General features: G+C 37.3%; 1 protein-coding gene across 1 annotated transcript; it reads right to left on the minus strand.

The window, feature by feature from the left end:
* Positions 1 to 32,828: 32,828 nt before the first annotated feature.
* Positions 32,829 to 35,114, minus strand: LOC111877048 (auxin-responsive protein IAA14). Its single transcript, XM_023873592.3, has 5 exons — positions 34,773 to 35,114; positions 34,291 to 34,532; positions 33,419 to 33,554; positions 33,281 to 33,342; positions 32,829 to 33,155 (listed from the first exon to the last, which is right to left on the minus strand). The coding sequence occupies exons 1-5, from the start codon at positions 34,997 to 34,999 to the stop codon at positions 33,118 to 33,120; spliced, it is 705 nt and encodes a 234-aa protein (XP_023729360.1). The 5' UTR covers positions 35,000 to 35,114; the 3' UTR covers positions 32,829 to 33,117.
* Positions 35,115 to 72,089: the final 36,975 nt, after the last annotated feature.

The following is a 72,089-nucleotide window of genomic DNA, read 5'->3' on the forward strand; positions in this document are numbered from 1 at the left end:
CTTCCCGGTCATGCACAGTATAGTGAAGTAGTGGCATCCCTGGGCCTGCACGGCGCGGACTGAGATTAACAGTTGGGATGTAATAGCGCCTGCCCCGTATAGATCTATACATGTAGAGTCGTCTCTTGCTGGAACACTCCGGGCGTAGTGAATAGCGAATAGAGTATCTCGTAGCGGGTTAGTGTATTATTGTTTGTTTAGTGTTTTCTCTATTGTTATAGTGTAGTAATCTTTTAGTATTGATCATAGTGTATTCTCTTACTAGTGTATCGTCTAGTAATAGTGAGTATTATAGTGTAGATAGTAATAACTTTAGCGAGTAGTAGCTGTAGCGACCATAACCATACCTATTATGGTTATCTTAGTGGGGATGGTTCTTAGCACGTTAGTGACTTTATCGTTAAGTGAAAGCAGTAATATTTATATCCCATACTGATATACAGATTATATAACTAAGAAATCAACGACAGTCGGACGGATAACCACTACCCTAAGCCCACAATCAAACAAGAACAGGAAATAAGGCGAGATATCGGTCCTAAGTCCTCCAAGTCTTACTTATATAAATATATCAGAGTGGTTACATTTTATAAGTAAATTGATTAAATAAAAGTATTTTTCCAAAAGAACATTTAAATTCTGATTCACTGTTTAAAAATAGTTTGAAAAGGGTAAAACCCGTTTTTAAGGCATAGGGACAAATCGCATGTGATTTGAACTAAGGGTAGTGAATCACATGTGATTAATCCTTGTAACTCGGAAATTGTTCTGTAAAACTTTACATAAACATTTATAAGCAACTTGTATCTCCCCCCTAAAACATTTAAAACAATTGAAAGGTTCATTAAAGGGGTATGAACTCACCTGAAATCGCGAAAATCGGGTGAATCGGGTAAAAGTGTCGATTGAGCGTTTGGTACCAAACATCCTTGGCCGTAAACTCTTCATTTTGTTCCCAAATGTGAAGTTTAATGGTACAACACACTTCCAAAGGCCTTAGATAAATTCCTTTCATGCATTAGGGTAGTTTAGGGACTTGTTTGACACAAAAGTTTGGGTGTTTACGGCCCAAGCTTAGCCTTGGCCGTAAACTCCTCTTTTTGTGCTCAAATGATGTTGTTTGATGCATTTAAGTGTTCCTTGGAGTCAAGTCTAATTTACCAAACATCCTAGAAGTGTTTTTGGGGCTTTAAACATGGATTTGTGGGGTGTTTGAGGTGTTTACGGCCTAAGCACAAGCTTGGGCCGTAAACTCCTTTTTACATGACAAATCCTTTTATTTTAGTGTCCAAACCCTTCTAGATATATGCCTTACTTAGTATACTAGCTTAAGAGAAGGAAAAACTTGGTCTTGGGCATGAATTTGGGGGTTTACGGCCTAAGGAGCTTCTTAGGCCGTAAACTCCTTTATGGTCCTTGATTTCTATGATTTTGGCCCCTAAATTCAATGAAGCAGGACTAGATTAAGATAGAGGAGGAGTACTTACGTTTGGAAGTCGGAAATTAGCGGAATCGGGGCCGATTTCGAGTCTAGAGAGAGAAAGTAGAGAGAGAGAGAGGGTGTGTAGTAAATGAGTGTTCAGATGTTGTGCACACCCATTGCATATGTCTCGGGTATCGCACCCGATACACGGCTACCCGATGTTTAAAGTTAACTGGGTTAAAACTTTTTACCCGGGTGAAGTGGTTGAAAAGGTAAAACAACTCTATTAGGTTAAACGGGGTTAACACATACGAGTTATATTTCTTATGATAATATTAAGCCATGCATAAATTTAGATATTCTGATATTGATGATTCCAAATATTACATAAAATAACGTATAGTGACACGTTCCGTTAGTGAAAATGGGATTTGTAACGGAATTAGATATGGGGTTGTCACACTTTGTAGGAACATGTTTTGGTGGGTCCTTGATTCATTCCGTTGTTCGAACTCCCGGCCGCTTGTCCGTTGACTCCTCCATTGTTCCCTTGGTGAATTTGTGCCATTGCTGCGGTGACCGCAGGAGATACGGCTTCCTGGAATGCAATTGAGTCAACTTCGGGTGGGGTTGGTCCAGGGTTCCCGCGAGTAGGTCGTCGAAGCATCTTTCTGTCATGAAACGGAAAGATGTTGAGTGTATGTCGTTTCTGTGAGGTTGTGATCCTACCGACTAGGTGCATGGCACAAACTTAAGTACTTCTACAATTTAGCATACAATCATGGATTCGCAACACATAGCAGATTATAACGTCATAATAAAACATATAATTTTTTTTATTAATATTATCCGCATTTGACACATGAAAATTTTGCTCGTAAGAGCATACATGAGTGATATTAGTTCGACAACATAACGGCTCTATGAGTAGTGTAGTCACTTAAACATAGAGTCGGGGTACATAGCATAGATCCTAATGACATAGTACTAAAGACTGATACTGCTATCCCTAGTACTCCATGGAGTATCCTAAGATAGGGGGTGAGATCATATGCCGAAGTGTTGAGCCAACAACTGAGCCATCTCCGCCATGTCTCCAATGACCTCATCCCTCTCATGCTCAGCTCGCACTGCACGTGCTTCCATGGCGAACAGCTGTTGCCGCAGGGCGGCAATCTTAGCTTCGGGGGAGCGATTCTCCCTTGCGGGGTTCACTGGTGGGGCGGGGTGGTCCTGCTGCGCCTCGCTAACAAACGACGTGGCGTGATCTTTGCCCGAGTCTTGTCCTTCCTCTATGTCATCATCGGCCTCCTCGAACTCGTAGTCGGTGTCCGTGTATTCGTCAGGTTCGACTTGATGAAACTGGATACCCTGCTGGTTCATAGTCTGTGTATTCGTAGTCGGTGTCCGTGTATTCGTCAGGGCGTGATCTTTGCCCGAGTCTTGTCCTTCCCTTCTGGTTCATCTTCAAGCATCCCGTGAGCCACTAGGACTTGATGAAACTGGATACCCTGCTGCTCTCCCTCCATGAAGACTAGGGGAAGGTATAAACTATTGTTACTCCTATGACTCTACAACTATGGTATAGACTAAACAGATGTTCTCTTTTTGGTGATAAAGGGATATGTTTTTAGGTACCCTAGCTATCACGATCTCCTCAGGATGTGTGATAGTTATACCTTGGAGAGAATGTAGTTGATCAGGCTACACCCACTCCGTGATACGACTAGAACAGTTCTGGCTTAACCGAGATACTAGCATTATCTTGTTTGGTTCGGTATTATGTTCTTGTTCCTAATGCAAGCAAGGTTCTTTTGTTTTATAGTTGCATAACAATGTGTGGTTAGATATGCTAGTTCACTATAAACAGAGCTCTGATACCAACCTGTCACACCCCCGAACCAGACGGTGGAAACGTCCGAGGACTATTGTGACTCAATTGAATACCATCACAATGATTATACATGAATCATAACATCATTCATCACCATGCATTGAAATATTACAACTGATATTGTTTACATACAGTACATTGTTTTAAACATTACATTTCCATAACATAAACCGTTCGATACTAATTTAAACAAAACACCATGACATCACTGGATACATATTCTTCGATTTACCTGTTGCCTGAGAATACAAGTATTTTGGAAAAACGTCAACATATGAAATGTTGGTGAGTTCATAAGTAATGTTTGAAAAAAAATGATTTTTGTGAAGTTTGAAAACCCAGAAAATCCGATATTTTCTGAAACGAGTATTTTATATAAGAAAAAGTGTGAAGATCCGTAGTATGCTTGTCGATTTTTGTAAACGTGTATAATTGTTAAACTTTGTATACATCACATAGGTAAAAGTGTTGAACTTCCCAGGAAAACCCGATGTTTTCCCAATACATAAAATTACATGCCTTATTTATTGTTATACCGATACGACGATTGTTTATGATTACCTAGGTGACATTAGATTAATTATGGGTTGTGAGTCGTTATAATCACGCATTAATGAAAATGACTACTTTATAACTACCAAATACAAACGATCCCTTAGGCGTCGTCCGTAGTACTCACTTAATCCAACCACCCTGACTTCTCATAGCCCCATAACTGAGGAGAAAGGAGGGTACTAAGCCCCCGTTATTTCCATAAGTCGTTCAAGGCTATCAGGAATGCGAAAGGAACTTGGCCCGACTCGCATTTGACTTCTGAACTTTGCTAGCAGTACCAATGGACCCTTGGGGCCCAACAACACAATAAAGCTACTGAAAGTCCTTTTACATGGAATTAGGTCATAGAAGGCCCAATAACATGTAAGCGCGTTCCCTTCGGGCCTAAAGATCATCTTATTGGGCTAGCTAGGCCCAACAAGCACGATTTGAAACTTTCAAGCCCAAAGATTGAATATTGACTTCTCATAAATTTCGCATGCTTATTGAAGTACTATTGTTTATTGAGTTTTGATTCGTTGTTGATTCGAGACCGAATCAATTCGTTTGGTAACGATATTGGTGTTGAAAGTGTATTTGTTATTACGTTTCGCCGGTAGTCGTGGTGCTCGTATTTTGTCTTAACGGATTTATTTGTTTAAAAGTAAGAGTTTACCTTCTTATGACCCTTCTTGGATAAAATTTACACTTTCAGTCCTTTATATAAAAGAATTTCCATTTTAGTCCTCAAACCATTTTTCTTGACACTTTAGTATCAAAACTTATTGAAAAGACATTTTCAGCCCAGATTTACTTGATAAACAGCTTAAGTCCTTCAAAAATGAAGTTTTCTCGGTTGGAACCCCCATTTTCGCAAACTTTACAGTTTTGGCCCAAAATGGAAAATTTTTGCATTTTTGATCCCTTTTGACTTTGAAAAACATTTTTGACCTTTGAAATGGTTTTAATACACTTGTAATCCTCTGTTTTATAGAAAGTTTCTTTTCCAGCCCCTCAATTTCAAATATCTCGCAATTTGGGGCTTATTGGGCCGAAAAGCCCATTTTAGCCCATTATGTTCAAAATTTACATTTTAAGCCCCTCAAAAATGTTGATATTCAAAAAAATTATTTTAGAAACTGTTTGGACCCTTTTCAACCTCTAGAAATTATCATTTTTCGTTTTGGGCCCTTAGTTTTGTATTTTTGACAATTTGAGCCCAAAAATGGGTTTTATGGCCAAATATGTTATTCCTAACCAAATGAACTATTTTTCTTGACTTGATTAGTATGAAATAGTGTAAGTTATGTTTATTTCATTCCTCATGTTATAGATCTCGGTTTTTAGGTACTTTTTGGCTAACATATTCATCACAAAACACATAAAATCATACATACAAGCATAAAAATCACACAAGGCATATATTTACTCATAAATCTACACATTTGCTTGTATTCTCCCCCATAAAAACTCATAAAAATCGAAAAAGAGGGGGTATGAAGCTCACCTTGAGTTGTAGTTTCGGTTTTGAAGAAGATTGGAAAGAGTTTGATGTTGTTTTCGGCCCTAACAAGCCTTCCTTTGTTGATTTCGAACTTAGAGGGTTTCTAAGAGAGTGATCATGATTTTACATGGATTAGAAGGAGATTTTGATAAAACAAAGAACCTAGATCATAGATCCAAGCATGATCTTACCTTAGATGAAGAATTTGTGGAAATATCTTCTTGAAAGCTCCTTAGATCTCGAAAGTTTTGGAGAGGAATGGAGAGAATTTATTTGAGAGATTTTTGTGTGAAGTGTGTGTGTGGGTGTTGTTTCGGCCGAGAGAAAGAAAGAGAGGGGAGAAGAGAGTGAGTGATTGGATGGTGCATGGAAGTATGAGTCATCTTGCATGGAAATCCCTTGAATAATTGTGAGGTGGCATCCAAAAGTCAACTCCTCTTCTTGGGTTGGGCTTGGGCCGAAAATGGAGAGGGAAGAAAGAATATTTGGGCCTTGAATGCTTAAGCCCATTTTGTAGTTAATTTAGGTGATTTTTGGCCCAAATAAAAAAATATAATTTTTATGACCTATTAGGGCTAACTTAGGCTAGTTATGGCCCAATAAGGTCCATTTAGGTATTTTATTTCATTGTAGACCCAAGATGGCCCAAAATGTTAAAATAAATGAAAGTGGGTCCAATTAGAGCCCATTTAAGAGTTTTAAGCCCAAGATAGTCAAATTGGAAGCTTATTGGTCCATTGGTCCCAATAAGGAAGTCGTAGTCCAAAATGGACTTAAACAAGAACTTCTAGGGTTTTCAATAGCTTATTGACTACTTGAATTGTTTGCATGGGGTGTTTGATTGAAATTTTGTTGTCATAGAGTATGCATCATACATGCTCTTATGTCTTTGATTCATAATTTGGCTTAAGTGTTGTAGTTACAAGGCACAAAAATTTATAGTTGTGACAATGTTTTAGAGACATGCATGGTAATAGGTTAGGAATTGTCTCATGGAGCTTTCCTGATACGCTAAACATGTGGCTCGTGAGCCGCAAGAGTGGGAGCACAAAATTCTATAAAGATGTTCATGATTTCCATTCCTGGAGCAGGGTTGATATTTCAGAATTATCAAAAGCTCCTTATGCAAATCCTTCACAAAATCCCAAGGCAACACAATTCAAGCTCTTTTTGGAAGATCAAGTGGTAAAGGGTTTTCCTTCAATGAAGACTGCAGGGTCAATCATCAAAGTATACCCAAGTGTACTTGATCCCAAAACTAATCTTCCTCTTCGAACTGTGATGTGGCCTGCTACCAGTCAAGTACAGATTCCTGTGCTTCAGAATTATCCAGATGGATCATTGTCGTCCATGCTTTACTGGGTTTTTGATTCAGAATTATCGCCTAGTTCTGAATCAAAAGAACATTGAGCTTGACATTCATCAGTTAAACCTTCATCAGATCAAGGTTGTAGAAGACATTTTTGAGCCAGCTGCTAAAGAGTATACGTCTATGGTTGCCGATATCATTAACAAAAAGGTGTGGAACAGGGCGATGGGCAAATCAGATGTTCTTCTTGTCGACAAGGACTAAGTTAAGCTAGTCCCAAACCATTGGGAGATTGAAGGGTCCAGTATGTGGTTTGGTCTAGGATTTCCATTGTATAAGGTCTATTGTGTCATGTTGTGTATTTTCTAGGTGTTTGGTGAGTTTACCGCCAGGGATTATGTTTATGGTAAACCCTGTTTACGACCAATGTCTTTTATAAATAGGGCTTGTCTAGGTCATTTGTAGTGGTTGTTCGTTTAGAGTTCACGGCCAAGAGCATTCAAGTTGTACCAAACGTTTTTTTTTATATATAAACGTATGCAAGCTTGATTTTATTCTTCTTCTACTCCAATTCTTGTTATATTGATTGATTGATTGATTGATCATTGGTTAAGATCCGTTTTCACGACCTTACAAAACAAAAAAAATTACTCTGTTTTAAAAAAGAAAAATTGTCTCTGGTAAGATAAATAATGTCATCTCTAGATCTATTGAGCTCAAATTCCAACTTCTCTATCCTTAACCTCCTATCTTCACTTATATACGTTACCCTGCTGATTTGATCAGTTAGATTAGCATTACTAAGATGGGTTCTTTTTAAACTATCACTGAAGTTAGAAACAATATATTTTAAATCGCCTAGTTCTGAATCATAACTAGACACATGAATATTAATGGATTTACATATACAATGTACCTTATCGATGCACTTTTCGCATTCTACCACCTGCTTCGAAACAGTCTTTGCTACAAAATAGCTTACGGAATTTTGACTCCCGTCAGTTGCATATCTTCTCTGTTCCGCAACGCCGTTCTGAACCATCAGACACTGCTCTCATAGACCCGCTCTTCTGAATTTACCCGAAAGCATCCACTATTTGTGGGTTTCCTGACTTCATCATCTTCGGATTCAGTCGACCACACCTCAACACGCTAATCTTCATCACTTCCCTCTTGCACGATCAACGCCGACTTGGCAGTTGATGCGCTCGTCTTCCAAAACTCCTCTATCTTCAGAAGATAGGAAGCTTCATCCTAGTCAGATTCTTTCTTCTCATTCATCCTCATCAACATGTATTCCTTGGCAAAGTGATTTTTCCATGACAGTAGTTGAAATCATAGCCTAAATCACCAAGAACCTTTTTCTCCTTTTTCTCTTCATCAGTTTGAGAGTTCTTAAAATCCTCTTCTGTACCCTTTTCGGAACTAGAATTTCCACCCTACCTATATTTATTCCAATACGAGAGAATTTTTTCTTATAAAACTTCTTGGGATTTGAAACCAACAAAGCCTTGTCATCTTTGGAAATCTAACTATCAGAAAGATCAGATTTCGTATCATCTTCAAACGCCTTCTTTCCCTTGGCAACTAATGCTACGGATCCCAAATAAGAGACAATCTTCACCTCCTTCGTAACTTTATATTCGTGGGATTTAAGAATTCCCACAAGATTAGCCAATGAGTAGCTGTTGAAATATTCATTTGGCTTCACATTAGACGCAATCGCTTTCCACTCAGATCTTAATCCATTCATGAACGTGAGTGTTTGCTCAATAACTTCATGCTTGAGATTGTGTTTAAGAATCCGACTCAAAGATGATATAATCGATTGAATTTTTAATCTTGTTTTTCATCAGTCTTTTGTGTAAAAGCTCCAAACTCTTATAGAAGTAATGTCTGCACAGAGTGTTCTAAATTAGCATTACTCATATAGAGTTCCTTTATCCTATCTCATATTTCTTTAGCAATGGTACACGCACTCACGAGGTGAAAAGTATCTGGAGGAAGAGCAAACTGTTGGATTAGTGTCTAAGTCCATAACTATTTTGGTATGTACTTGACCCGATGGTGCATGGTCCTTTTGGGTTGCCTTCACCAAAGCAACTTGATAGGATGAATTATGGAGAGAAAGGATTAAATATGATTTATTAATATATTACGAGAATAATATATTAAAGGAGAAATCATATTGTTTAATTAATATTAGTCAATAATTAATTGGTAATTAGTTTTGTGACTAAAAGAGATTAATTAAACTTAAGGGACTGGAATTGTAATTATAGGATAATTGCAATTTGGGCTATGGATTGTATTATATTAAGGAGTGGAAAAATTCTATGGGGAAACCCATAAGGAAATCGTCCAAGGCCTTAATTAAAGGGGTCCATGGGTTGCTTAGGGCTTAAGCATCCAAATTAGGGTTTCCTTGTTAGATAACCCTAATAGCCTCACTATATATACTTCCCTTCTGACCCAAAAACGTGGTGAAGCAATCTTCTAGGGTTTCACACGTTTTAGGGTAGCCTCCACCCTCTCTCCTTCTCATCCTCTTGCTTATGGTGTTTGTGAACCATTACAGGAGTGACAATTATGACTCTAAGATTTCTAAAGTCAATACAAGGAGATTTGGGATTGTTATTGCTACATAACAATCAAGGTAACATCTTAAACCTATTCTCATGTTAATATGATTACTTGAATGCTAGAATTGGGGTTTATAGTCTTGGATAACTTGCATATACAATAGAGAAACCTAGATCCAAGCATTAGGGTTTGTATGAGCACATAGGATGTCTTATGACCAAAACCCATCACAAACATTATTATTTTCATTGCCTTGATATTGATCATCAACTTATCTTTTTCATCCCGAGGAACATTAGTGTGTTCAACAAGAAGAGAATTGTACTCATCCTTAGTCTTGATAACCTTCCTGGTTGCTGCGTGTGAATACGTCTCCTGTGTCATCGCATGCCATATTGTTGAACCATGGTCTTCAATACCTAGAACATCGTCTTCAAATTACAACGCCTATACTTCATAATCCTGAGGGAAGAGGATTGGAGTCCTTGTAGTGGATCCAATACTACTAGAAAGATTGAACGATAAAGAATGACGATCTGCGTGCTGCATGATGTCAAAAATTCACAAAATCACGGATATAGAATCAGATGTGTAAAACAAATCTTCCAGTTTTAGGGTAAAAACCAAAGATTTAGATCTAACGTTTACAATCGATAGAAACGATAGAGACGACGAGAACAGATCCAAGAAAAACATAAAACCCTAATCGAACTCCACAGAAGAGTAGTGACTGAATTACACTATCTCCTGCTCTGATACAAATTGTAGAAACAATAATACTAAGATCGACAGATTCTATAAGAGATGTGAATTGAATAATAAGAACAATGAAGATCAAAGTAGTATCGAATTCTTTAATTATAAAAGCCCTAGAAGAGTTCAACGTGAACTTCTTTGTGAGAGCTAGGTAGGGCGATACAATCGTTAACCCTAAAAGATAGATGTATGCACAATAAATAGCCTAACCCTAGAAAGCAATAACCATGGATGGACAGGCCCATACATATATAAATGAGACTATATTAGCACATACAATTGACATAACACATTAATAAGCCCAACAGGCTAAAATTCAACCGATCTTAAGTTCAATTTCTATGTCCGCACTGTTGTGCTGAAACTTCAAAAAATCATTACTTCTTTATATGAAGTCAGACTTGGATTTTCTCTATATGCACACTCTCGGTTTTAGGATTACTACAACTTTCTTTTAGACTATTTAAGCTAATAAGAAACCTTACTCCGATTCACTATTTACGATGCACTTTGCCGGATTAGGTTTAACACGAAACTTTAAACAATAACAACTTCCACATATGAAGTCAGATTTTAGCGTTCCTTATATCTCTAAAATCCTTATTACGACTGCTACAAATTTCTTCTAGGCTATTTATCCTAATTAATATTTTATTTTAATATTATTTTAGCCTTATTGATTAAGTTTCTACTTAATATTATATTCATCTAATGTAAATATGTTGGGTTTTGAGCATAACTACAATCCTATCTGATCATGCAACCCAAATTGCTTTGGATCTAAGTTTTTCTCTATTGAACATGCAAATACAAAATCCAAAGGAATAACCCTAATACTAGCATATAACTTTTGAAATTGACACATAAATTAGGGTTTAGATGTTACTTCTCTTGTTATGTAGCAATAAGAAGTTCACCTTGAATATCCTTGACCTTTGAAAGCTTAGTGCCCCAAGTGTTGCACCTCTAATGGAGTCACAAAAACTCAATGCAAAGGATGAGAGGACAGATGCTAGAAATCACCCACCTTAGGGTTTCTTAAAGCTTAGGACCGATTTGATCATGTATGAGCGTCTTTATATAGCTGTGGCTGCTAGGGTTTTCGGGTGGAAACCCTAATACCTTACTTAGGCACCAAGCGATGTGTCAGTTAATCACTCACGCTCCATCAATCAACAATAATTTACGAGCTACCCATTGCCATCCTTCATTAGTCCCATATTAGTGTGTCAGTTAACCAGACACGCTCTACTAAAGACCAATAAGGTATAGTGTGCAATTTCATGGGTTAACATCAAATTCACATTTTTTCTTAAGTAACTAAGATTGATAATTTATAAATGGTTAGTTACTTTGTATGTTCATTATACTTTTAATGAGGGTTCATTTGTCCTATCCTACCCGTTCGGCTAAGGGCCATCCACTAGTCGAGAGTGCGGTGGGTAAGAATGGATACCCAATGGCGGTCATTTTACAGGCCGCTTCCTTAAATACCCCTTATATACCAGCGTCGTGAATGTGGACTACTAACGATAGGACTGACTTATTCTTATATATATATATATATATATATATATATATATATATATATATATATATATATATATATATATATATATATATATATATATATATATATATATATACATGTATAAATTAACCTCTTAATGTTATAATAGTATAAGGGTGTATTTTAAACTTTTAAAATACTAAGTTGATTAATCTTTTAAATAAATTAAACTTTTAATTTAATTAAAATTAAACTTATCTATGGAATTATTAATTGTTCTTTAATTAAAACACTTAATTAATAAATCAATAAAATCCATGATGGTATATTTTAAACTATTAAAAATACCAAGGTTCTAAATTTGAGATTTCATAATTAAAGCTATTTAATCAAATTTTAAATTCCAAAAGCTTGAGGGGGTATTTTTTAAACTGTTTAAAATTCTATGGTTTAACTATTTAATTACCAAAAATTAAAACTTTTAATTTCAAATTTAAACTATAAAACCATAAGGGCGTAATTTTAAACTATTCAAAATTCTAGGCTAAATATTAAATACAAATAATCATATCATTATCTACATTTAACCAAATCTGTTATTTTATAAGGATATCATATTACATTCAAGAAATTCAAAATTAGGCAGTACAAACGAACTTGGGTAATTATCCTAGTCAAAATCGGATATGAAAATCAAAATTTTAGCTGACTTGCGAGTCAACTCAGCGAGTTGGGCTCTGAACTCGTGAAGTTCATATATGGACTCGTCGAGTCTGGCTGGCAGACAGCAAAAAACATCCTAGGCTCTGATACCACTGATGGGTTTTGAGCATAACTACAATTATATGTGATCATGCAACCCTATTTGCTTTGGATCTAAGTTTTTCTCTATTGAACATGAAAATACAAACTCCAAAGAAATTACCCTAAGACTAGCATACAATTTTCGAAATTGACACATAAATTAGGGTTTAGATGTTACCTCTCTTATTATGTAGTAATAACAATTTCACGTTGAATATCCTTGTCCTTTGAAATATTAGTTCCCTTAGTGTTGCACCTCTAATGGAGTCACAAACACTCAGTGTAAAGGATAAGTGGAGAGATGATAGAAATCAGATGCTTTAGGGTTTCCTAAAGCTTAGGACCGATTTCATCATGTATGAGGGTCTTTATATAGCTGTGGCTGCTAGGGTTTAAGGTGGAAACCTTAATACCTTACTTAGGCACCAAGCAGCCCATGGAATCCCTCCTAAAAGCCCTTGGACAAAATCTATAGGGTCTCCCAATAGGATTTCGTCCACTCCACTCTATGGAGTCCATAATCCCAATTATGCAACTATCAATGATTTGCACAATAGTCACTCATTTATTAATCATTTCCTTTTAATCCCAAAATTAATCCTAGATCAATTTTAGATTAATTACTAATTAATAATATGATTTCCGAATAATATATTAATCTTGTAATATATTAATAAAATCATTCTGAGTACCAATTTATTATTCATATAATAAATCCTACTCTCTATCCTTGTCATCCTGCCAAGTTGCATGAGTTAAGGCAACCCAAAAGGACCATGCTCATAATCAAATCAAGTACATATCAAATATAGTTATGGTCTTAGACATCTAATCCAACAAAATACATAAATAACATAGATTCAAACAATTTCCTTTTATTTATTCATTAAACAATTACAATTGATGCCCAAGATCAGTTACATTTTCTAATAATGCCTAGCGAGAATTTGGGTGTTACAATTATCTCCCCTTAGGATGATTCAGCCCTAGAATCATGCATCAACAAATATATATGGATAGCGACTCCTCATTTCACTTTCTGTCTACCAGGTGAGGTTCTTCCTTAACGTATGTTTCCATCGCACAAGCACCAATTCAACCATCTTAAGTCATAACGTCTTTGCTTTTTGGTCAACAATCGCTTCGAGTTCTTCAATCAATCTCTTATTCTCATCGATTCTCATCTCTGAAAGTAGAATCACATCCGGGACTTCTCCCGTGAACTTCCTCAAATGACACACATGAAAGGTATTATGAATACCTTCCAGTTCTTCTAGTAACTCCATCTTTTAAGCTGTGTTTCCAATTCTCTGAAAAGCTTTGAATAGTCGAATGAATCTTGGACTCAACTTCCCTCGCTTTCCAAATATGATAAGTCCCTTCCATGGATAGACTTTAACCAAAAATTGGTCTCTGATTTCGAAAGGAATCAGTTGTCGCTTCTTATCTTCATATCTCTTATGAAGGTTTTGATCTGCTAGCATCCTTTCTATGGTTACTTACAACTTCTCAATAGTCTGATGGAAAATCTCAGGACCCATAATCTGCTTCTCACCAGCCGCAAGCCAGCAAGAGGGAATACAACATTTTTTTATGTACAACTCATGATAGGGTGCCATCTTAATGGTTGAATGGTAACTATTGTTGTTGGAAAATTCCACGAATGGTAGATGCTCATCCTAGTTACCCATAAGCTCCAAGGTACAAGATCTTATCATATCTCCCTGTGTTTGAATCATTCTCTCACTTTGAACATCAGTTTGTGGATGCTAAGAAATACTCAAACACAATTTTTATACCCATCTCTTCATGTAGACTCCTTCAAAATCGAGAAGTAAAACTATAACGCCCCGTTTCTCAGGTATTGTTAATATGAGTTTTTGGATTAAGCCTTACTCGACGAGTTGGTTTACCTACTCGTCGAGTAGCAGCGAGCAGGATCGCGGGTTAAGTGACCTACTCGACGAGTCCATATTGGGACTCGGCGAGTAGGAGCTGGCAAGTGAAACCCTAATTCCCGGGGTTTGCACCCCTATTTAAAGGGACCTTAGCCTCCCTTAGACCTCCTTACAGTTCCAAAGAAACCTTGAGAGCCTTATTCGTGTGTGTGTGCCTTGCGTATGTGTTTGAAGCTTGAAATAGAGTCCTTGGAGGGAGAAGACTTGGAGGAGAAGGAGATTGAAGCAATTGGAGTGTGGGAATCAACACTCATCTCAGATATCAACTTCAAAAGGTACCCAAACCGTCATTCTCCTTATAAATCTCCTTTATTGGGTGAGTTTTAGGGTTTTCATGGAATATCAAGTTGGTATGATGAGCTATGGGCTAGATCTGAAGTTGTAACTTCAGATCTGGACTCTCTTTGGATTCTAGAAGCATAAAGTTGCAGCTTTAGTCGTGATTGAGGTCCCCTTTGTGCATAAAGACCCATCAATAGCTTAGATTTGCCATTTTGAGCCTTTAAAGCCATGCATGCACGTAAAGTTTGCAACTTTACGTGATAAGAATGCCCTAGAAGCTTGGATCTGTGATTTGGAGCCGCTACATGGCTCAAAATAGATATGTATGGTAAGAGGACTGAATGGACTCGGCGAGTCGTAGGGTCGACTCAGCGAGTCACATGAAGATGGCCATTGAACTCGACGAGTTGGTTGAAAAACTCGGCGAGTCAAATGAAGATTGTCATGAGACTCGACGAGTTGAAGAGCAACTCGATGAGTCAGATGAGTTTTAACCAATAATATGTTCGAGAGTATATCCGTCGAAGTCGCAGGGAGGGAACTCAACGGGTGGCCTTAGGGTTTGATCGGGATTCGAAGGAACTCGACGAGTCACCTCGATGACTCGGCGAGTTGGATTGTGCTTCAAGGGACTCGGCGAGTATTTGAGTGTACTCGGCGAGTTGAGGTCAACATGGACTGTTGACCTTGACTGAGGACTTTGACCTTGATCAGGGGTTGACTATTGGGTTATGGAGTACCTTATAAGGTTAAAGACTTGTGTGTATATTAAACTATGGTTATAGGTGGTGGGGCCTGTGTCGAGTGATCTGAGAGTTGGAGTTTACCTTCTGAGTTGACATCTGCGAGGTGAGTTAGCCTCACTATATCGATAGGGTCTACGGCACCAAGGCCGACCCTTTAGTTGTTATTGTTATGGTATGGTGCATATGGTTATGATTTGTTAGTCCGGAATCGAGATAGATAGTATGTTATGCTTTTATGATCCGTAGGGATTGGTGTGTTAGTGACCTGCTAGGTCGGTACTCTAGTTACAGGAGAATTCTATGATTGTGATCAGTGAGATAGATGTATTTGATGTTTGTATATGCCAGTATATGATAGCTATGTGCGCATGGTTATTTGCTTGTTGGTTGGGTTGAGGCGGTCCTGCTTTGTGCTGAAGGCCAACATACCATATGAGCGGTTCGGGGAGACTATAGGCCCACGTGGCGGACCAGTCATGCCGAAGGCTCGGGATAGATCCAGACAGACTGTAGGCCCGGTAGGGCGGTCCAGTCAGGCCGATGGCCCAGTATGCATGTTGATTGATTGATTATTACTGTTATGGTATTGTCAGTGTGGTGTTGGTATTTTGGGGGGTAGCTCACTAAGCCCTCGAGCTTACAGTTTTCAGTTAACTGTTTCAGGATTTCAGGAGATCGTGGAAAGGCAAAGGCGTGACCGTATCGCTCCTCATCCTTATGTTATGATTTTTGGGACACTCTGATGGAAAATGATTTGAAAACATTTTGTAAACAATGCTATGTGGTTTTTATATATGATTGAAAAAGTTTAAAACTGGTGTGAATTTTATGGATGTTACAAAAACGGTTGTCACGGTCTGACACAATTGTTAAGGGAACAACGTGAGCTTTCACTGTCTCCTTCATATAAACTTTTGCGATTTTTTTCATATATCACTTTTCATTGGCTGCTACAAAATACACACTTTTGTAAAATGATCCATAATCAACCAAATCATGTCATGCCCATTCTTTGTTTTGGGCAATTTGGTCATAAAATCCATGGTGATGTCTTCCCACCTACCCATGGGTCTTGGTAAAGGTTCCAAATTCCCATAGGTTTTATGATGTTACGTCTTAACCCTTTCATGGGTCACACACTCGACCACATACTTAGCAACATCGAGCTTCATCGTCGGCCACCAGTAATACGGTTTCAAGTCCATATACTTCTTGGTTTTGTCAGGATGAATAGAGTACATGGTTTTGTGAGACTCTTCCATGAGAACATCCTTTATTCCCCCCATCGTGGTAACCTAAATTATGTTTTTGAATACCTTCAAGAATTAGTTATTTGTACCGACCACTAACGTTGTGCCCAACCGTTCTTTTCAGTTTTTTTCTTTCGAAGCTTCCTCATAAGATTTCTTGATACTTTATGTAATTGTCAAGACAATTTCAATCCTTAACACTATAGTCCTTTTTCTTTCCAGGTTTATTTTTCTACTTAAAGCGTCTACTATGACATTCGCTTTACCATGGTAGTAAAGTATCTCACAATCATAGTCCTTGAGTAACTCTAGCCAGCCTCTTTGTCTCATGTTCACTTCCTTCTAATCAAAGAGATACTGAAGACTCTTATGATCGATGAAAAGCTTACATTGCATACCATAAGGATAATCTCTCCATATCTTTAGCTCAAAAACTACTACTGTCGAATCCAAATTATGATTAGGATAATCTCTTAAACCATTAAGACCTTGGTTAAGGATTTGGGATTATGTGGTTACGCCATAGATTTAGGTTAGAACATTGGGTGTTTGGATGCTAGACATCATTGAGTGGACACCATACATTCTCTCAGAAGCCTATTGGAATAATTTTGGGCCTTGGGCCATTTAGGGTTTTGGGCTTGGATTAGTTGGGTCTTGTAGGGAAAGGGGAAAAATGGTATTTTGCCCTTAATATGGTAAATGATGAGTGTACCATTGGTATGGGATAAAACCGCAGTTATTGGTTGGAGTCGTTTCTAAATTTTGTTTAGTGTGAGGAGCAGTGTTCATAACAGATCGAGTGTTGATTCAGATATCCTCTGTTAGAGGTGAGTTTCCTCATTAGATTCATGGGTAGAATACGCCAATGTCATCCCATTGTTTTTTGTGTAGAATGTTAGATGCCTTGTGATAATTATATGAAGACCAACATCTGGCCCCTGACATTGGTATGAAAGACCAATATATGACCCTTGGCAGTTATATAAAAGACGAGGATCTAACCCCTGACACTTGTATGCAATACCGGGATTTGGCCCTCGACACTGAACGAAAAGACCATGGTTTGGCTCATGACAGAAAATGATTATATGTCTATGATTTGGAACACAACATTTATTCTCTATTATGGGTAGTATGTGGATTTCAGGGAGCTCACTAAGTTATATGGTTATAGTTTATGTTTATGGTTTCAGTTAACTCCATTTCAAAAGGGCAGGGCTCAACGAGATGGCACGACATCCTTCACTCATGATTTCTGCATTTGATATATTTGTACTTTGATGTTTTGGGATATTATGACTTGGTGTTGATTTTGAACAATTAGTGCACGATTTGATAAGCTTTTAAAAGAAATTTTTTATTACTGTTTTTGGACCGTTACATGATGAAACGAAAATTGTTCATTTTATCCATAAGCTAAGCGTGCTGTTTTATATCCTTATTTCTCTAAGAACACTTGACTCTATGACCATAGAGTTAACTGTTTTCACTTTGGAATTTATGGTTTCCTTAAATGAAGAAACCTAACCTATGTTGTTTTAAAGATCTATTTATTGTTTTTGTAGTCTAACTTTCTCTTGTTAGTTCAAGCTTTTAAAAATTTTCTTATGACACCATGAATTATATCATTTGATTTTTATCCTCGAGCATAGATTGAAATTCTCACAAGACTACATTTTCCTCCTCCGAAGTCAAATTTTTGTACTAACTTGGGTCTTCCTCATCCAAAGACATCATTATTGTATATTTTCAATCCTTGCCTAAATTCACTAGACTCTTTCGTAGTCTCCTTGGATACAAGTCACTAATTGGGAATGAATATTATACTTTAATTCTTTGAAGTTTGATTAGTTAAAATAGTGTATTAGCTAGCTTCTTTGTTTTGTAATCTTCTAAAACCTAAAATCACACTAAGAAACGTCAGTAGTACTCTAAGAAGCACTCTTCCACGATCTTGTTAGTAATGAAATAAATGGGTTAGGGTTTAATGTCTATGTAATAGAGTGGAAGGTCCTTGTCCTTACCTTAATTTAGTGATGTAAAGTTTCATTAATTTTGTTTGATAATGGATGGGGGACTAGTAAGATAGTTTGTTACGCCTTTTTTTGGAAAAACTTCTCATTATTCAGTAAAGAATCTTTAACTTCCCACTTGCATTCCATGTTGTCGCTCTAATTTATTATACTAAACCTTAAGGTGGTGCAGTGAAGTTGTTTGCTATGTGATGTCATACTACTATGGCAATAATCATATCATCATATCATATTATATCATATCATATCATACTATATTATAAAGGAAACATTTTTTCCTTTCACCACATTTATTTGAAACTCCTATTTATTTTTCCTTTCACCACATTCATTTGAAACTCCCATGACTTTTTAATTTCTTTCTAATAATAATAATAATAATAATAATAATAATAATAATAATAATAATAATAATAATAAGTTGTTTAATAAGGTTAAATAAATATCAAACCTAAAGTATAATCACATATAAACTAAATTTCAATACTAAAATAATATATTACTTCTACTTATTAAGTGATTTTTTTTAACTTTTAACATATTATACTTAATTTATTAGTTTTAACATATTGTTGGATGTAAACAATTATCATTTCAAAGACACAATTTTGGAACAATTTGTATAAAATACTTAAATTATTAATTTGAATATAACATTACAGGGTCAACTTAAATATAAATTTTAGTTGAACTTAAATAGCCCAAAAAATATTTTGTAAATAGTTAAAAGTGATTAATTGTAGTGTTTTTCTAATAGTGATTATAAGTTGGTTAATAAGGTTAAATAAATATCAAACCTAAAGTGTAATCATAAATATACTAAATTTCAATTTTAAAATAGTATTTTTTTACCTCTACTTACAAAGTTATGTCTTTAACTTTTAAGATATTATACTTAATTTATTAGATTTAATATGTTGTTGTATATAAACCATTGTCAGTTTAAAGCTACAATTTTCGAACAGTTTGGACAAAATACTTAAATTGTTATTTTAAATATGACATTACAATGTCTACTTAAATATAAATTTTGGTTCCACTTACAAAACCAAAGAATATTTTGTAAATAGTTAAAAGTGATAAATTTTAGTGATAAATGCAAAAACTAAATTGTAATCCCAATTTAACTAGAATACGTCCTGAAGATATTTTTATAATCGTTAAAAATTTTCAAATAAGTAGCTTAAAGTAACTTATAATAACAATAGTTAAAAATAACTCTATATAAATGATTATATTGTTACCTTTAAAATCAAAAAATAATGTTTGATGTTTTAAATAATTATTATGATAAATATTAAAATATTAAGCAAATAAATTTTAAAAAATCAATTAACAATAACAACAACTATAAATAACTTTAAACCATATATTATATTTAATTTTACTCATGTGTAATTCGTGGATAGAAGTCATTCAAACGATTGAGATTATACATTTATAATATATGTATATATTATCATATAATGCAAAATAATCAATACATTATATCAATTCATTATACGAATTATTATATCAAATTTAACAACAATGTTATTGCTATACAAAAAAACATATATTTGTAAAGACTCGACAATATAGGTATCTGTGCACAATGCGCGGACATTCGTTTAGTACTATATTATAAAATAAACATTTTTCCTTTCACCACATTCATTTCAAACTCCCATGCATTTTACCTTTCACCACATTCGTTTGAAACTCCCATAACTTTTCAATTTTTTCTAATAATAATTATAAGTTGGTTAATAAGGTTAAATAAATATCAAAACTAAAGTATAATCATATATAAACTAAATTTCAATATTAAAAAGAATATCTTTACTTCTACTTATAAAGTTATGTTTTTTAACTTTTAACATATTATATTTAATTTATTAGCTTTAATATATTGTTGGATGTAAACCATTAATATTTTAAAGATACAATTTCGGAACAACTTGTATAAAATATTTAAATTATTAATTTGAATATAACATTGCAGGGTCAACTTAAATATAAATTTTAGTTTAACTTAAACTACCCAAAAAATATTTTGTAAATAGTTAAAAGTTATTAATTGTAGTGTTTTTTAAAATAATTATTATAAATTGGTTAATTAGGTTAAATAAATATCAAACCGAAACTGTAATCATAAATGTACTAAATTTCAATTTTAAAATAATATATTTACTTTTTACTTATAAAGTTGTGTCTTTAAATTTTAACATGTTATACTTAATTTATTAGATTTAATATGTTGTTGTATGTAAACCATTATCAGTTTAAAGCTACAACTTTTGAACAGTTTGGAAAAAATACTTAAATTGTTAATTTAAATATAACATTACAATGTCAACTTAAATATAAATTTTAATTAGTTACACTTAGAAAACTAAGGAATATTTTGGGAATAGTTAAAAGTGATAAATTTTAGTGCTAAATACAAAAAATAAATTGTAATCTCAATTTAACTAAAATATCTCCTAAAAATATGTTTATAATCATTAAAAGTTTCATATAAGTAGCTTAAAATAATTTACAATAACAGTAGTTAAAAATAACTCTATATAAATAATTATATTGTTACCTTTAAAATCAAAAAACAATGTTTGATGTTTTAAATATTTATAATGATAGAAATTAAAACATTAACACTACTAGAAAATTAAGTAATTACCTACAACATAATTGGTAGGAAATCCGTAGGAACAAGGCGGTACCTACAAATTTCCTACAAAAAACGGGTTATAGAGAAAACCCTCATGGGTAATTTTTTCCTACAAATTAGCTACAAGCCTTCCTATGCATTTCTTACGAAATATTTTGTTACAAATTTAACTACGGAATACCTACGGAACACGTTAACTAAGGGGTACCTACAGATTACCTACGAAACACCTACAAAATACATATAAATTATTTTCCTACAGAATACCCGCAAACTGATTTTCCTACAGAATACCTACCAACTACTTTTTCTACAGAATACCTACCAACATCTTTTCCTACGGAATACCTGCCAACTACTTTTGATACAGATTACCTATAGACTTGATTGTATTTTATGTCCTACAAAATACCTAGAGATTATTCATTTCCTACAAATTTTCTATGATTTTTTACCAGTTTTTAATGCTATATTAAATTTATAATTCTTACATAATATTTATTCCCTACAATTTAGTCAAAAATCTATTGCTCTATTAAATTTATAATTTAAAAATTATCCAAATTTGCTGCTAAAAAAAACCAAACAAATAATTAAAATAATAGTCAAATACCATTACATTCATTAACATTAAAATAGTCAATACCATACCATTGATACATTCAAATACTAAAAATACCATTACAATACCCTGACAAAAGTTAGGAACTAGTCAATAACATAACATTCATTAAATGTTTTAAGCTGTGTTTCCAATTCTCTGAAAAGCTTTGAATAGTCGAATGAATCTTGGACTCAACTTCCCTCGCTTTCCAAATATGATAAGTCCCTTCCATGGATAGACTTTAACCAAAAATTGGTCTCTGATTTCGAAAGGAATCAGTTGTCGCTTCTTATCTTCATATCTCTTATGAAGGTTTTGATCTGCTAGCATCCTTTCTATGGTTACTTACAACTTCTCAATAGTCTGATGGAAAATCTCAGGACCCATAATCTGCTTCTCACCAGCCGCAAGCCAGCAAGAGGGAATACAACATTTTTTTATGTACAACTCATGATAGGGTGCCATCTTAATGGTTGAATGGTAACTATTGTTGTTGGAAAATTCCACGAATGGTAGATGCTCATCCTAGTTACCCATAAGCTCCAAGGTACAAGATCTTATCATATCTCCCTGTGTTTGAATCATTCTCTCACTTTGAACATCAGTTTGTGGATGCTAAGAAATACTCAAACACAATTTTTATACCCATCTCTTCATGTAGACTCCTTCAAAATCGAGAAGTAAAACTATAACGCCCCGTTTCTCAGGTATTGTTAATATGAGTTTTTGGATTAAGCCTTACTCGACGAGTTGGTTTACCTACTCGTCGAGTAGCAGCGAGCAGGATCGCGGGTTAAGTGACCTACTCGACGAGTCCATATTGGGACTCGGCGAGTAGGAGCTGGCAAGTGAAACCCTAATTCCCGGGGTTTGCACCCCTATTTAAAGGGACCTTAGCCTCCCTTAGACCTCCTTACAGTTCCAAAGAAACCTTGAGAGCCTTATTCGTGTGTGTGTGCCTTGCGTATGTGTTTGAAGCTTGAAATAGAGTCCTTGGAGGGAGAAGACTTGGAGGAGAAGGAGATTGAAGCAATTGGAGTGTGGGAATCAACACTCATCTCAGATATCAACTTCAAAAGGTACCCAAACCGTCATTCTCCTTATAAATCTCCTTTATTGGGTGAGTTTTAGGGTTTTCATGGAATATCAAGTTGGTATGATGAGCTATGGGCTAGATCTGAAGTTGTAACTTCAGATCTGGACTCTCTTTGGATTCTAGAAGCATAAAGTTGCAGCTTTAGTCGTGATTGAGGTCCCCTTTGTGCATAAAGACCCATCAATAGCTTAGATTTGCCATTTTGAGCCTTTAAAGCCATGCATGCACGTAAAGTTTGCAACTTTACGTGATAAGAATGCCCTAGAAGCTTGGATCTGTGATTTGGAGCCGCTACATGGCTCAAAATAGATATGTATGGTAAGAGGACTGAATGGACTCGGCGAGTCGTAGGGTCGACTCAGCGAGTCACATGAAGATGGCCATTGAACTCGACGAGTTGGTTGAAAAACTCGGCGAGTCAAATGAAGATTGTCATGAGACTCGACGAGTTGAAGAGCAACTCGATGAGTCAGATGAGTTTTAACCAATAATATGTTCGAGAGTATATCCGTCGAAGTCGCAGGGAGGGAACTCAACGGGTGGCCTTAGGGTTTGATCGGGATTCGAAGGAACTCGACGAGTCACCTCGATGACTCGGCGAGTTGGATTGTGCTTCAAGGGACTCGGCGAGTATTTGAGTGTACTCGGCGAGTTGAGGTCAACATGGACTGTTGACCTTGACTGAGGACTTTGACCTTGATCAGGGGTTGACTATTGGGTTATGGAGTACCTTATAAGGTTAAAGACTTGTGTGTATATTGAACTATGGTTATAGGTGGTGGGGCCTGTGTCGAGTGATCTGAGAGTTGGAGTTTACCTTCTGAGTTGACATCTGCGAGGTGAGTTAGCCTCACTATATCGATAGGGTCTACGGCACCAAGGCCGACCCTTTAGTTGTTATTGTTATGGTATGGTGCATATGGTTATGATTTGTTAGTCCGGAATCGAGATAGATAGTATGTTATGCTTTTATGATCCGTAGGGATTGGTGTGTTAGTGACCTGCTAGGTCGGTACTCTAGTTACAGGAGAATTCTATGATTGTGATCAGTGAGATAGATGTATTTGATGTTTGTATATGCCAGTATATGATAGCTATGCGCGCATGGTTATTTGCTTGTTGGTTGGGTTGAGGCGGTCCTGCTTTGTGCTGAAGGCCAACATACCATATGAGCGGTTCGGGGAGACTATAGGCCCACGTGGCGGACCAGTCATGCCGAAGGCTCGGGATAGATCCAGACAGACTGTAGGCCCGGTAGGGCGGTCCAGTCAGGCCGATGGCCCAGTATGCATGTTGATTGATTGATTATTACTGTTATGGTATTGTCAGTGTGGTGTTGGTATTTTGGGGGGTAGCTCACTAAGCCCTCGAGCTTACAGTTTTCAGTTAACTGTTTCAGGATTTCAGGAGATCGTGGAAAGGCAAAGGCGTGACCGTATCGCTCCTCATCCTTATGTTATGATTTTTGGGACACTCTGATGGAAAATGATTTGAAAACATTTTGTAAACAATGCTATGTGGTTTTTATATATGATTGAAAAAGTTTAAAACTGGTGTGAATTTTATGGATGTTACAAAAACGGTTGTCACGGTCTGACACAATTGTTAAGGGAACAACGTGAGCTTTCACTGTCTCCTTCATATAAACTTTTGCGATTTTTTTCATATATCACTTTTCATTGGCTGCTACAAAATACACACTTTTGTAAAATGATCCATAATCAACCAAATCATGTCATGCCCATTCTTTGTTTTGGGCAATTTGGTCATAAAATCCATGGTGATGTCTTCCCACCTACCCATGGGTCTTGGTAAAGGTTCCAAATTCCCATAGGTTTTATGATGTTACGTCTTAACCCTTTCATGGGTCACACACTCGACCACATACTTAGCAACATCGAGCTTCATCGTCGGCCACCAGTAATACGGTTTCAAGTCCATATACTTCTTGGTTTTGTCAGGATGAATAGAGTACATGGTTTTGTGAGACTCTTCCATGAGAACATCCTTTATTCCCCCCATCGTGGTAACCTAAATTATGTTTTTGAATACCTTCAAGAATTAGTTATTTGTACCGACCACTAACGTTGTGCCCAACCGTTCTTTTCAGTTTTTTTCTTTCGAAGCTTCCTCATAAGATTTCTTGATACTTTATGTAATTATCAAGACAATTTCAATCCTTAACACTATAGTCCTTTTTCTTTCCAGGTTTATTTTTCTACTTAAAGCGTCTACTATGACATTCGCTTTACCATGGTAGTAAAGTATCTCACAATCATAGTCCTTGAGTAACTCTAGCCAGCCTCTTTGTCTCATGTTCACTTCCTTCTAATCAAAGAGATACTGAAGACTCTTATGATCGATGAAAAGCTTACATTGCATACCATAAGGATAATCTCTCCATATCTTTAGCTCAAAAACTACTACTGTCGAATCCAAATTATGATTAGGATAATCTCTTAAACCATTAAGACCTTGGTTAAGGATTTGGGATTATGTGGTTACGCCATAGATTTAGGTTAGAACATTGGGTGTTTGGATGCTAGACATCATTGAGTGGACACCATACATTCTCTCAGAAGCCTATTGGAATAATTTTGGGCCTTGGGCCATTTAGGGTTTTGGGCTTGGATTAGTTGGGTCTTGTAGGGAAAGGGGAAAAATGGTATTTTGCCCTTAATATGGTAAATGATGAGTGTACCATTGGTATGGGATAAAACCGCAGTTATTGGTTGGAGTCGTTTCTAAATTTTGTTTAGTGTGAGGAGCAGTGTTCATAACAGATCGAGTGTTGATTCAGATATCCTCTGTTAGAGGTGAGTTTCCTCATTAGATTCATGGGTAGAATACGCCAATGTCATCCCATTGTTTTTTGTGTAGAATGTTAGATGCCTTGTGATAATTATATGAAGACCAGCATCTGGCCCCTGACATTGGTATGAAAGACCAATATATGACCCTTGGCAGTTATATAAAAGACGAGGATCTAACCCCTGACACTTGTATGCAATACCGGGATTTGGCCCTCGACACTGAACGAAAAGACCATGGTTTGGCTCATGACAGAAAATGATTATATGTCTATGATTTGGAACACAACATTTATTCTCTATTATGGGTAGTATGTGGATTTCAGGGAGCTCACTAAGTTATATGGTTATAGTTTATGTTTATGGTTTCAGTTAACTCCATTTCAAAAGGGCAGGGCTCAACGAGATGGCACGACATCCTTCACTCATGATTTCTGCATTTGATATATTTGTACTTTGATGTTTTGGGATATTATGACTTGGTGTTGATTTTGAACAATTAGTGCACGATTTGATAAGCTTTTAAAAGAAATTTTTTATTACTGTTTTTGGACCGTTACATGATGAAACGAAAATTGTTCATTTTATCCATAAGCTAAGCGTGCTGTTTTATATCCTTATTTCTCTAAGAACACTTGACTCTATGACCATAGAGTTAACTGTTTTCACTTTGGAATTTATGGTTTCCTTAAATGAAGAAACCTAACCTATGTTGTTTTAAAGATCTATTTATTGTTTTTGTAGTCTAACTTTCTCTTGTTAGTTCAAGCTTTTAAAAATTTTCTTATGACACCATGAATTATATCATTTGATTTTTATCCTCGAGCATAGATTGAAATTCTCACAAGACTACATTTTCCTCCTCCGAAGTCAAATTTTTGTACTAACTTGGGTCTTCCTCATCCAAAGACATCATTATTGTATATTTTCAATCCTTGCCTAAATTCACTAGACTCTTTCGTAGTCTCCTTGGATACAAGTCACTAATTGGGAATGAATATTATACTTTAATTCTTTGAAGTTTGATTAGTTAAAATAGTGTATTAGCTAGCTTCTTTGTTTTGTAATCTTCTAAAACCTAAAATCACACTAAGAAACATCAGTAGTACTCTAAGAAGCACTCTTCCACGATCTTGTTAGTAATGAAATAAATGGGTTAGGGTTTAATGTCTATGTAATAGAGTGGAAGGTCCTTGTCCTTAACTTAATTTAGTGATGTAAAGTTTCATTAATTTTGTTTGATAATGGATGGGGGACTAGTAAGATAGTTTGTTACGCCTTTTTTTGGAAAAACTTCTCATTATTCAGTAAAGAATCTTTAACTTCCCACTTGCATTCCATGTTGTCGCTCTAATTTATTATACTAAACCTTAAGGTGGTGCAGTGAAGTTGTTTGCTATGTGATGTCATACTACTATGGCAATAATCATATCATCATATCATATTATATCATATCATATCATACTATATTATAAAGGAAACATTTTTTCCTTTCACCACATTTATTTGAAACTCCTATTTATTTTTCCTTTCACCACATTCATTTGAAACTCCCATGACTTTTTAATTTCTTTCTAATAATAATAATAATAATAATAATAATAATAATAATAATAATAATAAGTTGTTTAATAAGGTTAAATAAATATCAAACCTAAAGTATAATCACATATAAACTAAATTTCAATACTAAAATAATATATTACTTCTACTTATTAAGTGATTTTTTTTAACTTTTAACATATTATACATAATTTATTAGTTTTAACATATTGTTGGATGTAAACAATTATCATTTCAAAGACACAATTTTGGAACAATTTGTATAAAATACTTAAATTATTAATTTGAATATAACATTACAGGGTCAACTTAAATATAAATTTTAGTTGAACTTAAATAGCCCAAAAAATATTTTGTAAATAGTTAAAAGTGATTAATTGTAGTGTTTTTCTAATAGTGATTATAAGTTGGTTAATAAGGTTAAATAAATATCAAACCTAAAGTGTAATCATAAATATACTAAATTTCAATTTTAAAATAGTATTTTTTTACCTCTACTTACAAAGTTATGTCTTTAACTTTTAAGATATTATACTTAATTTATTAGATTTAATATGTTGTTGTATATAAACCATTGTCAGTTTAAAGCTACAATTTTCGAACAGTTTGGACAAAATACTTAAATTGTTATTTTAAATATGACATTACAATGTCTACTTAAATATAAATTTTGGTTCCACTTACAAAACCAAAGAATATTTTGTAAATAGTTAAAAGTGATAAATTTTAGTGATAAATGCAAAAACTAAATTGTAATCCCAATTTAACTAGAATACGTCCTGAAGATATTTTTATAATCGTTAAAAATTTTCAAATAAGTAGCTTAAAGTAACTTATAATAACAATAGTTAAAAATAACTCTATATAAATGATTATATTGTTACCTTTAAAATCAAAAAATAATGTTTGATGTTTTAAATAATTATTATGATAAATATTAAAATATTAAGCAAATAAATTTTAAAAAATCAATTAACAATAACAACAACTATAAATAACTTTAAACCATATATTATATTTAATTTTACTCATGTGTAATTCGTGGATAGAAGTCATTCAAACGATTGAGATTATACATTTATAATATATGTATATATTATCATATAATGCAAAATAATCAATACATTATATCAATTCATTATACGAATTATTATATCAAATTTAACAACAATGTTATTGCTATACAAAAAAACATATATTTGTAAAGACTCGACAATATAGGTATCTGTGCACAATGCGCGGACATTCGTTTAGTACTATATTATAAAATAAACATTTTTCCTTTCACCACATTCATTTCAAACTCCCATGCATTTTACCTTTCACCACATTCGTTTGAAACTCCCATAACTTTTCAATTTTTTCTAATAATAATTATAAGTTGGTTAATAAGGTTAAATAAATATCAAAACTAAAGTATAATCATATATAAACTAAATTTCAATATTAAAAAGAATATCTTTACTTCTACTTATAAAGTTATGTTTTTTAACTTTTAACATATTATATTTAATTTATTAGCTTTAATATATTGTTGGATGTAAACCATTAATATTTTAAAGATACAATTTCGGAACAACTTGTATAAAATATTTAAATTATTAATTTGAATATAACATTGCAGGGTCAACTTAAATATAAATTTTAGTTTAATTTAAACTACCCAAAAAATATTTTGTAAATAGTTAAAAGTTATTAATTGTAGTGTTTTTTAAAATAATTATTATAAATTGGTTAATTAGGTTAAATAAATATCAAACCGAAACTGTAATCATAAATGTACTAAATTTCAATTTTAAAATAATATATTTACTTTTTACTTATAAAGTTGTGTCTTTAAATTTTAACATGTTATACTTAATTTATTAGATTTAATATGTTGTTGTATGTAAACCATTATCAGTTTAAAGCTACAACTTTTGAACAGTTTGGAAAAAATACTTAAATTGTTAATTTAAATATAACATTACAATGTCAACTTAAATATAAATTTTAATTAGTTACACTTAGAAAACTAAGGAATATTTTGGGAATAGTTAAAAGTGATAAATTTTAGTGCTAAATACAAAAAATAAATTGTAATCTCAATTTAACTAAAATATCTCCTAAAAATATGTTTATAATCATTAAAAGTTTCATATAAGTAGCTTAAAATAATTTACAATAACAGTAGTTAAAAATAACTCTATATAAATAATTATATTGTTACCTTTAAAATCAAAAAACAATGTTTGATGTTTTAAATATTTATAATGATAGAAATTAAAACATTAACACTACTAGAAAATTAAGTAATTACCTACAACATAATTGGTAGGAAATCCGTAGGAACAAGGCGGTACCTACAAATTTCCTACAAAAAACGGGTTATAGAGAAAACCCTCATGGGTAATTTTTTCCTACAAATTAGCTACAAGCCTTCCTATGCATTTCTTACGAAATATTTTGTTACAAATTTAACTACGGAATACCTACGGAACACGTTAACTAAGGGGTACCTACAGATTACCTACGAAACACCTACAAAATACATATAAATTATTTTCCTACAGAATACCCGCAAACTGATTTTCCTACAGAATACCTACCAACTACTTTTTCTACAGAATACCTACCAACATCTTTTCCTACGGAATACCTGCCAACTACTTTTGATACAGATTACCTATAGACTTGATTGTATTTTATGTCCTACAAAATACCTAGAGATTATTCATTTCCTACAAATTTTCTATGATTTTTTTACCAGTTTTTAATGCTATATTAAATTTATAATTCTTACATAATATTTATTCCCTACAATTTAGTCAAAAATCTATTGCTCTATTAAATTTATAATTTAAAAATTATCCAAATTTGCTGCTAAAAAAAACCAAACAAATAATTAAAATAATAGTCAAATACCATTACATTCATTAACATTAAAATAATCAATACCATACCATTGATACATTCAAATACTCAAAATACCATTACAATACCCTGACAAAAGTTAGGAACTAGTCAATAACATAACATTCATTAAATGTTTTAAAACAAAAACTAAGAACTACTTTGTGGATTACCGGACGAGTTGATTTGTTTCATAAAGGCCGCCAATTGTCGTTGCACTTGCAATTCCATTTCATTTCGCATTTACTGCATTTTCAAATTCATTTGACTTTGCTTTTCATCCATGGTTTGTTGCATGTTTGACATTTGTTGTCGCAACTCATTAACCCAAAAATAGCTAGACAAACACATGTAGTTAGTAAATGTAATTCAACTTTAAACCATGCTAGCAATGTACTTTACTTTTAATTCAATATAAGAACATAGTAGTCATAATAACACCGTAGCTATTCTGTAGCTATTTACTTATGGAATACATATGGGCTTACTTCCGTCTCTATTCTGTAGCTATTTTGTAGCTAATTACCAACGAAATAGCTACGGATGTGTGTCCGTCGTTATTCCGTTCCAATTCTGTTACTAATTTAATGTATCTCATTCCGTAGGAATTCCGTTGGTATTATGTAGCTAATAACTACGAAAATTTTCTGTTGTTATTTTCCTATAGCAAAGCCCCTCATTTTCTAGTAGTGTAAGCAAATAAATTTAAAAAAATTAATTAACAATAACAACAACTATAAATAACATTAGATCATGTATTATATTTAATTTTATTCATGTGTAATTCACAGATAGAAGTCATTTCAAATGATTGAGATTATACAGTAATAATAGATGTATATTTTATCATATAATTTAAAATAAACAATATATTGTATCAATTTAGTATACGAATTATTATATCAAATTTAACAACAATGTTATTGCTATATTTAAAAAAACATATATTTGTAAAGACTTAAACTATATAGATGTTTCTGCGCAACGTGCGGGCATTCGCCTAGTTGGTTATAATGAGGTTACTCTACTGCTCGAAATAGAGAGTTCTCGGTTGATTCGGTGGCATCACTGGTCTTTCTAGAGTGGTGAGTAACTATCCTTTGATTTATCTTCTGAGATAGGCAAATGGTTATGGTGATGTTTTAGGAGGAGCATGTCAATAACTAACTATCCTCGTGATTATTATTTTAATTATCTTGCTCCATCTTCCTTCTTTATATAGGTTTAGAGACATTTCCTTATTTATTTCTTTCCTTCTTCTTTTCAAGTTTTAGAAATGTTGTTTATTTCAGGAATTTTTCCTACGCTTGCTCAAATAAAAGTCCTTAAAAGTAAAGTATATTTTTCTTGAAGAAGACCATATTATGATTTTGTGTTGGAATATCTAATTATCCTTTACACTCCCCACAAAATTATGATTTACATTAACATTTTCGATGCTAGTTAATTTTAGGCCTCCTACCTCATATTTCTACTCTAAAGTTCTCAAATTCTATGTGCTCCATATTGCCCAACTACTTTCCATATTACCATACTTCTTCCGAATCTCTTTATTTTCAAGTATTTTTCTATGGTAATTCATATTATGATAGTTACATATTTCCTCATCGTACCAGTAATTGGTCTGTTAAAGATAAAAAAAATGATTAAGAATTAGAAAGATTCTCGGCTTTAGGTGAACAATGACCATGTTTTTTTTGATGAATAATAGTACTGCTCCTATAACTGATACATCACCTACATCGTTTCTATCATAAATGGAACTTTTCATACAACTCATATCTTACAATATTGTAGGGTGAGATTTTTCGAAGCATATACTATCAGATCCGGCATGAACATTGTGTATCATGCATATGTAGGGGAAGATGACTGGGTTTTTATAAAGAAGAATTTTTAGTACACTACTCTTCCTTTGTTTTTTATTCTATTTTGCGATTATTTGAGATCCTTCCCGTTCAGACTAAGAGGGTGTGTTAGAATATTTTATTGGTCTCTATGTGTATAATGTATGGACGTTATTGTAACATTGTACATTATATATTGTTGAGAAATACACATTAATCGTATCGAGGATTTTTCATAATCTAACAAAAAGTGTAGTTAACCGAGTTTCATTCATATTCATATGATAGGACAATATAAATGTAAAATATGTAATTGAAATTGAATGTCATTGACTTGAAAAAATATGACAGATTAGTTGGGTTTCAAATGAGAATGGTTTCGATTTGAAATAACAATTTATTTTCAACAATATAATTTTGAACTGTTTTTTATCGAATAAAATAGAAATAAAAACAAATGAAAATGATTGTAATGATAGTAGAATTATTTCTAAAATTATTATAAATATCATAAACAATACCAAACAAAAATAAGTGGTCATGAATGAGTAAACCCATCAAGATGCACATGCCCTTGTTCCCTCCCTACCACTTGGGGCAAGGCTGTTTTTGATTATAAGGTCATGCTTCACTAATAATTATCATTAATTAAATAATTATTTTATGTGAATATATTAAAATTTAATTAGTTATAGAGACATAAAAAAACATCTATCGATAGCCACTAACTAAAAATTAATCTCGCATTAGTAGTACCTAATTGGGAATATGGGAACATAAACAAAAGATTTATGATAACATAATCAAAACTGAAAACATTATTAAACACTCCACATTAATATGTTTTGAGAGGCAAACCAGTAGAAGAGTCATTGTTTCTTGTCCATTACAAAATGTCCCAAATCATCTTTTGACAAATTCTATATACTATCAAACTTTTTCATGACAAAAACAAAAACAAATCCAAACATATTCAAACATTAACAGCTTGATCCATCCATGTACTTTGATGATTTGAAGTTGTCATGAACTTGAATCAAGATTAGGGTTTGCTTCATACTTTTCTTTAACACCTGTTCTTGCATTTTTCCATTGCTCTTGGGGCTGTAAATCAAGATTAGGGTTTATTTCAATACTTAGAGTAGGGTTTACTTCAAGACAAATTAAAAAAGGAAAACGCAGACACCATGCTAAGAAATATGTAAATAAATGAGTTTATTGTTGCTCACCAAGTCCAATTGCATCTGATCCCTTCATGATTCGAAGTCGCTTACAAGAATCAACAAACATTCTGCACGAAAACAAGTTTGGATTGTTGAGAATACTTGTTTTCTAAATTTTATGTGTTAATATTACCAAGAACTTACGCCCATGGGACGTCACCAACAAGCATCCAATCACCATCTTTATCTTCATAGCTTGGAACATATTCAGAACTGTTAAGGAGATCCATCAACTTGCTCTCATTCATGAAATCAATCATTCCTTGGGATCCATACTCTCCTGCAAGGATAAATAAATGAACATCATAAATATATGTTAAAAGACATAATTTGATGTAAAACACCCTCATTAGTTAATTTGAGTAGCACCCTATTTGTCCAACAGAATTATAAAAAGTTGTATTTTAAAATACCTCATGAAAATTACATCGTAGAACATGTTTTGAGAGTTAAAGAAAATATAAATTAAAATATTAACATAAGCAACACGACATATGCTATACCATCAAATGTTTGAAGACCTAAGGCTTCGAAATTTATATTGATCCGAAAATTAACTTTTTTCTTGAACGGCTGAGAAAACTATCCATTTAAAAATCGTGACTATATTAGAATATAATAATTATAGAAAAAGGAAACATATACACTTGATTAGTATCGGGATTTGAAATATTCAAGATTCTATCGAAGTCACGGATAATTATAAACAAAGCGTTACATATATACGTTTTCATCATCAATAACTCGAATCTTCTTGAGCGTAATTGTACGTTGCGAAACATTTTGTTTTTTATTTTCCGGACTATCCGAGTTGTGTGATAAAATTGGATTACTGCTTCTTTACTTTCTTAATAATTTATATGAAAAACCTTTTCCAGATGTGACTAAACTAGAAGTGAAAACTTCGGCCATCTTTATGATCATGCACGATACAACCAACAAGTAATGCATTTTACGTTTAAACCCTTTAAATTATTAGGCAAATTTCAACTTCTCGAGAATGAACTAAGACATACCCATGGTGAAGGAGCTAAACATCTTGGCTAAAGCATCTGATAATTGTTGATAACTCTCATACAATTTAAGGTCCACCTTGCGAAGATACGGTGCTCCATCCATTGAAACCTTCACAAAGGCCGCATGGTTGTTACTACCGGTGGTGGCTGCCACCACCTTCTCAGTTTCCTCATTATTGCTCTTCTGAGCCATCACGTTTTTGCGATAGTTTCGCACTGGTGGCCATCCTACCACCTGTGCCCTATTAAGTAAAAAAGAAATTAAAAAAAAACAATTAACAATTTTCATAAAGTAATATGATCATAAAAGTTTATAAGCCGAGGATTAACATATTATATATTAGATAGAAGGAAAGGTTGTTTTTGCCGAATATGTAAACATTCAACTTTAAAAATGACAGACACACACACATAGGTATATATATATATATCTGTATATGTGTATGTATCTTATTAAAATAATAATTAAAAAAGAATCGTACTTGGCTGGTGGCTTGATCAAATCTTTGTTGTTCTTAGAGTTCTGTAACTTCATATCATTTAGATTAGTTGAAGATGAGGACTGGTCATTTGGTTGTAGATTGAGCATAAGATCAACAGTCTCTGCGTAGCCACGTTTTCCGGTGACCTTTAAGGTCTCCGCCTCACAGCCACTGCCTCCTCCACCCGGCAGGCCAAGGCATAGCTCCGTTTCCATGAGGTTCATCATGATTTTCTTGAAAACTATCAAAAGCTTTGTTTTTGCACTGCTTCCTGTTGTATCTTCAGTTCCTTCTTAAGAGAGAGAGAGAGAGAGAGAGAGAGAGAGAGAGAGAGAGAGAGAGAGAGAGAGAGAGAGAGAGAGAGAGAGAGAGAGAGAGAGAGAGAGAGAGAGGCAATAAGAAAGAGGAGAAGTGGAATAGAAGTTCATGTGCATATATAACAAGGAGTTGCATCATTTGCATCATGTACTGACGGATTATATGCAAACACGTGGTGGTATTTGGTATTTAAATCTTCTAGGATCAAGGGCTTCTTTGTATATAAATTAAAATAATTCAAGTGTCATAAATTACAGAAATAACCCTTTCTTTATCGAAGTCCTGTAAACAATATTTTGGTTTCATTATTTCTTATATATTACTATTTAATGATTTAATGATTGGACGTTAATCCAAATGATTTAGTGATTTGAGGCCCCACGTTATGCATGGATCACAGAATCACATGCAGTAACTTTTTTCTCATATATTATACATGGTTAATTCTATATATATATATATATATATATATATATATATATATATATATATATATATATATATATATATATATATATATATATATATATATATATATATATATATATATATATATATATATATATATATATATATATATATATATAGGTGGGTTCAATTGAGAAAATAAAAAAAGTTGAGAATAAGAGAATCATTCTCAGCCACTCATTTAATTAACATATTAACATAAAATACATGGTGGCAAATTTGTAAATATGATATATTAACCTTCAATCATAGATACCATTTTTTCTAGATCGTTTATCTGTTCTTCATCAACATTATCTGTTATTTATTCATCTCGATTGTTCCTCTGTGTTCTTCATCAACATCATATGTTCTTCATCAACATCATACGTTCTACTACTTGTTCGCTATCAAAATCACATGTTCTTCATAAAAAAAGACATTGACACTTCATAAAAACATCAATTCTTCATCAAAAATCTTCGTTTATTCATCAAAATGTTGTGATTTGTCATTAAAAACATTTATTTGTACTATTAACTGTAACTCGTGTTTTAATCTTGTCCAGTTTCGTTGACATCAAACAAAATCGTTAAAATAATCCACATTTATCGATGTCACATCATTTAGTGATCACCAATCATCGAAACTTCATCAAAGGAACATTCGCCAATATCAAACAACAGGTAGCAATCGAAAGTTTATCAACATAACCATATATTTGAAGATTTTTTTAAAAATCGTTTTTCATACATTTTTTTCATAATTTTTTATATAAACCTATTGATTATTAATCGATTTTGATAGGATTTGATTTGTTTTGTAATTATTGGCTTCAATTCTGAATTTTTTACCATAGTTATATAAATTAATTTATTTGCACGCCAACTGTTCGATTAAATGCATAAACTAAATATATCATGTAATATTTACAAGTGAATATGCCTTCACACGAGAATCAATGTATATCTTTTAAAAACACAGAGCAAATATGTAATTGATATGTGAATAATATAAAAAAAATATTCACATGCGAATACATGTAATATTCACAAATGAATACAGGTAATATTCATAAATAAATACATGTAATACGTCATTTTAAGGTTTTAAGCAAGTTTGTAATTCATATGTGAATAACATATACGAATTGTATCCGCATGTAAACATATGTAATATTCAAAAATGAATATATATGTAATAATTAAATGTGAATATATATATATATATATATATATATATATATATATATATATATATATATATATATATATATGTATTATTCACAAACGAATAAAACTGTCAATAAAATCGATGACTATAAAATATATAAAATTAAAGATAAAAAAAATATTTGATAAGAATATATATTTATTCACATACAACTAATCTTTTTAGGTTAATAAAATAATTATATAATAATATGTATTTTTATTAATGTTATATTCATTTGTGAATAAATGATAACTTTTTTTTTTTCAGAAAATTATAAAAATAGAAAACGTCACTTTGAGGCCCTAAACAGTCCCGAATGGCCAAAAAAACACCGTACGTCACGATGAAGCTGTGAGTTTTATAAATCGCACCATTTTACATCAAATATGCGAATTTCGTCCAATTTCGAGACTAAACTTCATTGCGGCAAATTGTTTTGATGATGTCACTAAATTTTCATTCCTACTAGTGATGACATCATCATTATTCATATATGAATAAAGTTTAGAAATCATTACGACATATTTACTGATGATGTTACTAACTTCAATCTTACTAGTAAAAACATCGTTATCGTAATATGTTATTTTTATTTAGGTGAATAAACTATACATTTTGATTTATTTATTTTGTGAATACAACCTTTATATATAAAAATAAATAATACACTATAAGAATTGGTTTGTGCATAGTTTTTTTTTTGTATAATGTAACAATATTATTGTACATGTAAAATCAACATTAGACTAAGACAAACAACATTGTATTGGTTAATGAATATCATTTGCATTTGAATTTAATACGATCAAAATGAAGAATATATTAAATTGTATAACATTTACACGTGAATATAAAAATATATTGTCTTCGTCAACGATATCTTCTCCATTACGTCAACCAATCGTCAACCACCGAGATATGAACCAACCATTGATTGAAATGTTATTTTTTTATTGAGTTATAACGATGCCTGAAAAAACATGTGAATACACATAAAAAATGTTAAAAATATACTTTTAGTTCATAATAATAGCGATTTATCACATTCTAATTATCACATGGTATATTCACATAGGAATGTATAATCGTATGTGAATATTATTTGATATATGTTGTTTATATAGTATATTCACATGTGATATTACATGGTATATTCACAAATGAATATTACATAGTATATTTAGATATGAATATTATATGGTAGATTCACATGTGAATATTATATGGTATATTTGCTTGTGAATATTACACATTCTAGTCACATCTAAATATTGCATGGTATATATTCATTCAAGAATATTACACAGTATATTCACATATGAATAATATATAATATATACACTTGTGAATATGATACATGATATTCACATTTAAATATTAAACGATGCATTCACTTGTGAATATTACATAGTATTTTCACTTGTAAGTATTAGATGATATATTCAAATATGAATATTACACAGTTTATTCACATATGAATATTACACAGGATATTAACATATGCATATTACAAGATATATTCACAAATATATATAATTTTTATATGTTATTCACATATGAAAAACGTATAAAATTGTATATTTGTTTTGTGTTTTAATAATCATATACTGATTAAGGTGTAAAAACATATTCATATGTGAATATAACGTGGTAATTTAGTTTAGGCATTTCATCAAACAGTTGGAGTGCATACAAGTAAGCTTTATTAAAAATGCTAAAACATGATACTTTGACTATTTAAAACTTACAAAATAGTAGATTGATAGAGAATTATATGAAATTTTTCAAAAAAAAATGATTTGATGTTTTTCTAACCTTAATTTCAAAGTTTTGTTTGATGATCGATGTTGAATGAATGATATGAAGTGAAACTGCTGTTAATTATCAATGATATTGATCTAATGACACTGGGAGTAAAATTAATCGTAGATGTTGAAGATATTCTCATATTCAAGCATAGTTGAAGGTTAGATTGAAAGAACCAAAAACGAATTTTTTTGGTCTACTATTGAATGATGTTGATGAACGTGTTTTTGACGAAGATGGATGATTGATTAACACTAGATGATGTTAATCGATGATTTAATTGAAGAAATCTGGATGATCGTTGAACGTTGGAGAAGAAATTTGGATGATGAACGATCGAGTAGTAATGAATTTGAATTATTATCAAATTATCCAGAGTTACATATATGTGATGGAAGGATATCATATTATATTTACATGTTTGTCACCGTGTATTATAAGTTAAGATTGGCTGAGAATGATTCCCCCATTCTCAACCTTTTTTTTCTTAATTATACCCTCCTATATATATATATATATATATATATATATATATATATATATACATATATATATATATATACATATATATATATATATATATATATATATATATATATATATATATATATATATATATATATATATATATATATATATCAGATAATCTAGAAAATAAAATTGAAAAAATTCAAATTATTTAAACTTTACTTTATAAATGCGTTAATACTTTAGATAAAAAATTAAATTATATTAAAGATCAAAATAAAACTATACTAGATAAAACAATTCCATATAAAATCGATTTTTTTTTTTTAAAAAGAACTATAAATAGTTTAGTAGAAAAACTAGAAAAACAAAAATATCCAAAAAAAAGAATCAAGTGAGATAAAAGTGTAGCACCTGGTTCCTGGTATGTGAAATTTATCTAAGTGTTTTGCATTATTAGCCTTGGACTTGGCGAGTTGTAGACCTGACTCGCCGAGTAGGGACGGGATATGGAGTACGTTTAAGTTGGCGACTCGGCGAGTCCATATTCTGGACTCGGCGAGTCCTCGTTGTCTAAGGAAACCGTAATTCCAAGGGTTTGCACCCTATTTAAACCAACCTTATGCGCCCCAAGCTCGCCCCCTTCACCCCCAAAGCTCCCTATATCGTCCAACCCTTGTTCCTTGTGAGATTGAAGTGCTTTGGTGTGTTTTCTTGAAGATTTTGAGAGAAAAGAAGAGTAGATCAAGAAGAGAAGAAGGAGGCCAGACATCTTGGTGTTATTTCAGTGATTTCCTTGAGGTATAACTCAGTTTCCCTCTGTTTTCATGCTTATAGTCCCTTATAGCTCCATTAAAGTTCTTCTTGAGCCATTTCCAAGCTTAGGTATGATTTTAGGGTCTGTAATAAGTTGATTAACCTTTAGATCTAGGCATGATTGAGCTCCAGGAGCTCGGATCCACCGCCTTTATGAAGCCACATTGCATGAAAGCCCTAGATATACTCTTTTAGTGCATTTTGAGCCCTAAAACCTTCATTGGTGTTTATTTACACGTAAAGTTGGAAACTTTACGTGTTAATCAAGCCCTAGAAACCCAAATCTAGGTATGGCATGAGCTGGATTCAAGAAAAATCAAGTATATAGTATTTGCATGTGACAGACTCGGCGAGTCGTTCATCGGACTCGGCGAGTCGAGTCGCGAGTCCTCGAGTTTTCCCCCTTTTCGTGTTTGCGGAGTGGAGTAGTGAGTCATGGGGTGTGACTCAGTGAGTCCGAAGCCAGACTCACCCATGAAGTAACTCGGTGAGTCAACGCCCTGACTCAGCGAGTCCAATGCAATCTTGTTGCCTCAAGAACAGACTCGTCGAGTTGTTCATACAACTCGGCGATTCTCAGCATAGCATGTTCTTCGGATGAAGATGAACTTGACGAGTTGTTCATACAAATCGGCGAGTAGGATGAAGGACTATTGGACATCGGTTAGAAGAAAACTCGTCGAGTCAATGCCTAACTCGACGAGTAGAGATGGGATTATGGTCAATCGAATGAATAGGGACTCGGCGAGTCGGGTCAATTAGAAGTTGACTTTGACTTTGACTCTTGGTTTGGATAGGGATAAATGGTCATTTTACCCTAAGGTCGGTTAGCAGTATTTGACTGAGTGTTTTGTGGGAATTATAGCCGGAGGATTTCCGGGGCAGCAGCAGCAGAAGATAGTCAGTTCCCACGCAGATCAGCAGCTACTTTAAGGTGAGTTACCTTCCAGTAACGGTGGGTCTACGGCCATAATGCCGACCCACCAGTAGGAATTTTATGATAGATGTTTGTCTCTGTGATATTCATCTAGGGTTGCCACTACCTATGATGTGTTATTGTGCTAGTATGATATGATGCTATGTGCTAGTGACAGTAGGGGGAGATAGTCCCCCAGAATACCGGTAGATAGGACCGAAGGGGCGTCATGCCTAGTCATGCTAGATAGATTATGTGATATATGTGTTATGTGGTAGTAGTAGGGGGTGAAGTAGTCCCCAGTATCCGGTCGAGAGGACTGAAGGGGAGGCCAGCTCCCAGATATGCTAGTCAGCATCCGGTCGAGAGGACTGAATGGGAGACCAGCACCCAGATATGCTATCAGTATCCGATCGAGAGGACCGAAGGGGAGGCCAGCTCCTAGATAGACTAGTCTGTATCCGGTCGAGAGGACCGAAGGGGTAGGTCGGGCACCCAGATATGCCTGATAATGTATGTATGTTATTTGATTGTATGGTATGTGGTATGTTGGGGGAACTCACTAAGCTTCATGCTTATAGTTTTTAGTTTTGGTTTCAGGTACCTCTTCTTCGAAGGGGAAGGAGCTGGCGCGGTAGCGGCACATCACATACATGCTTTGTATTCCGCACTATCAGATCTTCCTGGGGATTTGTACTCTGACATTATTATGTTTTTGATAATGGTTTCCAGACACGCAACATCGTTTATGAAATGATATGATCGGTGAATGTTTTATTTCTAATGTTTTGCAAAGTGTATGTTTTAAAAATGAAATTTTTGGCTCGTATTTTTGGGACGTTACAAGTTGGTATCAGAGCCCTAGTTTGAGGGATTCAGACACACCTTCGGGGGTGTCTGAACTCAAATCGAGGGATTAAAAGATTTTAAAGAAGAAAATATTTTCTAAAAAACCAAGTAAATAGTTTTAATAAGGAACGAAGTGTGTGATGCGCACGACCGGCCGAGCTCAAGTAAGTATTCCCCAAAGTACCCATACAAGCTTATGTTATGTTTATCAGTTTCAGTAGAACAACATGCTAGAATAGGACTAAGGATCTAGGGTGATTCCTTATGTTCCTGCTTTATGTGCTTCAATGTATGAAAATTGCATGTTAGGATTGAGTAGACGGCAGTAGGATAGCCTGTTTAGGTTATGCCTGATAGTATGAGTTTAGCATTGTATGCTAGTTCAGCTTCTCTGTGTGAGGACGGATTTGCTTGAGATTGTTCCCTTTTGTCTGAATTCTGCTTGCTTTGTGCTTTGTGGGACTCTGAGCGATGGGAATTAGACATTAGGTGAATACGTCACGTCACATGTGATCATGGTTGAATAATCTTAGAGTGCTGGATTTGGCCCTATTGCGCAGCTCTTGTCTGAGTCTAACCGTTGTAGAGCCGAGTCTGTTACTCGAAGGATTATCTGAGCCTCGCCTCATGTGATGGTATTCAAGTAATGACTAATTGGAATTACAAGGAGGCCTTCAGCAGCTGAGGACCGGGTAGGGTGGAGTTAGAGATTTTCCTGGGGCAAGCCTAGGATGAGTATAGCAGTGATCAACGGTAGTGAAAGGGACCTGGTGGAGTCAAGGCAGTCCTTGGAGAAGGTACGGATAGATGTGGAAGGCAGTATGGGCCCATACTACTGAAAGCAGAGGATCCGTACCCAAATCGAGGAAGGCCAAGATAAGACCCGGGAACTTGTAGTAGGTGTGATCCCTCCAGAGGTATCAGTATCGCTAACGATTATTATTTATGTATTTCAGAATAGTGGTACTACGCTCGAGGCCAGCAGTTGGCAGTACGGGAGAGGGATCGGGTTCGGGATCAGGTTCTGAGCCAGTAGATGAGGGGCTACTTTAGTTCATCGTGTCAGAGATCACCAAAGGCATCCTTGAGTCGACCCCCATTATCTTCGGGTCGATCAAGGAAGGGATAGTGGAGTTGATAGAGGATCGCCTCAGGGCATTCAGGAGCCACATGGCATCTGGCCAGTCGGGATCTCTCACACTGTCCTTCAAGGACTTCCGGGGCAGTGGTGCGCCGGATTTTCACGGGGCGAAGGACCCCATAGCTGCCAGGCGATGGATCGCAGACATTAAGTCTGCACAGCTGACTAGCTTCTGCCCTGAGGGGTCAAAGGTGAGATATGTAGTAGGATGTTTGAGAGATCGAGCTAGGGATTGGTGGGAGTCCATTGGTGACTCGTTGGGAGCCTAATGACTAATTGGCAATGTGGTGGCTGATGCGCTTAGCCGTAAGGCGGCACCGATCAGGGATGTGTGTATGAGGATGATGGTGGTGATTCCACTGCTAGAGCAGATTCGGGAAGCTCAGCAGGAGGCTATGAAGGAGGAACATCGGAAGAGCGAGCGAATAGTGGGTCAAGTCACCTCCTTCGATTATGATTGCCGAGGATTATTGACACTACACCGTAGGGTGTGGGTGCCGTATCATGGAGGCATGCGCCAGATCTTGATGGAGGAGGCGCACAAATCCCGATTCTCTATTCATCCAGGGGCGACGAAGATGTATAGGGATCTTCGTCTAGACTATTGGTGGCCCTGCATGAAGCGGGATGTGGTCTGGTACGTCGAGCGATGTTTGAACTGAAGGAAGGTCAAGGCCGAGCATCAGAGACTGCACGACAAGATGCAGCCGTTGGATATCCCGTTGTGGAAATGGGAAGATATTACGATGAATTTTATCACAAAGCTTCCCCCGGACTGCACGAGGAGTAGATTCGATTTGGGTTATCGTGGATCGATTGACCAAGAGCGCCCATTTTATTCCAATCCAGGAGAGTATCTTGGCCGAAAAGTTGGATGATATCTATATCAGGGAGATAGTGGCGCGGCACGGGGTGCCAGTGTTGGATAAGGTGTCTAAGTCCATAACTTATTTGGTATATACTTGACCCGACCCGGCATGGTCCATTTGGGTTGCATTTCACACGAACAATTTATGAGAGTTATACACATATGTTTATTAATATATTATAAGTTATAATATATTAATATGAGGTTATGTTATTTAATTAGTCTTAGTCTTAAATTAATTATGAATTAATTTAGAGATTAAAAGGAAGACTAATTAGATTATGGGCTACTGGTTTTATATGGTGTGGGCTAACACTCATTTGTTAATGGGCTAGGCTTGGATGGAAGTCCATGGATGATCCATGGAGCTTTTAACCCATGGGTCCTTGGAAAAGGAAAGGTCATGGGTTATTAGGGTTTCACCCTAACCATGTACACTATATAAGCATGCTTATGGTGCATGAAATGGCAACTAGTGAACTAGTGTGTGTGTGCTTGTGTGTGGCCGAAATTAGTGTGTGTATACACTCTCTCAAAGTTTTCCAAGAGTTTGTGGTGATTTGTGATTCCATTTGAGGCATTCACACTATTGGTGCTTGGCCCTCAAACTCCTCAAGAATTAAACTCATCAAAAAGGTATGTAATCTCTTCTAACTCTTTTATGTTGAAATGTTCCCCATGCCATGTTAGATAGGTTATGAACCTTGGAAAATTATTATTTTGCATGTATTTAGACAAACATAGATCCAAGGTTTATTAGGGTTGCATGCACACTTAGGAAGTGTTAGATTGCTCAAAACCCAACAGTGGTATCAGAGCCTAGGCTTGCTTGTTTGATACTTGATGCAAAATAGTTGAAAAAGTCGAAAAACTTGTTGTCTGCCTGATGAACTCGCCGAGTTCATGGGGGGACTCGCCAAGTTCATGTGTATCTTCAACCTACTCGCCGAGTAGGTTCATGCACTCGACGAGTAGGAGCCACAGAGTGCAGATTTTCAACTTTTGCTGCTGGAAATGGACTAGAAACATTACCCTAAACTGTTTTGGTGTTTTAAAACTTGTTTTAGTTGGAGTAATGGTTGTTCTAATCCATTTACAATAACATATATCAAAATTCCATGTTTTTTATGTGTTCATATAATTCTTGAAATTTGATGATCATGTTCATGTTCTTATGAATTTAGAAGATGATAGGAATTATTTGCTGAATTGTTTAGAATTAATTCTTGATCATTTATGTGTTTTAATGGAGTCCATAATTTTTCCTCAAGTTATGGATATCCAAATGTCACTTTCTTTAACACACACATTTAAACACATAAGTTACATGAAAATGAAGAGTCTTCATTTTTATGAACCTTTAATTCATAAGTTATGAAATGAAAAATTTTGGATAGTTACAAAACTTGCCCTCAAGTTTTGGAATTTGTAAAGTTTCACACACTTTAATAAACTTTAATTCCAACCCTTAGAATTTTAATAGTTAAAATTCAACCCTTATACTATTTATAACATTAATGGTTAATTATTATATATATATGTATAAGAATAAGTCGTTCTACCGTTAGTAGGACTCATTCATGAAGCCGGTCTATAAGGTGGGTATAAGGTTGTTGCCTATAAAATGGCGACTTAATGGGTGTCCACTCTCACCCACCGCTTGCTTGACTGGTGGAGGGTCGTTAGCCGAACGAGTAGGACAATGACTTTAAATCCTCATTAAAAGTATAATGGTTATTATAAAGTAACTAAACCTTTTTAATTCCCAATCTTAGTTATTTTAGGAAAAATGTGAACATGGTGCTAGTCCATGGAATTCACACTTTGTACCTTACCAAGTCGTTGGTGGAGCGTGTGTGGTTAACCAACATACTAACTTGGACTAGTAAGGATCACGAAGGGTGACTTAATGTTTATCATAGATCAATGGAGCGTGTGTGGTTAACCAGCACATTGATTAGGTGATAATATTAAGGGTACCAAGTGAATTAGCATGGTTATTCACACCTTGTTTTGTGATCCTCGGCATCCCAGTCACAAAACTTGAAGGGCACAATCGAGATTGAAACATGCCATTGAAAAGTTCAATGAATCTCAAAAGAATCTAGGAATTTCAAATCCAATTAAAACCTAATAATTCATTTTGTTTTTCATGGTGGAAATTGGTGAATCGTCATTCACTTACCTTTCAAATATATTATTACTTAGATTACGACATCCCTCTTCTAAGTATAATATATTGTGATTGGGTCCTAGCCTTAATATTACATTTGGGTGTCTTATTAAGGATTCTATATATCTAATCTAAACTTGATTTCTTCCTTCAGATGTCTTCCAACACTAATGCTTCAGGCTCTAACCCAACTGGTTCTTTCTCTCTCATGAATCTTTGTGGGAGGGTCATCTTTGATGGTTCCAACTTCATGGATTGGATTAGGAACATCAGGATGGTTACTCGTTATGAGGACAAGGAATATGTCCTCGATAAGGAGTTAAAAGAACTTGATGAGTCTACTGCTACTCCTGAGGAGATCGCTGAATTCAGGACACATGAGAGAGATGCTACTAAGGTGGCATGTATCATGATGGCCACGATGACAGCCGAGCTCCAAAAGTCATATGAAGATTTCTACCCTTTTGAGATGCACCAAGACCTGATGGAAAGGTACCATCGGAGTGCTCGTCAGGAGCGGTATGAAATAATCTCCTTCATAATAACTACCCGCATGAAGGACAGTGATTCCGTCACGGCTCACATGCAAAAGATGCAAAGGTATGTGGATCATTTGCTGAAGCTGAATGTGAACATCCCTGAGGAGTTGGCAATTGACATCATTTTGCACTCCTTACCTTCTTGTTATGACCATTTTCGTATGACATATCATATGAACAAGGAGGAAGTTACCCTCAGCAAGCTTCAAGGACTCTTGAAGACCGCGGAAACCGGTCTTAAGGGCAAGGCGGTTGTTACCTCTACTACTCCTACTCCAACATCTACCCCTGTTTTGGCTATCGGGCAAGGCAAAGGGAAAAAGAGGAAGCACCCTTCGAAGGGTACCAAGGGAAAGTCTCTTGAAGGCTCCTCATCGAAGACCAAGAGCGGTTCTGTCACTCCTTCTGCCATTCCCAAGGATGCTGAATGCTTTTATTGCCATGAAAAGGCACACTGGAAGCGAAACTGCCCTAAGTACTTGCAGGATCTAAAGGATGGGGAAGTGAAACCCACTCATGCAGGTATTTACACTATATTGTCTAATTACTCATTATATTCTAACTCTTGGGTGCTTGATACAGGATGTGGTATTCACATATGTTCTGATATGCAGGGCCTAAGAAGAAGTGAGGATGTGGAGCATGGGAAAATAAACTTGATCATGGGGAATAGGAAGGCTTCACCTGTTTCCAAGATTGGAGTTTATACTTTGTTGCTTAATAATGGGTTAAAATTAGATTTGAATAAATGTGTGTACTCGTCTGAAATGGCGAGAAATATTATTTCTTTTCATGCTTTGTACAAACAAGGTTTTACCTTTTCGTTTGATAATGAATGTGGTGGTATTAATGCTTTCTTTAAAAATGTGTTTTATTTTAAAGCATTACCTTGTGATGGTGTGTATCAAACTGTGTCGATTGTAGACAACTTAGGAAATAATGTGTTGTATATTGATTCTTCTACTAGCCTAGATAAAGCATCATTGTGGCATTGTCGTCTTGGACATGTAAACAAGAAACGCATAGGCCAACTCCAAAAGAGTGGAGTCTTGGAATCATTCGACCTTAAATAGGATGATAGTTGTGAATCTTGTCTACTTGGAAAGATGAAAAAATCACCCTTCACTGGAACTTGTGAAAGGGGTGAGGGTTTGTTGGACCTAATACATACTGATGTATGTGGGCCATTCAAAACTGCCACAAGGGATGCTAATGGGTATTATGTGAATTTTATTGATGATTTTAGTAGATATGGGTATGTCTACCTAATCAAACATAAGTCAGAAACCTTTGGAAGGTTTAAGGAATTCAAACAGGAAGTAGAAAATCAATTGTCCAGGAACATTAAGATGCTTCAATCCGATCGAGGTGGTGAGTATCTTAGTACCGAGTTCCTTGACTATCTTAAGGAGTGTGGGATTGTCTCACAATTGACTCCTCCCAGGACACCACAGCTGAATGGTGTAGCTGAGAGGCGTTATCGAACCTTGTTGGACATGGTTCGCTCTATGATGAGTCGAGTTTCGCTACCAATCTCTTTTTGGGGGTATGCCTTAGAGACTGCCGCCCATATCCTTAATCTAGTCCCTACAAAGAAGGTTACCAAAACACCTCATGAGATGTGGACTGGGAAGGTTCCCAATTTGGACAACATCAAGATTTGGGGTTACGAGGCTTTCGTGAGGCGTGAGACTCATGATAAGCTCGAACCCCGAAGTGAAAGGTGTATTTTCATCGGCTACCCATAGAAATCCTTCGGTTACCTCTTCTACAGACCCAGTGAGAATGTGGTCTTTGTAGCAAGAAGAGGGGTCTTTCATGAGAGAGAATTTATAAGCCAAGGAGACAGTGGGAGGCAAATTGATCTTGAAGAAATTCAAGAAGCAATTGGTGAAGGAACCTCAGACACTAGCAATCAACCTGAGGAGGAAACTCCTGTTGAGCAAGCTGATATGTTTGTACCTCCGAGGCGTTCCACATGGGTTAGGAACACACCTTCGTTTTATTATGGCTTTCATATTACTACGGAAGGTGATACGTTTATCAGCGATAGTAAACTGGTAAATTTGGATGAACCTAGCAGTGTCAAGGAAGCCATGGCAGGCCCGGAGTCTGCTAAATGGAAGGAGGCTATGGACAGCGAGATACAGTCCATGTATGACAATCAAGTTTGGAACTTGGTTGACAATGTACCAGGCCGTAAAACAGTCGGGTGCAAATGGATCTTCAAGAAGAAGACCGACATGGAAGGAAAAGTGCATACTTATAAGGCTCGACTGGTTGCGAAGGGATTTACTTAGACTCAGGGTATTGATTATGATGAAACCTTCTCGCCGGTAGCAAAGATTAAGTCTATTAGGGTTATGCTAGCCATTGCAGCATATCATGATTATGAAATATGGCAAATGGATGTCAATACCGCTTTCCTTAATGGAAAGTTGGCTGAGGATGTGTACATGAATCAGCCAGAGGGTTTTGCCAGTGTAGAGTACCCTAACAGAGTATGCATGCTTGAGAAATCCATTTATGGATTAAAACAAGCATCTCGTAGCTGGAATCTTTGTTTTGATGAGAAGGTCAAAGAGTTTGGCTTCTCGAGAAGTGAAGATGAGTCTTGCGTGTATGTTAGAGCTAGTGGGAGTATAGTTAGCTTCTTGGTACTGTATGTGGGTGACATACTACTTATAGGAAATGACATCCCAACCTTGCAGGAGGTTAAGTCCTGGCTTGGGAAGTGCTTTGCTATGAAGGACCTAGGGGAGGCTACCTATATCCTAGGGATAAGGATATTAAGAGAAAGTAGTAAGAGACTAATTGGACTTAGTCAGAGTACCTACTTGGATAAGGTGTTGAAAAGGTTCAACATGCAGAATTCCAAGAAAGGAGATTTACCGATCCAAAGCAATGCCAAACTGAGTAAGACTCAGAGTCCGAGTACAGAGGCAGCGATAGCTGAGATGAGCCAATTACCGTATGCTTCCACTGTTGGCTCGATCATGCATGCTATGACTTGTACCCGCCCTGATGTTGCATTTGCTTTGAGCATGGTCAGCAGGTATCAGGGGAACCCTGGCAAGGCTCATTGGACCGCGGTAAAGAACATTCTCAAGTATCTGCGAAGGACTAAGGATTGGATCCTTACCCTTGGTGGGAGTGATGACTTGAGAGTATTAGGGTATAGTGATGCTGGTTTTCAGACTGATAGGGATAACTTCCGCTCTCAGTCGGGCTGGGTCTTTACCTTAAATGGAGGGGCAATTTCTTGGAAGAGTTCCAAGCAGGAGACAGTGGCTGATTCGACTTGTGAATCAGAGTATATAGTAGCAAGTGAAGCAGCGAAGGAGGCGATATGGCTAAAGAACTTCATCGGAGACCTTGGAGTTGTACCAGCTATTAAGGAACCTATGGAGATTTTCTATGACAACAATAGTGCGGTTGCCTTAGCCAAGGAACCAAGAGATCATGGCAGATCTCGACACATTGACAGAAAATATCACTTCATAAGACACAAGATTGAAGAAGGACTCCTCGTGACAAGGAGGATATCATCGGATGGGAATCCTGCAGATCCCCTTACGAAGGGACTGACGAGGGTTAAGCATTTTCAGCATGCGAGGCGCATCGAGCTGAGGGACGATATTAGTTTTACAGATTAGATAGTTTTCTTGAAACTTGTAAAATGTAATCGACGTTTGATGATGAATAAAATTTGTGATTTATTTATGAGTAAAGTGTTACTATCATTGTCAATTATTTACTATTGTTTCAGTTTTGCATGTTTTGACTTCCAGAATAATTAATTTATTCAAACCTCCACAATCGGTCATACGTCGGAAGTAGGTATGAATCAAGATTGTCATGAATTGGGTTTGTAGATGGCTAAAAGTGTTTAGACATGGCAATGGTTGCTGCAACGTTCATGAGTACTTATAAGTTATGAGTATTGGTATAAACCCACGCTCACTTGTATCACTTCATGGAATTTATCTCGAGTGATCGTGAGACGATAATATCATATAAGTCTTCAAACCTAGAGATATGAGTTGTTACCTATGAGTTGGTTGTGCATTGATTGCACGTAAACGCATCAGTAACTTGATGTTATAAAACGTGCCTTTGTGTATAATTTAGCAAGTAGTAGAACAAGCATATGAGTCGAAGTTTATCTGTTCCTTCTAGAAATAGAAGCGATATCTGGGCCCCTCGACGATTTTGTGTTGACCCATGTACCGGGCCCGGTCAGAACTAAACTGATGTGTTCAGTAAAGTTCTTTGTCAAACAAATCAGAAATCGAGAAACAACTGCCAGAAAATAAGCAAGACATAGTTCCATGTGTTTGTTCGGCTGATATCATGAGAACAAAGGATTAAATTATCACTTGTCTTAAAATGGCGCTTCATAGTTCAACAGAGTTTTCAAGAGCTACGATTGCTGGTTGGTTCCTGAAGTTATATAGGCAAATAGAGTTATTAGACTTATCCAAGTGGGAGTCTGTTGGATAAGGTGTCTAAGTCCATAACTTATTTGGTATATACTTGACCCGACCCGGCATGGTCCATTTGGGTTGCATTTCACCCGAACAATTTATGGATAATTTATGAGAGTTATACACCTATGTTTATTAATATATTATAAGTTATAATATATTAATATGAGGTTATGTTATTTAATTAGTCTTAGTCTTAAATTAATTATGAATTAATTTAGAGATTAAAAGGAAGACTAATTAGATTATGGGCTATTGGTTTTATATGGTGCGGGCTAACACTCATTTGTTAATGGGCTAGGCTTGGATGGAAGTCCATGGAGCTTTTAACCCATAGGTCGTTGGAAAAGGAAAGGTCATGGGTTATTAGGGTTTCACCCTAACCATGTACACTATATAAGCATGCTTATGGTGCATGAAATGGCAACTAGTGAACTAGTGTGTGTGTGCTTGTGTGTGGCCGAAATTAGTGTGTGTATACACTCTCTCAAAGTTTTCCAAGAGTTTGTGGTGATTTGTGATTCCATTTGAGGCATTCACACTATTGGTGCTTGGCCCTCAAACTCCTCAAGAATCAAACTCATCAAAAAGGTATGTAATCTCTTCTAACTCTTTTATGTTGAAATGTTCCCCATGCCATGTTAGATAGGTTATGAACCTTGGAAAATTATTATTTTGCATGTATTTAGACAAACATAGATCCAAGGTTTATTATGGTTGCATGCACACTTAGGAAGTGTTAGATTGCTCAAAACCCAACAGCCAGTGTCAGTGATATCAGACCAAGATGTGCGGTTCACTTCCAGGTTTTGGAAGAAGTTTCATGATGAGTTGGGCACTTGTCTGCATTTTAGCACCGCCTTTCACCCGCAGACGGATGGTCAGAGCGAGCGGACCATCCAGACGTTGGAGGATATGTTGCGGGCATGCGTGATAGACTTTGGTGGTAGTTGGGATACCTATCTTCCCTTGGCTGAGTTCTCGTACAACAACAACTACCACGTGAGTATCGACCGCCCTCCATTCGAGATGTTGTACGGACGGAGGTGCAGGACCCCGATATGTTGGGGTGAAGTTGGCCAGAGGGTCATGGGGAGCACTGAGGTGGTGCTCAAGATGACTGAGAGAATCTTGCAGGTTTGAAGCAGGCTGCAGACTACGCAGAGTCAGCAGAAAAGTTACACCGACAAGCGCCGGTCAGACCTGGAGTTCCAGGTCAGGGATATGGTTCTCCTGAAGGTTTCGCCTTGGAAGGGCGTCATTCAATTCAGGAAGCGGGGCAAGATGGCCCCGAGATACATTGGTCCGTTCAGGGTTGTAGCCCGGGTGGGCAAGGTGGCATATAGGCTGGATTTGCCAGCCAAGCTCAGTCAGATCCACAACACCTTCCATGTCTCCCAGCTGCGGAAGTGCATAGTGGTTGATTCAGCGGTGGTTCCGTTAGAGGATATCCAGGTTGATGACAGCATGAATTACATTGAGCGCCCAGTCGCAATCCTAGACCGGAAGTCGAAGGATCTAAGGAACAAGAAGGTGGAATTAGTGAAGGTGCAGTGGCAACACCAAAAGGGTTCAGAGTGGACTTGGGAGCCAGTGGAAGAAATGATGGAGCATTACCCCGAGCTGTTTCAGGATCGAGCACCAGACTATGAGGACAAAGTCTAAAATAAGCGGGGGAGATTTGTAGCACCTGGTTCCTGGTATGTAAAATTTATCTAAGTGTTTTGCATTATTAGGCTTGGACTCGGCGAGTTGTAGGCCCGACTCGCCGAGTAGGGACGGGCTATGGAGCACGTTTAAGTTGGCGACTCGACGAGTCCATATTCTGGACTCGGCGAGTCCCCACTGTCTGATGAAACCCTAATTCCAAGGGTTTGCACCCTATTTAAACCAACCTTATGCGCCCCAAGCTCGCCCCCTTCACCCCTAGAGCTCCATATATCGTCCAACCCTTGTTCCTTGTGAGATTGAAATGCTTTGGTGTGTTTTCTTGAAGATTTTGAGAGAAAAGAAGAGTAGATCAAGAAGAGAAGAAGGAGGCCAGACATCTTGGTGTTATTTCAGTGATTTCCTTGAGGTATAACTCAGTTTCCCTCTATTTTCATGCTTATAGTCCCTTATAGCTCCATTAAAGTTCTTCTTGAGCCATTTCCAAGCTTAGGTATGATTTTGGGGTCTGTAATAAGTTGATTAACCTTTAGATCTAGGCATGATTGAGCTCCAGGAGCTCGGATCCACTGCCTTTATGAAGCCACATTGCATAAAATCCATAGAAACACTCTTTTAGTGCAATTGGAGCCCTAAAACCTTCATTGGTGTTTATTTACACGTAAAGTTGGAAACTTTACGTGTTAATCAACCCCTAGAAACCCAGATCTAGGTATGGAATGAGCTGGATTCAAGCAAAATCGAGTATATAGTATTTGCATGTGACAAACTCGGCGAGTCGAGTCGCAAGTCCCCGAGTTTTCCCCCTTCTCGTGTTTGCGGAGTGGAGTAGTGAGTCATGGGGTGTGACTCAGTGAGTCGGAAGCCAGGCTCACCCATGAAGTAACTCGGCGAGTCCAAGGCAATCTTCTTGCCTCAAGAACAGACTCGGCGAGTTGTTCATACAACTCGGCGAGTCTCAGCATAGCATGTTCTTCGGATGAAGATGAACTCGACGAGTTGTTCATACAACTCGGCGAGTAGGATGAAGGACTATTGGACATCGGTAAGAAGAAAACTCGTCGTGTAACACCCAGATTTCCAAAAACAAAATTTTCATTTAATTAATCAATTTAATATTAAGAACACTTGTTTAAAATCTTTTTCATATTCGAATTACAAAACATAATTTCATTTTCATTATAATAGAAGACCAGGATCCTCCAAAATACAACTCTTTCTTCGGTGTGTACAATCGAACCGTCGCCATCCCGCGTCACTATAAGAACCTGAAACGACATAACATAAACAATGTAAGCACGAAGCTTAGTGAGTTCCCCAATATACCTTACGCACATACGCCTTCCGGCCCGGACCTTTCGGTCCACATAACATTGCCTTCCGGCCCGGACCTTTCGGTCCACATAACATTGCCTTCCGGCCCGGATCTTTCGATCCACATAACATTGCCTTCCGGCCCGGATCTTTCGATCCACATAACATTGCCTTCCGGCCCGGATCTTTCGATCCACATAACATTGCCTTCCGGCCCGGATCTTTCGATCCACATAACATTGCCTTCCGGCCCGGACCTTTCGGTCCACAATAGATATCGCCTTCCGGCCCATAAGATAATTGCCTTCCGGCCCATACACATATATAACACATAATACAAATACTCTAACACATAAAGCACATATATCATATATCATACCTGACCTTTCTGTCACATAATACCTTGCCTTCCGGCCCATATATAAGCATGTAAATCACGCGTAGCAGCTAACTTTCCATTTATAGCATATAAACATAACACATAACATACTTGACCTTCCGGTCACACAATCAAACCCTTCCGGGTGAGGTATAGTGAGAAGACTCACCTCGCGGGCACTGGAAGATAGCAACTCCTAAAATCCCTTGCACTTGATCCTCCGAGCTACAAGCTCCATGTCACATCATATGTCTCTTATTAATACTTCTATCTTCCTCATTAGTTGACCCTAAGAAATCACGCCGGTCAACTCTAGTCAACAGTCCGCTGTCAACTCGACTGGACTCGGCGAGTTCCCTGGCGACTCGGCGAGTCTGGTCGTCCTTCATTCCTCTAAAATTCCCTTCTACTCGTCGAGTACTCTCTTTGACTCAACGAGTTACTCCTGGAAGAATCGCGGGGCCACCCCGACTCCACTCGCCGAGTCTGAAGAACAACTCGGCGAGTCCCAGTGAATCTTCAAGCTACTCGCCGAGTCTGATCATCCGACTCGGCGAGTCCACGCCATGCAGTCGATCAAACTGCTTCCTGAGATACATATTTTCCCGAATATACAAACATAGGACCTTCTGGACCTCTAAGGGGTACTAATACAGGGTTATAAACGTTGGATAGTAACACAACAATCCATCTAATCCCAAATGGGTTTCATAAACCCTAAAATCGTGTACACATCAAAATAACAGGAATGGTCCGAAACATAACCTGAAAACGTACTCTCTGTGTCCCCAAACCTCAGAACTCGACCCCCCTTGCTCTTCCTTTGGCCACAATCCTTCCTCTTCTTGCACCACAATTCCTTCAAAGTCAATAATGGCCTTCAAGTTTGCTCTAGATGCCACAGTCGTTTAGGGTTCTCCACAATCGGCCAAAAGACGTGAAATGACGACATAACAACCCTTATATATGACCCAATACTGAACGGATAGGGTTTCTGCTGAACAACGTCGACTCGCCGAGTCTACATCTGGACTCGTCGAGTCCAGTCGCGAACCCGCGACCAAGTCTGCGACCCTACTCGGCGAGTCTTGCTCCAACTCGCCGAGTCTCCCCTTTAAAACACCCCAAAATGCAATTTAACAATACCTGAGATTTTGGGCTGTTACAATTCTCCCCCACTAGAATTAGACTTCGCCCTCGAAGTCTCACTCTGAAAATAGCTCTGGCTGCTGCTCCCGCATCTCACGTTTCGGCTTCCTAGGCACTACCGATCTCCCGAGACCGCTACTGAACCAATACCAGAGGTACCTCCTTGTTCCTCAGAACCTTGATCTTCCGATCTCCGACGGCCACTGGCCTCTCGACGTAACACAGGCTCGCATCCACCTAATCGTTCCCTAGAAGAACCACTGCTGACTCATCCGCTATACACCTCTTCAACTGCGACACATACCAGTGTCATGGATCCGTCCCAATTCCGTTGACAGCTCCAAACGATAGGCCACCCTTCCTACCTTCGCACCTTCACGAAAAGACCCAACATACCGGGGCCCCCCATTTACCCCTCTTCCTAAGACGAAGCACCCCATCAGAAATACGAAGTCGCTGACCTGAATCACATGCTCGTAACGGCGTCTGCCTGCATAACTTTCCTGTTAACTCTAGACGATCACTAACTCTCTTTAACCTGCTGAGTCTGCTTTGTCAACTAAAGTACGAACTCTGAACTGCTCATCACTCTCTGCAATCGGAAATTACCCACGATGCACTCTGCTCCAAATCTCAACGATCACTCAACCCATAAGGGTTAGGAAACCCTGAACCACCGAATCCCCGATCCAAAGCCCACTTTGCCCATTCTGGACCGACTGAGAGATCCGTTCTCCCTCTCAGATCAACTCTCACAAGTTCCCTCTTGTCATCACACACATACTGAACTAGTCCCAACACCCGCATGTGGAAAGACCCGATACACTGATGATATCCTCGAACATCTCCCAAGATGAACCACCACATCCACCCTACACTCTGATCAGATTCGCACTGAGAATTGAAAATTTTCTCTCTCCATGCATCCCTTCTGAGCCTCAACAGACATCCCAACCGGATGGGTTCCTACTCCACTGCCGCGAACACGATGCTCAAAACCATACTCGAAATACTCTAACCATAACTCTGCTCTGCAGCTTTCACTTTCGTGAACTTGCACCCCCTTCGGAGTTACATACCTTCCTCTTTTCCTTTTTCACGGAACTCTCTTGAACATATTGCCACTCCAACCGGTGCCACGGTGCTCGCCCCAAGCGACACCACCCTTTTCGCGTAACCGCTATCCACATACTCTGGTTCCCATTGCAGGGGCTCTCAATCCCATACACTCTCTCCACTCATCAGAATCACTGCCTCAGCTAAACAAGATCACTAACCCGGGGCCAGACCTTCCAATGCAATCACACTGCACATACGCGATCCGCAAATCTCAAACTAATCCAGCAATACCAACAGAGTCTCCAGTATGACTGGACCGACTCTCACAACACATACTAACCACTCGAGGCTATATCTCTGTGGGTCCGTACACCCAACTCTGCGAACCCTTAGGTTCTAACTCTGGAACGTTCCGGTTCCAGCTCTAGAAACATGCACCACATAATCCCGTGGGGTTAATGCAGTACAACCCATCACGTTCCTCAAACATACCAATACTCTGATCACATAACCCCGATTACTTACTCAAGCTTGATCCCGGCCTTCTCTCAGGCCTCCAAAATCGAATGCCCTAGGTCTGTATCTCGCCCCGCATACCCAACACTCGCTCTCGTCGACCTATACTTTGCGCTGACAAACACTGCTGAATCCCAACAGCTAAGCACCCTTACATACTCATCGATCTCCCGGAGAATTTTACAATTCTCCCCCACTAAAGCACTGACTAACTGCCACCGATCATCATTAACGACCTTTCAGAACCATCCTGCACAAAGAGAACATTTACCCACTGACTGCTTCCCACAAGCGTAAGCAACCCTCAGCAAAACACATCTCCTCCCTGATCAATCCGCTCAAAAGAATCCGATCTTTCAATTATCCACTCCACAACTACAGATGCTACCCGTCATTCAACCCAGTGCCGCATCTCCACTATCAACCCTCACGAACGATGACCAACGGAATTTCCAAGCAATAACCCATAACCAAACCCACAACCTGCCAAAGGTTGAACATCGCATCGAAAACCGCTCAAGGCTACCGGTACCAAAACACCAAACTATAATCATACTAAACCATCAGGGAACAACGAATGCCAAGCGAAAACCTGAAGCACCAATTCATAACCATGCCAAACCCGCGAAACAACGAATACCGCATCGAAATCCACACCAGACACCAGCACATACGATACGCCACAATCAACGCAAGCTACTCAAGACATCAAGAGAGCATCATACCCGCAGCTGCCTCCCGCACTGCTCCGTCTCCCTCTGCCGCAAGCCGATAGGCACGACCCTGAGCCCTTGGGCTCTGCTCCATCCTGTCCTCCTCCTGAACTCCTCAAGGTGGCCGATGCTAGAGCCTGCACCGGTCCTGCAGGAAACTAAGGACGGTTGACCCTCAAATGTCCAACCTACCGACACTGATAACAAATCCTGAAATCCCGAATTGGCACTGACTGCCGACAATCCCGTGCCCCATGCCCCTCCTTTCCGCACTTGCGGCATGCACCACTGGGCCAACAAGCTCCGGTGCCATCTCTCTCACACTTCCCACAAGTGTGACCGCTCCGATTCCCCATTCTAACGTCTACGATCATGGACCGTTTCGGCGCCGACTGCGACTGCATCGGGGCCTGCCCCATCTCACGCTACTGCAACTCAACCTCTAACTCACGCCACATGGCGGCCTCCTGCGATACCAACACGGTCTCGCGTCTCTGCGCAGACACGAACTGTCTGATACCCCCCCCTCTTGAGCATACTCGGATTTCGGGATATCTGAGCCTGCTCCGAAGCGAACTCAGGGCAAAACATCGCCCTCTCAATAAACATCCCGGTGCTCTCAGTCACCGACTCCAAATCCTGCCTCAGCTTAAAGAACTTCCGAGCCAATTTCTCCTTTTCATCCCGCGGAACATAGCGAGTACTGAACATCCCTCTGAATTGATCCCATGAAACCGCAGCCCTCTGCGCATCGGAAAATGACATCGTGGTCAATCTCCACCAATCCTTCGCCCCGAGCCTCAACAGGTTCAGAGCACACCCCACCCTCTGATCAGCAGGGCATAAACTCGTGGAGAAACACCCCTCCATGTCTGATAACCATCTCATAGCAACAATCGAGTCCTGAACTCCATCGAATGTGGGAGGCTTCGCATAATAGAAGTCCCGATACTGAAAACCCCGACTAGCCCCTTTCTTTGCCGTTGCTACAGCCGCTGTAACCGCCGCGGCAGCCGTCTCTGCGAAAGCCGCATATCGCTCGTCAAAATACTTCAATCATAGTGGTCCTGATCGACCCAAACAATTCTGGCGACTCAGCCCGCAACAATGCAGCAACCTCATCACGCCGGATCTCGCAAATCCTCGCATCCCGCTCGCTCGTGCTCGTCCGATCGATAACCGGATAACAAAATAGCCACAAGCATCATCCACTACGAACCATGGTACTCATCCCATGACATCCCTCCTCAACATGCTTCGGTGTATGGTACCTGAACCATAGCACCACTCCTCAATCTGCCCCAATGTATAGCACTCGAATCACAACATCTATCTCAACTGTTCCGATGTATGGTGCCCTGACCATAACATCACTCTGTATCCGCTCCGATGTATGGTATTCGAACCATAACATCACTCCTCAATCTGTTCCTTAGGACCTTCAGAATGCCCCCTGTGTCAAGTATGGGTCCTCTGCTTTCAGTAGTACGGGCCCATACTACCTGCCACATCTACCCATACTTTCCACACGGACCATCCCAGAGTTCCTAAGTAGCTGATAAACCTGCTCTTTCACCCATCTCATCGCGCGTGCTCGCTTTCCAGCAAAATCCTCTACTCTACCAGCGCACTCATTTGGCTAGGTTTACTCCCTAGTCCCTTCCGCTGTCCTCCCACTTCTTTGCTATCAGCTGCTGAAGAGCTCCTAATGATGCCAGCCCTCTACCTCCTGAGTATCGTCATACTCACTTAGTAGCTGACTCCCATCATCGACAACTCCACAAAGCACAAAGCAAGCAGCATTCGAGCATTGAAGCATACATAGGACTTCCCATCTGTGGTAGCTCCACCTTCTCGGCTCATCCTCGGAAGTACCTCTGCACTCCGTAGCTTTACCCCTTGTGCGTTCTAACTAGATACTCTCACTCATCACATACACACAAAAGCATAACGCACATATAACAGCGAACCCTAGACTAAGGCATCACAAATCAGGCCACTCTAGTCCTAAGATGTGAAATACCTAGTCTGTCTCTAGCATGCAATATTGTCTCATAAAGTGCATAATAGATATTTCATAATACAAAAGTAAGGGTATTTTGGGAAATCACCGTTTGGCTCTGGCTGATTGTACACACTGCTCTTTCTTGCTTTCTCTTTGAACTCTTATTCACTTTTAGAAAACCATTTACTTGAAAAACTTTTTCTTACTTCCTCAGTTTGAGTCCAGATTTACCCGTAGGTGCGTCCGAATCCCTCAAACCAAGGCTCTGATACCAATTTGTAACACCCAGATTTCCAAAAACAAAATTTTCATTTAATTAATCAATTTAATATTAAGAACACTTGTTTAAAATCTTTTTCATATTCGAATTACAAAACATAATTTCATTTTCATTATAATAGAAGACCAGGATCCTCCAAAATACAACTCTTTCTTCGGTGTGTACAATCGAACCGTCGCCATCCCGCGTCACTATAAGAACCTGAAACGACATAACATAAACAATGTAAGCACGAAGCTTAGTGAGTTCCCCAATATACCTTACGCACATACGCCTTCCGGCCCGGACCTTTCGGTCCACATAACATTGCCTTCCGGCCCGGACCTTTCGGTCCACATAACATTGCCTTCCGGCCCGGATCTTTCGATCCACATAACATTGCCTTCCGGCCCGGATCTTTCGATCCACATAACATTGCCTTCCGGCCCGGATCTTTCGATCCACATAACATTGCCTTCCGGCCCGGATCTTTCGATCCACATAACATTGCCTTCCGGCCCGGACCTTTCGGTCCACAATAGATATCGCCTTCCAGCCCATAAGATAATTGCCTTCCGGCCCATACACATATATAACACATAATACAAATACTCTAACACATAAAGCACATATATCATATATCATACCTGACCTTTCTGTCACATAATACCTTGCCTTCCGGCCCATATATAAGCATGTAAATCACGCGTAGCAGCTAATTTTCCATTTATAGCATATAAACATAACACATAACATACTTGACCTTCCGGTCACACAATCAAACCCTTCCGGGTGAGGTATAGTGAGAAGACTCACCTCGCAGGCACTGGAAGATAGCAACTCCTAAAATCCCTTGCACTTGATCCTCCGAGCTACAAGCTCCCTGTCACATCATATGTCTCTTATTAATACTTCTATCTTCCTCATTAGTTGACCCTAAGAAATCACACCGGTCAACTCTAGTCAACAGTCCGCTGTCAACTCGACTGGACTCGGCGAGTTCCCTGGCGACTCGGCGAGTCTGGTCGTCCTTCATTCCTCTAAAATTCCCTTCTACTCGTCGAGTACTCTCTTTGACTCAACGAGTTACTCCTGGAAGAATCGCGGGGCCACCCCGACTCCACTCGCCGAGTCTGAAGAACAACTCGGCGAGTCCCAATGAATCTTCAAGCTACTCGCCGAGTCTGATCATCCGACTCGGCGAGTCCACGCCATGCAGTCGATCAAACTGCTTCCTGAGATACATATTTTCCCGAATATACAAACATAGGACCTTCTGGACCTCTAAGGGGTACTAATACAGGGTTATAAACGTTGGATAGTAACACAACAATCCATCTAATCCCAAATGGGTTTCATAAACCCTAAAATCGTGTACACATCAAAATAACAGGAATGGTCCGAAACATAACCTGAAAACGTACTCTCTGTGTCCCCAAACCTCAGAACTCGACCCCCCTTGCTCTTCCTTTGGCCACAATCCTTCCTCTTCTTGCACCACAATTCCTTCAAAGTCAATAATGGCCTTCAAGTTTGCTCTAGATGCCACAGTCGTTTAGGGTTCTCCACAATCGGCCAAAAGACGTGAAATGACGACATAACAACCCTTATATATGACCCAATACTGAACGGCTAGGGTTTCTGCTGAACAGCGTCGACTCGCCGAGTCTACATCTGGACTCGTCGAGTCCAGTCGCGAACCCGCGACCAAGTCTGCGACCCTACTCGGCGAGTCTTGCTCCAACTCGCCGAGTCTCCCCTTTAAAACACCCCAAAATGCAATTTAACAATACCTGAGATTTTGGGCTGTTACACGTCGAGTCAATGCCTAACTCGACGAGTAGAGACGGGATTATGGTCAATCAAATGAATAGGGATTCGGCGAGTCGGCAAGCCAACTTGGCGAGTCGGGTCAACTGGAAGTTGACTTTGACTTTGACTCTTGGCTTGGTTAGGGATAAATGGTCATTTTACCCTGAGGTCGGTTAGCAGTATTTGACTGAGTGTTTTGTGGGAATTATAGCCGGAGGATTTCCGGGGCAACAGTAGCAGAAGACAGTCAGTTCCCACATAGACCAACAGCTACTTTGAGGTGAGTTACGTTCCAGTAGCGGTGGGTCTACGGCCACAATGCCGGCCCACCAATAGGAATTTTTTGATGGATGTTTGTCTCTGTGATATTCATCTAGGGTTGCTACTACCTGTGATGTGTTATTGTGCTAGTTTGATATGATGCTATGTGCTAGTGACAGTAGGGGGCGATAGTCCCCCAGAATACCGGTCGATAGGGCCGAAGGGGCGGTCATGCCCAGTCATGCTAGATAGATTATGTGATATATGTGTTATGTGGTAGGAGTAGGGGGTGAAATAGTCCCCAGTATCCGGTCGAGAGGAAAGAAGAGGAGGCCAGCTCCCAGATATGCTAGTCAGCATTCGGTCGAGAGGACTGAAGGGGAGACCAACACCCAGATATGCTAGTCAGTATCCGGTCGAGAGGACCGAAGGGGAGGCCAGCTCCCAGATACACTAGTCTGTATCCGGTCGAGAGGACCGAAGGGGTAGGTCGGACACCCAGATATGCCTGACAATGTATGTATGTTATTTGATTGTATGGTATGTGGTATATTGGGGGAACTCACTAAGCTTCGTGCTTACAGTTTTTAGTTTTGGTTTCAGGTACCTCTTCTTCGAAGGGGAAGGAGTTGGCGCGGTAGCGGCACATCACATACATGCTTTGTATTCCGCACTATGAGATCTTCCTCGGGATTTGTACTCTGACATTATTATGTTTTATAAAATGGTTTCCAGACACGCAACATCTTTTACAAAATGATATGATCGGTGAATGCTTTTTTTCTAATGTTTTGCAAAGTGTATGTTTTAAAAATGAAATTTTTGGCTCGTATTTTTGGGACGTTATAAAAAGACGATATTAAAATATTAACAAAACAAATAAAAAATATTTACAGACAAGGTAGTAAATCTAATAAGTAGTAAAGGGATTAAATTAGTAAAACCTAAAAAAATTCCACAGAAACTCATGTTGGATTAGAATAGGATGTTAGTAAATTAATCCCTAATACTTCACCTGCTATTGTACCAGATGAAACAATAACATATATAAATAGGTTAGGAAAAACAAGTTTAAATTTTTTTAATTACAACTCTATCCCTAACAAAGAATTTGAAGAAATGGAAACACAAAGTAATTTTTTCAATATAGAAATACCAAAAAATAAAGAAAAAATTATATTCCTAAAAGAATTAAAAATTAAATTAAACAAAGAAGAACTTCTTCAGATAGAAGATCAAATGTTTTTAAATAAACAAATAAGTGAAATAAATATTTAGAATATGATAAAATATGAAACGTTGTTTTAAAAGAAACTAATATAATAGAATAAGAATTAATATTTTTTTTAATAATAGATCAAATATTTCAGAATTACAAAAAAGAATTAGCAAATATTGATATAGAAGAAGCTAACACTAGTTATTTTTCATCGGTACACACTCCTTTTAAAAAATATGAAATAAAAGAAAATTTTAATTATTTTGACTTTCCATCAAGAACACCCTATACAAAATATAACTATCCAACAAAATATTTTGAATATGTAGCAAAAGAAGCAGAAAAAACCCTTGGAACAACCAATAATGTTTCAAGCAGACCATAAAGGATATATTTTAAATCTATCAACACATGATCCACAAACATGGACAAATATTATAGATGTTTGGAAAAGTACTGTAATAGAAAATTACTATAGAAATTTTCAAGAATTAGAATCAGAAGAAATGTACAAGTATTTAGAAACATTTTTAGGACAAAGTGTAAAAGCAATATGAGAAGCTTATAAAAATGAGCAAACAGAAGAATATATAAAATTAAGAAATTTAGGAAGTAATCCTTATAATTTTATTAACAAAATACATGCTTTAATAATTGGAGCAGATCCAAATTCAGGACATGTAGAAGTGTAACATTCCGACTCCCAGAAATTTTATTTAATTATTTTCTTTTTTGAGGAATGGGCAACTCGAAGAGTTGGAGGTCCCAACTCACCAAGTAGGGGCAGATTTGGCCGTGTGGCTTTAGTCATCAACTTGACGAGTTGGAGGGACCAACTCGACGAGTTGGAGCTGTTTGTGGAAAACCCTAATTTTCAGGGTTTATGTCCTATTTAAAGGACCATACGCCTTATTTCCATCTCCCTTATCATTTTACCACTCTATGAAGAACCCTAAATGAGTCATAGCCTTGTGTGTGAGAAAGAGAAGCTAATCTCGTGATTTTGGTGCACTTTTGGAGGAGAAGTGGAGAGCATCAAAGCTTGGATCGAGAAGAGGCTTTTGGATCCAGAGATTGTTCAGGGATTTGCTTTAGTAGGAGGTAAAACATGCTAACTTGATCATTTCTTTGTGAGATCTTGGTTTAGGGAGTTTTTAGGGTTTTCTCCCACCCATCTTGTGTTATTGAGTCACTTGAGCATATCTTGAGGTTGAAACCTCAGATCTAGACTCTAGAAGGTCTTGTGAGTCCAAAGACCTGACCTTTATTGAGCTAGAGGCAAGCTTTTGTGCATCTAACCCTTATTGGAGCTTGTACTGGCATTTTCAACCACATATGCCATGCATGAACATAAAGCTTGCAACTTTACATGATATTCGAGACTTAGGAAGATAGATATGGAGTTTGGGACATCCTTTTTTTCCTTAAAATGTCTGAATGAGATTGAGACATAAGGGACTCGACGATTCGATGAGCTGACTCGACGAGTCGGTTAGGGTTTGTCCCAATATATTTGGATACGCTGTAACTCGGCGAGTTAACGGATCAACTAGGCGAGTTGAGTTGGACTTTCATGAGGTTTTTGAGGAAACAGAAGGACTCGGCGAGTTGCATAGATGCACTCGACGAGTTGGGTCAACATGGACTGTTGACTCGAGTGTTGACTTCTGATTGACTTAAGGGTTTGGTCAATTATGAGTGATGGAGGTCTTGGAGGGGTGAAATGGTCTTTTACCCATCCCAAGAGCTAGAGAGGTACTAGCATGAGTTTATTTAGAGTTGTGATTTTTAGATGCTAATTAGAGATGCTTATTAATGTAGGCAGGGATTAGACAGTTCGAGGGGTATTCGGTTTCCTTGCTTGCATACGGGGTGAGTCTTCTCACTATACTTACCTAGAGTGGTAATTCATGTGTGACTAGAGGGTCTTATGTGCTTATATTGAGTATTGTAATATTGTGACATCCCCATTTTTATGGCCAGGAAAGACCAATTTCCTTTATGATTTTTAATAAAAGTCAGAGTAACTTCTTAAGAAAAATGTTGCAGAATTTGTTCCCATAACAAAATATGATATAAATTTTATCAAAGCATTTTTTAAAGAAATGTATTTTCATTACATTACAAAAAACCGCAATGTCAATCATCGATACAGACCATAAGCATAAACCAAAAAGAAATAAACATCTTAGTCCACAAAACACAATCTGGCCTCAAATCCATAATCTCTCGTCAAGTCATCCAACTATACTTTTGCCACTACCTGTAGTACAAGAAAACTGAGTGGCTCAGGCTAGGGAGCCTGGTGAGAATATAGGGTTTTCAACCCATAATAATAAGTTCATTAATTATTTTCATCAAATCATTAACCCGATTACCCGTTCCCGTTATCATCACTTTACGTCCCTAAAGCATCAATTATAAGGGACCTATCCTAAGGATTTTTCTTCGATGTGACAACACTTATTGGGAGATTCCTCAGCAATACATTTCAAATAAGGCAACCATGGGGGGATGGAGTACATCTTCAAAAACATTGATAGGTTGCGAGCCGGCTAGCGTTCCACTGGACTGCCTAGAAAAGTCTGCGGTCGTCATCTATACTCCGCTAAATGACTAGATAATCATAAACATCTTAACATTAAGGCCACTCATCATTTTAACACAAATAATCTATTTCATCTACCCATTGTTCTACCCAACATATTTTATAGATATAAATAGATACACAGTCCAGATATGAAAAATAATGTTTACCTCGTTCATCCAGCATAACTTTCAAAGCATAAAATATTTATAGAGTCTAGATCTGAAAAATAATGTTTACATCTTTCATCCAGCATAAATTTCAAAACATTAAATACGTATACGGTCTAGATTTGAAGAAAAAAATTCAGATATGAAGGAAAGAAGTTCAGATCTTTCATCCAACATAGATCTCAAAGTATACAGTTTAGATCTGAAGAAAAAGTTCCAAATCTGAAAGAAAAAAGTATAGATCTTCATCCAGCAAATATCTCAGGTAAACATATATATATATATATATATATATATATATATATATATATATATATATATATATATGTGTGTGTGTGTGTGTGTGTGTGTGTGTGTGTATACATATACACACACATAGCACATAATTTATATAAAATACTTCATATCTATGTGTAAGATGAAAGTGACTATACACTCACCTGATACGAAGTGATTTGGAGAGCATCTCGCTTCTAAAAATAACCTTCTGTGACGAAACCGTGAAGTTTGCTTGAAAACCGGGCTCCTCGCGGACATAATTTCAAACCGGAAAACTCTTTTTCTTGGAGCCTTCGGGCACTCCGGGGCTTCCTCCGGGGGCTAGGGGGTTTTCCTAGGCTCTAGGGGGGGGGGGGGGGTTTACGGAGGCTAAAGAGAAAAAGTAGTGAAAGAATGATGTGAGAAATGTGTGCATTTTCCGGCTTCCCTCACATGCCTTTTATAGGCGCCCTCCCATCGGAATGTTGGGCATACTGGTCGGAGTACGTTGGGCGTAGTGGACATGTGTCGTAGCTTCGTTGGTGCATTGTGGACAACTTCGGACCGCACAAGACAGCAGACCGCTGGCGGACGAGCCTTGGTATGCGAGGTGTACTCGGACGCTGGGCGTCCTCGGATTACGCGGGGCGTAACCCTTCGCAACAGCTTCATAAATTCCATGTTTTTCTTCTTAAATTCATAACTTCTGCATACAAGCTCCGTTTTCTATGTTCTTTATATCCACACGTAGGCGGGGTCGTGCTCTACAACTTTCGTTTAGACTTCGTCGGTAATTTCTCGACCGATTTTAAATTTAAATTTTGTAACAGACCGGGACAAGATTAGTCCGTTAAAACCCATAACTTCTTCATCCGACATCGGTTTCATCTGTCTTTTTACCGTTACGCTACTATTAACGAGATATTCGATTCTCGTTTGGGTTGTGTCGGCCAACAATCGAGCGATCTACTATTCGAACTTCGGGCTGTGCACTACCGATCCGAAACTTAGAAAAATCATAACTTCCTCATATGAAGTTAGATTTGAGCGTTCTCTTTATGCACGCTCTCGGTCTAATGAACACTACGACTTTTGTGTAGATCACCAAGGCTAAAAAGTCCTCTATCGTAAATTCACTATTTACGTCATGCAGTGTCGCGTCTGTTCTGTCGCAAAACTTTGAAAGACCAAAACTTCTTCGTTATAACTCGGATTTCGGCGTTCTTTATATCTCCGGAATGCTTGTCACGGCCACTACAACTTTCTTCATAGATATCAGGTTTATATAACATTTTATATTTTGACGCTTATTTTTATCCTTTATTTATTATATTATTATAAACAAGTAATAAGCACACAAAAGAATATAATTCACATAATATTCAAGTAATTCATCTTTATTACTTTAAAATGGGTTACAATGGTTGACCTAGATTATTACATCATCGCATCATTGCTTAGCCTCGAAACACGGGCGTTACAATTCTCTCCCCTTAAGATGATTCCGTCCTCGGAATCATGCATCAGCAAACAAATGCAGATAGCGACTCATCATGTCAATTGTTGTTTCCCAGGTGAGGTTCGGCCCATTCGAATGTTTCCATCGCATAAGCACCAAGTTGACCATCTTGCGTCGCAACTTCTTAGTCTTACGGACAACAATCGCCTTCGTCTCTTTGATTAATCTCTTATTTTCATCCGTCCTCAACTCTGAAATTGGAATTATGTCTGGAACTTCTCCCGTGAACTTCCTCAAATAACACACATGGAATGTGTTATGAATACCATCTAGTTCTTCTGGTAGTTCTAGCTTGTAAGCTTGGTTCCCAATCCTTTGAAGAACTTTGAATGGTCCAATGAACCATGGACTCAACTTTCCCCTTTTCCCAAATCTTATAAGTCCCTTCCATGGTGAGACTTTATGTAAAACCAAATCTCAAACTTCGAATGTCACCGATCGTCTCTTCTTGTCACCATAGCTTTTTTGACGATACCGAGATGCTAACATCCTTTCCCTAATCACCTTCAACTTTTCTGGGCCCATAAACTGCTTTTCTCTATCCTCAAGCCAACATGATGGCATACGACATTTCTGTCCGTACAAGGCTTGATAAGGTGCCATCTTAATGTTCGAATGGTAACTATTGTTGTAGGAAAACTCTACCAGAGGTAAATGTTCATCCCAGTTACCTTGGAACTCTAGGGTATACGCTGTTAGCATATCCTCCAACGTTTGAATCGTTCTTTCGCTCTGACCATCGGTTTGTAGATGATATGTTGTACTTAAACATAATTTCGTACTCAATTCATCTTGTAAACGCCTCTAAAACCTTGACGTGAAACAATTATCACGATCTGATACAATCATTAAAGGAATACCATGAAGTCTTACCACCTCCTTCACATAAGCATTTGTAACCTTATCCATCAACTATCTTTCATTAGCTGCTATGAAGTGTCCACTCTTAGTGAACTAATCAACGACTACCCAAATCATGTCGTGACCGTCCTTCGTTCCAGGCAGTTTAATGAAAAAATCCATGGTAGTGTCTTCCCATTTACCCATGGGTACAGGTAAAGGTTCATAACTCCCATACAGTTTCTGATGTTGTGCCTTAACTCTTGCACATGTCACACACTCGACCATATACTTTGCAACATCGAGGTTCATGGTCGGCCACCAGTAGAAGGTTTCAGATCCCTATACATTTTTGTGTTCCTGGGAGTACATGGTTTTGTGAGCTTCTTCCATCAGAAGATCTCTTATTCCTCCCGTCTTAGGTACCCAAATCCTATCTTGGAATACCTTTAACTCTTGATTGTTCGTACCGAACACTAGCGTTTTTCCCAAACACTCTTGTTTTCGGTCATTTTTCTCTGAAGCTTCTTTTTGAGCTTTCTTAATAATTTCCACGATTGTTAAGACAACTTTAATTCTTAACGCTATTGGCCTTCTCCTTTTTTAGGCTCACCTTTCAACTTAAAGCATCGACTATGACATTTGCTTTACAAGAGGTGGTAAAGTATCTCACACTAGTAATCATTAAGTAACTCTAGCCAGTGTCGTTGCCTCATATTCAACTCTTTTTGATCAAATAGATACCGAAGACTCTTATGATTAGTGAAAAGCTTGCACTTCGTGCCGTAAAGATAATGTCTCCACATCTTCAGTGCAAATACCACCGCTGCCAACTCCAGATCATGAGTGGGGTAGTTCTTTTCGTGTTCGTTCAATTCTCTCGATGAATATACTATCACCTTATCCCTTTAGGTCAGAATGCAACCTAACCCAACTCCAGATGCATTGCTATAGACTGCGAAATCTTCAACTCCCTCGGGCAGAGAAAGAATCGGTGCTTCACATAACTTCCTCTTTATCTTCTCAAATGCTTCCTCGTGTTTCTCATTCAAAGTATAAGTAGCTCCTTTATGGGTTAAAGCTGTCAATGGAGCAGCTCTCATAGAAAAGCCTTGGATAAACCTTAGGTAATATTCGGCTAATCCCAGAAAGCTTCGGATCTCTGTAGGACTCTTTGGTCACTCCCACTTCATCACAACTTCAATCTTTGCTGGGTCAACCATGATCCCTTCTTGGTTAACCACATGACCCAAGAATTGGACTTCTCGAATCCAAAAATCACACTTGGAGAACTTTGTGTACAACTTATCCTTCTTCAAAACTTCTAGCACCTCTCGTAGATGCTTGTCATGCTCCTGCTTGCTTTTTGAGTAAACTAGAGTGTCGTCTATGAACACTATTACAGATTTATCGGGGAATGGTTTACAAACCCTGTTCATTAAATCCATGAATGTTACCGGAGCATTGGTTAGTCCAAACGACATAACCAAGAATTCATAGTGCCCATATCTTGTTCTTAACGCGGTTTTCTCAATATCTTGTTCTCACACCTTCAGCTGATGATATCCTGACCTAAGATCGATCTTGGAGAAATAACTTGAACCTTGTAGCTGATCGAATAGGTCATCAATCCTTGGAAACGGGTACTTGTTCTTCACCGTTCCTTTGTTCAGCTCTATGTAATCTATGCACATCCTCATGCTTCCATCTTTCTTCTTCACGAATAACACCAGAGCTCCCCATGATGATGAACTAGGTCTAATGAAACCGTTGCCCAAAAACTCCTAAAGTTGCATCATAAGCTCCTTCATCTCCGTCGGTGCTAATCGGTATGGTGCTTTTTCTATTGGTGTTGTTCCTGATAACAAGTTTATTCGGAACTTCACTTGTCTATCAGGGGCAATCTAGGAAGATCTTCAGGAAAGACTTCCAGATAGTCACACACCACTAGTATATTTTGCATCTCCTTCGTCTCTTTCTTAGTATCGATCACAAATGCCAAGTATGATGTGCATCCTTTGGACAAACATTTTATGGCTTTCATTTGGGAAATGATTCCAAAATTCACTCTACGTTTGTCGCCGTAGACCACAAATGACTCTTTCCTAGGCGGGTTCACTCTTACTATCTTCTTCTTGCACAGTATCTCGGCATCATTGGCACTAAGCCAATCCATTCCCAGTATGATATTGAAACCATTCAGCTCAATAGTGTAACATCCTAAAATTCAGGTAAGCTCCCAAACCCATATGCTTTTAAAAGTTGTCACGGCTAGCCCTTAAAAGGAATAATGAAGCAAATGAGTACGCTGGGCGTACATTGGGCTACGCTGGGCGTAATCGGCCCAGACTCAAAACCCTAATTATTTGTTGTGCACTATAAATGGGATGCTATAGTCTTATCCTCAGCCTCCATTGTCACAGAGAGAAATGTCACACCCCCAAACCGGAATGGCGGAAACGTTCGGGGGCGGATGTCTTCATGTGGTAACGTAACAAATGAATACATAGTAATGAAAGCAATACAACCATCATATATATAATTGAAAGTTTACATTGTTAAAAGGTACATGTTCAAAACCAATTACAATATGATGCCAAAAATATGAATTTAAAACTGGCGCCGCAGCGTCCCTTCTTCAAAAGCTGTTTGTTACCTGTAATTACTGAATCCCTGGGACATACAAGTAGTTTTGAAAGAGTAGATCATCATTTAAGCTGGTGAGTTTCATAAGTATTAAATGAGAATGTTTGTATGAAATGAAATGTTTTGTTCTTGTTTGTTTGTTCCTAGAAAATCCTATATTTTCTACTAGCATAAATGTAGCCTTCTTTCAAGACCAATGTTTGTTACTAGAAAATTTATGTACGTATAAAATTTCCAATACGTCTGAAAAATCCCCGTAAATCAATGTGTTTTTAATACTCCATGTGAGTTTTATAACCATGCTATTGACTAGAAATGCCTATACACAACGTTCTTCAGGCGTTGGAATGTTCTGACGTTTGTCACCCCAAATGGTGGATTGTAGCTAACAGTCAGGGCGCGGGTTGTCAAGCCCGTATAGATCTATACACAAACACCAGGCTCCCCCTCCAAGGGATTTTGGTATATAATACAGGACTTGAAATGTGTACTCGAACGTACCTGAAGTTAATGTCTCACAAAACTCAGTATAAAAACAGATTTACGTGTGAAAATGTTCGTTTAAATGATCATCCCCTAAGACTGGGATAGCTATGAAAAACGACGTGAAGTCTTTAGATATGCATTTGACAATATTGTACCCTTTGCTCAATAGGATACAAATGGAGTAGAGTTTCGTAAACTATATATGTATATTTTTGATGTAGAAGACAAGTTTGTAAACAAAACGTATATATGTATATTTTCGATGTAGAAGACAAGTTTGTAAACAAAACATATATATGTATATGGTTATCTATATGTATCAATTTTAAAAGATGATTTGGTATGTTTCGTAATTGTTGTTCATATTCTTACATTTTTATTAGAAACTTTGCATGAAATAATCCTTAAGTTTGA

Source organism: Lactuca sativa, chromosome 3 (assembly GCF_002870075.4).
Source record: "Lactuca sativa cultivar Salinas chromosome 3, Lsat_Salinas_v11, whole genome shotgun sequence".
NCBI lineage: Eukaryota > Viridiplantae > Streptophyta > Magnoliopsida > Asterales > Asteraceae > Lactuca > Lactuca sativa.

Excerpts from the sequence above, each read along its gene's own strand:
- LOC111877048 (XM_023873592.3), bottom strand. The coding sequence starts at position 34,999 with ATGATGAACCTCATGGAAACGGAGCTATGCCTTGGCCTGCCGGGTGGA. Across the intron at positions 34,533-34,772 it reads TTGATCAAGCCACCAGCCAA|GGCACAGGTGGTAGGATGGC; the intron begins GTACGATTCTTT and ends TTTACTTAATAG. Across the intron at positions 33,555-34,290 it reads GTTTAGCTCCTTCACCATGG|GAGAGTATGGATCCCAAGGA; the intron begins GTATGTCTTAGT and ends TTATCCTTGCAG.